This window comes from Genypterus blacodes, unplaced genomic scaffold, assembly GCF_046128005.1.
Source record: "Genypterus blacodes isolate CSIRO-AG114 ecotype Tasmania unplaced genomic scaffold, CSIRO-AGI_Gbla_v1 ptg000272l_1, whole genome shotgun sequence".
Classification (NCBI taxonomy): Eukaryota; Metazoa; Chordata; class Actinopteri; order Ophidiiformes; family Ophidiidae; genus Genypterus; species Genypterus blacodes.
This window is the reverse complement of record NW_027467063.1, coordinates 50,001-112,500: the sequence shown is the minus strand read 5'-3', so window position 1 is coordinate 112,500 and position 62,500 is coordinate 50,001. Positions and strand designations below refer to the sequence as shown.

The 62,500-nt window shown below is 51.3% G+C and overlaps 5 protein-coding genes and 2 non-coding genes across 9 annotated transcripts; 2 read left to right on the top strand and 5 right to left on the bottom strand.

The window, feature by feature from the left end:
* Window positions 1-3,898: 3,898 nt before the first annotated feature.
* LOC143017156 (protein Tob1-like) lies at window positions 3,899-8,146 on the bottom strand. The gene is made up of 2 exons (XM_076171819.1): window positions 7,913-8,146; window positions 3,899-6,498 (listed from the first exon to the last, which is right to left on the bottom strand). Coding segments are annotated over exons 1-2 (1,173 nt in total). The 5' UTR covers window positions 7,915-8,146; the 3' UTR covers window positions 3,899-5,327.
* Window positions 8,147-19,837: 11,691 nt separating this feature from the next.
* On the bottom strand, window positions 19,838-38,239 carry spag9b (sperm associated antigen 9b). 3 transcript variants are annotated; one of them, XM_076171804.1, is made up of 29 exons: window positions 37,667-38,239; window positions 34,429-34,549; window positions 33,561-33,631; window positions 33,321-33,415; window positions 31,273-31,420; window positions 29,667-30,012; window positions 29,403-29,496; window positions 29,158-29,282; window positions 28,770-28,827; window positions 28,480-28,632; window positions 28,332-28,389; window positions 28,094-28,224; window positions 27,947-28,003; window positions 26,364-26,543; window positions 26,138-26,267; window positions 25,965-26,057; window positions 25,730-25,891; window positions 25,425-25,596; window positions 25,134-25,328; window positions 24,897-25,056; window positions 24,672-24,800; window positions 24,284-24,364; window positions 24,129-24,196; window positions 23,900-24,048; window positions 23,618-23,789; window positions 23,398-23,511; window positions 22,333-22,521; window positions 22,104-22,235; window positions 19,838-22,008 (listed from the first exon to the last, which is right to left on the bottom strand). In XM_076171804.1, the coding sequence occupies exons 1-29, from the start codon at window positions 37,964-37,966 to the stop codon at window positions 21,890-21,892; spliced, it is 4,002 nt and encodes a 1,333-aa protein (XP_076027919.1). In that variant the 5' UTR covers window positions 37,967-38,239; the 3' UTR covers window positions 19,838-21,889. The 3 variants fall into 3 exon arrangements, with proteins under 3 accessions (XP_076027919.1, XP_076027920.1, XP_076027921.1); XM_076171805.1 differs by having other exon boundaries at window positions 22,342-22,521; XM_076171806.1 differs by lacking the exons at window positions 34,429-34,549; window positions 37,667-38,239 and adding an exon at window positions 34,115-34,228 and having other exon boundaries at window positions 26,364-26,545; window positions 27,946-28,003.
* Window positions 38,240-38,796: 557 nt separating this feature from the next.
* Window positions 38,797-45,029, bottom strand: daglb (diacylglycerol lipase, beta). The gene is made up of 15 exons (XM_076171818.1): window positions 44,301-45,029; window positions 43,924-44,075; window positions 43,647-43,821; window positions 43,265-43,532; window positions 43,054-43,176; window positions 42,567-42,694; window positions 42,091-42,217; window positions 41,854-41,937; window positions 41,658-41,735; window positions 41,478-41,558; window positions 41,163-41,290; window positions 40,948-41,016; window positions 40,653-40,725; window positions 40,273-40,526; window positions 38,797-40,151 (listed from the first exon to the last, which is right to left on the bottom strand). Exons 1-15 carry the CDS (start codon window positions 44,393-44,395, stop codon window positions 39,956-39,958), a joined length of 2,031 nt encoding a protein of 676 aa, XP_076027933.1. The 5' UTR covers window positions 44,396-45,029; the 3' UTR covers window positions 38,797-39,955.
* A 355-nt stretch (window positions 45,030-45,384) lies between these two features.
* Window positions 45,385-45,456, top strand: trnaq-cug (transfer RNA glutamine (anticodon CUG)). Its single transcript has one exon. It is a non-coding gene; the product is annotated as a tRNA-Gln (tRNA).
* Window positions 45,457-45,614: 158 nt separating this feature from the next.
* On the top strand, window positions 45,615-47,052 carry mrpl58 (mitochondrial ribosomal protein L58). The gene is made up of 6 exons (XM_076171816.1): window positions 45,615-45,782; window positions 46,009-46,033; window positions 46,149-46,208; window positions 46,390-46,472; window positions 46,618-46,787; window positions 46,865-47,052. Exons 1-6 carry the CDS (start codon window positions 45,621-45,623, stop codon window positions 46,947-46,949), a joined length of 585 nt encoding a protein of 194 aa, XP_076027931.1. The 5' UTR covers window positions 45,615-45,620; the 3' UTR covers window positions 46,950-47,052.
* Window positions 47,053-47,660: 608 nt separating this feature from the next.
* Window positions 47,661-47,733, bottom strand: trnar-ucg (transfer RNA arginine (anticodon UCG)). The gene has a single exon. It is a non-coding gene; the product is annotated as a tRNA-Arg (tRNA).
* Window positions 47,734-48,582: 849 nt separating this feature from the next.
* Window positions 48,583-55,755, bottom strand: LOC143017152 (cerebellar degeneration-related protein 2-like). The gene is made up of 6 exons (XM_076171813.1): window positions 55,486-55,755; window positions 52,167-52,279; window positions 51,898-52,046; window positions 51,656-51,820; window positions 51,347-51,554; window positions 48,583-51,268 (listed from the first exon to the last, which is right to left on the bottom strand). Exons 1-6 carry the CDS (start codon window positions 55,562-55,564, stop codon window positions 50,501-50,503), a joined length of 1,482 nt encoding a protein of 493 aa, XP_076027928.1. The 5' UTR covers window positions 55,565-55,755; the 3' UTR covers window positions 48,583-50,500.
* Window positions 55,756-62,500: the final 6,745 nt, after the last annotated feature.

The following is a 62,500-nucleotide window of genomic DNA, read 5'->3' as shown; positions in this document are numbered from 1 at the left end:
ACTGTGGGCTGATAAAGACAAAAAATCTTCAGAAAAGAGACGAAGAGAACGAAAACACTGGATACGCAACATGATGTGTGTGTGTGTGTGTGTGTGTGTGTGTGTGTGTGTGTGTGTGTGGCTGGATCTGGTCTGCAGGTGGCGTCTCTGTACCACATGGTGACTGTACACGTGACTGTGGTGCGTTCAGGTGCCTCCCGGGAAGAAATCCCAAGAAAAAACATAGAGGAGCTGAGCTGGAGGGCCTGTTCATCACACACACACACACACACACACACACACACACACACGTTTATATACAGTCTGTACTTGTCCACTGGAGCTTTGAACCCAAAGATGAAAGAACAGAAACTGTAATAAGAATCTTAATGCAGAGAAACACTTTGGCACACACACAAACACACACACACACACACACACATGCAGGGCGTCGTAGGGAGACATTAGCTTTCGTAAGGTGTTAGCCTCCAGGACTCGCTGCTGTGTGACAAGCGAAACAGGAACCTGAGGACAGATTGAAGAGGAGGGAGCGTCTCAGAGAGCAGCGGACGCCCGGCCTCACCTGAGGACTGAGCCTGAGCCTGAGCCTGAGCCTGAGCCTGAGCCTGAGCCAGCAGGGCACAGAGCTCAGCCTTCATGCTCACTGACCAACTAGCTTCAGGCTCCATTCAAAAGAAGGGAAGCCATCAACATTCCCAGGTCCCAGTGTTTCCGTTCAGAGGAAGGTTCTGCCGGGAGGAACCGGGGCTCCACACTTGATTTGGCTTCAATCACACAGGCAGGAATTCTGCAGCAGTGAGTCACTGACGGGTGTTTCCCTAAACACACACACACACTCACATGGCAACCAGCACACACACAGACACACACACACAGACACACACTCAGACAGGAATGCATATCGGAATGTGGAGGACAGAAACTGAATCTTTAGACCTGAGCACTTCCTGCTCAGGGAGAAGCACATGTGGGCGGGGCCAAGAGGAACAATTAAAGAATTCCAGTGTTTGCATTTTTTCCAAAGGTGTCATGGAATGTTGAGATGAAGAGCGTCAGACCCAGAGGCCTGTCAGTCAGGTGGGATTGTGGGTCATGTGTAGCTCCTCCCCCCTCACATGAACACAGATGACCTCTACTGTAGGGAGCAGAGAGCAGGGGAGGTCAAAGGTCAACCAGGCCACGCTCCTACACATCACCTGGATTTCGCTATGTTCCCTCAGCTGAGAGTGACGATGCGTCCACTTCCTGTCCAGCGCCTCAGGGCTGTGAGGTCTCAGCTCATCAGACAGAGGAAGAAGCTGCTCTGTTGATGCTCTGCCGGGCTTCTCTGGGCTGTAAGGAGGGACTTTCTGTGGTTCAGGACAGTAACTCTCCTCCTTCCACTCAGTTCTGTTGGATCAATAACCTCCTGCTGAGCGTCTGAGCAGCTTCAAAGGTCACCGTCAGGCTGAGCTGAGGTCAGGAGGCTGAGACTGAGCGACCAGAGCGGCGTATCAATAATGTAAAGGCAGTAAAAGCAGCCGCTCTGTTTCCATTAGCTCCAACCTGCGGGACGCAGAGCAGAAACAAACTGCGTGCATTGATTTGCCTTTGGTGGATGAAACAGAACATCTGGTTCTGCTTCAGCGAGCCATTATCAGCATGAAAGGTGAAGGAAATCTGTTGTCATGGCGACACGGCTTTGCTGGCATTAATGGACATGGAAAAACATCTCAGTGCTTCACTGCCTCGCCTCGGCCTGCCTTCCTGTTTGAGCCTGTCTCTCTCTCTGTCTCTCTCTGTCTCTCTCTGTCTCTCCCTCTCTCTCTCTCCCTCTCCCTATCTCTCTCTCTGCCTGCTCTTCCTGCTCGTCTTCATGCCTGCCCCCCCCCCCCCCCGCCCCGCCCGCCCGGTCGCCTCTCCTTCAGTCCTCTTCCTCTTCGTTACGTCAGTCCCGGTTATGATGCAGGTGTGAGAAGAAAGAAAGAGCTCAGCGCCGCATTAGCTAACAGTGATCCCTGCTGTGAGGGGTGGGGGGGCGGAGCCAGAGGCGAGGATTCTCCTGTGATGACGCAGGAACCCTGCAGGTCTATTTATACACACACTGAAGTGTGCTGCACCCTTTAGGAGCTGTAACCTTCAGCTGGGCCTCACACCCACAACAAAGGCTTTGTTTACACCGCAGGGCTCCACAACGAGCACGTCACGGGTCAAAGGTCACCACCAACACGCACACGTACAGTATGTTCAGGCTACTAAACCTGGAACATGTACAAACTGAGTATTAATAGCTTGAGCTCCTCCTCCTACCTCAGTTTGGTTCCAGGCTCCAGGCCCGCTGGTCTTGTAGTCAGATATCAGGTTTCTCTCTGAGATCACAAACATCACAAAGTCACTCTGGGGAGGCTCTCAAGGTCAACCAGGCACATAGGAGAAGGAAAATGTCCACAGAAATGCAGGTTTTGGTTGTTATGGTAACGTGTGTGTTCTTCCCTGTGTCATATTAAAGCTGGACGGTGTGTTTAGGACACACACAGTCACATGTACACAACATGAGTGTGAGCTGGACCGGGCCAGGCTCCTCCCCCTCCACAGAGCTCAGCCTGCACTCATCACACACACACACACACACGGTGCGTCTCCTTTGATCTGCTCAGGTAGAGTGGTTGATCTTCCTTACATCACAGGCTGTAATCCTTCCATCTGAAGTGTCCGAGCCAAACTCCCCCAGCTGCCAGCGCGCTGTGCTGCCAGGATCAAGACCTTTAGAGTCCAGCACACCCAGGCCGGCTCAGGTCCTCCTGCTGCTATAAACAGGCCCATACACTGACATACAGGACGGAAACACAGCTGACAGACTCCTCTTTTACACACACACGCCTGGTTTATACAGGGGACCTTTAAGGACAGCAGCCCAGTTCAACCAAAAAGGTCAAAGACGACATAAAGAGAGCGCTCACGCGTCACAACCTCAGGTTCAGAGAGATACGGGGAGATAAGAGCCACACCAGACGCACACGTGTGCCAAACGTGTCCACAGAGCAGAGAGAGAGAGGGAGGGAGGGAGGGAGAGAGGGCGGGCGGGCGAGCCAGCGAGCCAGCACACACTCTGCAACAGACAAGATGGAGTCCCAGCAGGGCAGCACCCTTCGCTCCAGCGTCTCCCAGCTGGTGTGACACCGGACCATCTGTGGGCCTGTGTGTGTGTGTGTGTGTGTGTGTGTGTGTGTGTGTGTGTGTGTGAGTGAGAGAGAGAAATATTGTTTTCCCAGCTTCAGATGGTTGAATAGCCGTTGAAAAGGAACACTTTGTGCTGCAGCCTGAAATAGTTCCCCTGGTACACGCCGACCCAATTAATTACAGCAGTGCCCACAATGCAACAGTGGACTTTGGATGATAAAGAGCAGGAAACAGCAGAGTTTAACCCTTTGAGGTCCAAAGCGAGCACAGCGTTTACATTACGGCTCATCTCATAGCTTTACACCAGCGGAGCCACTTGGGGGACAGGGTAGTTACTGTCCTCACCCAGAGAGAGTCCCTCCCTACAGGCATGAAAGCCTTTCAGCAGAGCATCTCTTACCCAGAGACAGAGCGTCACAGAGAGGCCTGGGCTGAGCCAACAGGGAGGGAGGGGCTACCTCACACCTGTCAGGCACGTAAACACACACACACACACTCGCATGACTCACACACTCGTGTCTGCAAAGATTACATCTCGCAAAAATCAGGTTTCTATCTGAGGAGGAAACGATCTGAGCCTCTGATCTGAGCGGAGCCTCAGAAGGTGGAGGCGTCTGAAGAAGAAGCTCCACTCACAAGCTCCGCCCCCGCAGCGTCCCGGTGTGCAGGCCTGATACGGACCCTGCAGTCTCCAGGTGGCTCCTTCAGCCTGGAGGTCAATAAAGAGTCCACGTCCCTCTGATGTTCAACTGGAGTTTATTTTATTAAAAAGACCAGGGTGCAAATATGAAATTAAAAAAAATAAAGACAAGCATATACTTTAGAAGCATTTAATACAAACTTAACAATATAAACTATTTCAGTCCCTCTCCACATGTAAGACACTGACTCAAAATACTTTGTTATACCGTATTTTTTATCAAGTATTGCACAATGTAGGTACAAAATTAATATTCATACGATTACATTTTGTCCATAGTTTAGCAAAATCTTTGAACTTCTTAACAGAAAATACAATTCATCTCTCAGAAAAAGCAAATATTCTACACTCTGACACAAGCTTTAGATCTGATGACTTTAAAGATGGATTTCTTTAACAATTATCTTTTAAAAAAGGAAAAGAAGGAGAAGCTGCTGCAGCCATCACAGATCACTGAGTAGTAAAAAGATAGAAATGCAACAACATGTCATAGAAACAATATAGACTCTGATATCTTACAAACTCTGTACTAAATTAAATTATACAATTAGAAAAAGACCAAGTAACCCACTTAGTGCCAATTCATAAAAATCAGCCTCCACTTCCCGCCGGAAAATACTGAGGCCAAAAGTTCAAGCTCCTGGTTTTTTTTTCCTCTTTTTGGAGTTTTTTTTTCTCAACGTAGTAAAAAATCATTTTGTGCTTGGTTGGCAAAAAGGAAAAAGAAAAACAAGGATGCGTGTTGAGTTGAAGGAACCGAGCTTGGATGTGTTTGTACAACAAGCTGTGAGTAGAAACGGACTCAAGGGGGCGCTGCCACTCCCTCGGGCTGATGCGCTTCACCCGCTCCGTCTGGATTCCGGCGCCTCGTTTTCCACCGACACGGTGCCGCTTCCTGTCTGCTTCGCTTCTGAACCGCTCCGAGCGTGTCCAGATAAATGGGTTCTGTGTCCGAAAAGAGGGAACCGATACGTATGATGCTGCATTCAAGTGCCGTCGGAAATTGCCAATACCAATTTGGCATCTTGGAAATTTCAAATTGAACAGCTGTGGGATTTATAAGGCCAGAAACCTTTTGACCTTTAGGGTCGAGAGAGGAACCATGAATCCTCCCGGTGCTTCTGCTGGACGAACACACGATGCCTGAAGCTACAGAAGCAGCATCATGATCTTCTGCACCTCTGTGGTTGAACTTCATGCTTGGGTGGTTTCTTCTGTTTTCACCCTTTGGTACCTTCATTCTTCCGGTGAACACTTGAATGCAGCACGATTCCACCCCTGCAGTGGTAAAGGACAAACTGCAGGCATTTGTCGCTTACCACCAGCAGCAGCTGCTCACTCAGGAGGAAGGAACCGAGCCGCCGCCGAGCACCAGAGCCAGCACCGTGTGGGCGGGAAAGAGGTCCGGGTGTGCGTTTTGTTTTTCCTTCTCTTTGAGCCACCATCATTCAGAAACAGGACGGGGAGTTCAGTTAGCCATGACCGGCTGGAATTGCTGGTTAGAATACTGCATGTTGCTCAGGCTGAAGTTGAGGCCGTCCATGAGGGATTTGTCGTTGAGGCCTCCGTAGGCCGCAAACACGTCAAAGGCGTTGCTGTACTGCAGCTGGCCGAAGCCCTGGGAGCCCTCGGCAGAGAAGGCGACCCCGGGGCTGACCTGGCCCTGGAGGCTGGGGAACACAAACTCCTTGGCGTTGGGGGACAGGGCGGAGGCCTTCTGCTGACCCTGACCCTGACCCAGGCCGTACAGGGAGTGCATGGAGGTGGAGATGGCTTTCTGTTTCAGTAGGGTGTTCACATTCAGACCCAGGTTGTTGGTGGGGGAGGTGCGGGCCACCTTGCTGCTGCTGCCGCCGCCGCCGCCGCCGCCACTGCCATTGTTGTTGTTGTTGTTGCGGCCGCTGCTCTTCATCTTGGTGGAGCCGAACTTGGTGGCGGCGAAAGTGGCAGTGGTGAAGGTTAAGGGCTGGGTGGAGCGCGGCATGAAGGAGGGGCTCACGGCGGCGGACTGCCCGAAAGGAGGGGAGGGAGAACTGGACTCTGAGGAAGCCCCGACCGGGTCGCTGATGGGCATGAAGACCTGGGCCTCGGGGTTAAAGCTGTTCTTGATCTCCTTGTCCAGCTCGGAGCCGTTCTCGTTGTTATCGTCCACGTACAGAACCTTGACCGGTCCCTTCTCCCCAATCTGGTAGGAGACCTCAAAGGGGTCGATCCACACGCTAAGGTCCTGAGGGAGATTATTGCGGACGTCCTCGATGTCCAGCCCGCTCTCTTTGGCCGCCTGCTCCACCACAGGGTCCACCTTCTCCCCTACATGGATGCACCTGAACCCCGACCCTTTGTATGGCTTATCAGGATACCAGTGGCCTTCATATTTCTTCTTCAGTTGTCTCTCGAGCTCTTCGCCGAAGATGTTGACGCGTCGTCGAGGGAGTTTGTTGTATAAATAGGAAATAATAAAATTGAGTGCTACTTGAATTTCAAGCTGCATAGCTGCTTCAGATCCTCCTTCAGGCGCAGCGTCACTTCTTCTGAGCGTTGCAAAAACCTCCAAGGCAGCAGAGATCGGTGCCACGGGGAAACTGGGACTGACTGCTTGATGCTGATCTCCTTCCTGCAACGTGGTCAAGTTCTGGATCCTGGAGGGGAAAGAAGGGGACCGCGTTAGGGCTCGCACACAAATCTACTTCCTGTTACTTAGACGGCCATCATGATTCCATCTGACATTCATTCATCAGGGGAATGGGGCGGGGCTTGTGACAGTGAGAAGGTTCTATGTCAACAAAGCATTTCAAACACAAATATTCACACACACACCCACACACACCCACACACACACACAGGATTCTAGGTAATCGTGTCGCCAAGATCTGCATCTGAATCTCAAAGCATTTGAAAACAGACTTGAAAATAAAATAATCTGAAAATGAAGTGCAGGTCTCAGGTCTCTAGTCTCAGGTCTCTAGTCTCAGGTCTCTAGTCTCAGGTCCCTACAGCAGCAGGGCCGCTCCTCTGCTGTACATTATCAGCAGCTATAAATAAACACAGGCCCCTGACTCAGACAGTGTCAGCACAGTGTGTGTGTGTGTGTGTGTGTGTGTGTGTGTGTGTGTGTGTGTGTGTGTGTGTGTGTGTGAGGCTGCTGTGACAGATGAACACAGCTGACCTGTGTGTGTGTGTGTGTGTGTGTGTGTGTGTGTGTGTGTGTGTGTGTGTGTCATGTTGCCTCATCATGCAGGCAGACATGTCAGGACTGAACTCTTCCTGTTCTGACCTAAACAGGTCGATCACTCCAGGCCATCATGGCATCAACACACACACACACACACACACACACACAATGAGGACCAGAGCCACCAGCTGGGCCAGAGTTTAAAGAAGAACCTGTTCAGACCCTCTAGGACTGAACACACACACACACACACACACACACACACCGCTGTTACATAATCTGTCTGCCCGTTTCTAAACCGACGTAACCGACGCTTCCTCCGTGAGGATGATGAGGATGGTGGTGATGATGTCGCCAGAACGGAAACGTGATTGGGGCAGCGGCCCGTTTGTGGCGTCAGCTGGAGGCGCCGCTCCCCGCCACAAGCTGAAAGTAACGACGCTTTAACTCTACGCCTAAACTCGCCTTCATGCAGACCGGCGACCATTTTAACGAGCCTGCGGTGCCAGAGCGTCACGGGTTCGATCCCGGCTCACGGCTCCGCTGGGAGAAGAACCCGAGTGACAGCTGGCCCGGTGCGCGACATGAGCCCAGACTCAGATGGATATTGGGGCGATGCTGATCAACCAGCCGGACACGGAGCTTCAGCAGAGATCCGACAAAAACAAACGCACTTTAACGTGGAAGATGATAAAGGCGGACCATCGCTTGGAGGAGGACTGAGGAGCATTTTAATGAGCTTATGGAGCTCAACTGGAGCCTGCGGCCGCTTCAATCACGTCCGCAATGCTCAGAGCTGGAATACGAAGACAACAAGCGGAACATCACGTAGAGAGGACATCACGTATGCAGATGAATATGATGGAGATGTCTCTACTTACATGGGGCTCGACTGCAGGTCCTCCTGGCTCCAGGGTCTCACAGCTGCGCGGCACTCGACGACTCCTCTGGAGGTGAAATCACATTAAAGCTCCGTGTTTCCGTGTTAGAGCTCCCGCTTGTCTCCAGTTTGTCTCCAGCTCGTCTCCAGCTTGTGTCCCGCCTGTCTCCAGCTCCGTCTGTCTCTCGCTGCCTCGGACGTTTTACAACTCTGCCCTTTCAAACCGGGGCTGCGCGTCTTTTATAGTATCCCTCCGCCACGGGCACAGAGGAGATGGTGATGCGGCTCGCAGAGGTCAGCACGCAGCGAAGCGTTCCTATTGGCTGAGCCGCGTCTGCGTCACTTACGGCCGCGCCAGCTCCGCCTGTGATTGGACAAATTCTACCGCCCATCAATTTCACGAGTCTATTTACGGTAGTGCTTTGCCTTTCATGTGCTGGGATCTACTTCACCGAGCTGAAACCCCGAGAGCGTGGAAATGTCACTACAGTCACAAAACATCACCATTATGTTCACGATCATGTCTATAAACACAAAACACAGCAAGAATAACTGCGTGTGCACGCCTGTGTCACGTGATCCGAGACGATTAAAGCTCAGAGCCTTTAGTGACGTGTGTGTGTGACGGAGGGACACAGCTGTCACTGCTCATGCCTCTGCTCCTCAACACTGACAGGTCCATGTCCACGTCCATGTCCCCTAAGCATGGAGGAGGACACATGGTGTTCATTAAAACAACATTAACCCTTTCTACTCTGACAGGAGAACCTCCCCTTCCACTCCACTGCATGAAGTCACAATAGTTGCTTCTTACATTCTGCAGTGTCACTTCAGAATTAACTTGTAATCCAAGATGCATTTAGGGATTCTGAAGTCAGTCTTTGTTGTTGCAGCACCGGGTGCAGGCTCAGCCTGATATCTGCTGATATGTAAACAACACTGAGTGGATTCTCTCTTGTAGTGGTTCTGTTTTATACGGTGATACAGAAATCAACGCTGCCCTCTAGTGGCTGTACTGGGTCTGTGAACACAACACAACACAAGTGAGCCTGAGCAACACTATAAACTAAAGACTATGGACCTATGGACCTCCTGTGTACAGGATCCTCCTGTTGAGACAAACCAACACAGGAATGACAAACACAATATAATGATAATAAAATCGTTCATTCTCATGGATTACTGAAGCGTCTGTGGAGACGCTGTGGTGTTCAGGACTCACTTCATATACTCGTAACCTACGGCAACTCAAACACACCATCAAATCACAAGGCTTAGATTGTTGTGTGAAGGATGAAGAGTATGCCTGGCTGTTAGATAATGACCTCGTCATCTCTTTACATAATAACATTCACGGCCACACATTCTTCTCATGAACACACGATGTCACCTGCATATGAGTGCAGACCCACAGCTTCCTCTGCCTCTGCTGTGTACCTGTGATGAAACTGTGTGGACTGTGTTACACAATGGAGCCCAGCTGCTGCTTAGCGTGTGCGTGTGCGTGTGTTCAGCAGCTGTGCCATGCAGGCTGAAGCTCCGAGGTGTGTGACGTCACATCACAGCGTGTTCTTACCTAACATGGATGCCAGCATTCTATCTATCTATCTAAATACAATGCCACATGAATTATAGAGCTGGGAAGAGGTGAAGGGACTGCAGAGGAGGAGGAGGGCAGGAAGAGGAGAGGAGGCAGAGGAGCAGAGAAGAAGGAGGAGGAAGGGGAGGAGGAGGCTGTAGTCTCTGGAGGATGTGGATATACGATCACACACTTAAGTATTTCCTGATTTAAAGTCACTAGCAGCACATTCTTGCCTGTCCTCTGTTAGTGATGACATCATACATGTAGAAGTGAAGAACAAACAGACTCACAGTCAAACTGCTGCTGCTGCTGGGATCAATACAGTCAAAGCTCCACACTCTGGCAAAAGGTCAGAGTTCAACATGTCGCCCACCTGGTCTGAACACAGCTGCTAACAAAACACTGCGTCTCAATATCTATCAGATCAAAATCAATAACTTTGGATGGATCTAAAAACACAGACATAGTAAAGGTGCAGTGTGTGTGTGTGTGTGTGTGTGTGTGTGTGTGTGTGTGTGTGTGTGGGGAGGGGAGCTACTTAGTTCCTTAGAGGCTCTCTGGAGGGAAACACAGTCAATACCACAGCAGATTGGTTTGGATCAATAAGAATTCATTTAGACAGAAGCTCCTCACGACATCATCACACGCACGCACGCACGCATGTACGCACGCACGCACGCACGCACGCACGCACGCACGCACGCACGCATGTACGCACGCATGTACGCACGCACGCACTTTTGGCTGTGGATCGGTGGAATAACTTGCTCAACAATAACTTGTTTGTTATTCCCGAGCAGATTATGGATGTGTGTGTGTGTGTGTGTGTGTGTGTGTGTGTGTGTGTGTGTGTGTGTGTGTGTAGGTCTGACTGGGACCTGGAGGCAAACAGCTAATGAGCTGAGATGGTTTGGAATGAGTCTGACTAAGATCCCAGTGAAGTCAGTCCACATCCACATTCTTCCTCTTTCTTCACAAAGCTGTGAATCTCTCTCTCTCTCTCTCTCTCTCTCTCTCTCTCCGATGGAAAGTAATTGGATTTTGATATGGCAGAGCAAACATCAGCTGGTGGCTCAGAGTGTAAACAGTGTGTAATGGAGGCTGTCCCTGGTCCTGCTTCATGCTGCAGCACCTTCATGCTGGGTCAACTTCATGTTGGGTCACCTTCATGCTGGGTCAACTTCATGTTGGGTCACCTTCATGTTGGGTCACCTTCATGCTGCAGCACCTTCATGTTGGGTCACCTTCATGCTGCAGCACCTTCATGTTGGGTCACCTTCATGCTGCAGCACCTTCATGTTGGGTCACCTTCATGCTGCAGCACCTTCATGTTGGGTCACCTTCATGCTGCAGCACCTTCATGCTGGGTCACCTTCATGTTGGGTCACCTTCATGCTGGAGCACCTTCATGCTGCAGCACCTTCATGCTGGAGCACCTTCATGCTGCAGCACCTTCATGCTGGAGCACCTTCATGTTGGGTCACCTTCATGCTGGAGCACCTTCATGTTGGGTCACCTTCATGCTGGAGCACCTTCATGTTGGGTCACCTTCATGCTGGGTCACCTTCATGCTGGGTCACCTTCATGCTGGGTCAACTTCATGTTGGGTCACCTTCATGTTGGGTCACCTTCATGCTGGAGCACCTTCATGCTGGAGCACCTTCATGCTGGAGCACCTTCATGCTGCAGCATCTTCATGCTGGAGCACCTTCATGCTGCAGCACCTTCATGCTGGAGCACCTTCATGTTGGGTCACCTTCATGCTGGAGCACCTTCATGTTGGGTCACCTTCATGCTGGAGCACCTTCATGTTGGGTCACCTTCATGCTGGGTCACCTTTAATGCTGGGTCACCTTCATGCTGCAGCACCTTCATGCTGGAGCACCTTCATGTTGGGTCACCTTCATGCTGGAGCACCTTCATGTTGGGTCACCTTCATGCTGGAGCACCTTCATGTTGGGTCACCTTCATGTTGGGTCACCTTCATGCTGGGTCACCTTCATGCTGCAGCACCTTCATGCTGGAGCACCTTCATGTTGGGTCACCTTCATGCTGGGTCACCTTCATGTTGGGTCACCTTCATGCTGGGTCACCTTCATGCTGCAGCACCTTCATGCTGGAGCACCTTCATGTTGGGTCACCTTCATGTTGGGTCACCTTCATGCTGGAGCACCTTCATGTTGGGTCACTTGTGCCCAGAGGTTCCCAGGTTCCCATCGTGGCTGGGCTGCGTCTCAGAGCGGTGCAGGCTGAGCAGGAGGAGCTGGAGCTTAGTTAGTATTCAGAGCAGACCTGAGGAGGCAGCAGCCTCAGGATTTACAGCGTGGCGCTCCTACGCTCCAGCTCCTGCTTTACTCGCCCCTTAAATTTAGAAGAATTATAGTCTTTAATGTGCAAATGCTCAAATGTGACAACGTGAGAGCACTCAGGCAGAGGAGCCCTGATTTACCTGCAGCAGCTCAGAGACGCTCTCACAGCAGAGCCAGGGGAAGTTAGAGAAACAGCCTGGGCTCATGTGCTGCTTCCTGTTCACTTGTTTACCACAGAGAGGCAGACGGAGGCCGCCGAGCCCTTTCACACGCCAACGCCAGGAATGTCATCAATACAAGCCCCCCCAATACACACACACACACACACACACACACACACACTGTAGGACTGTAGAAGGAGAGGAAGAAGGTGTTTAACCCTTTAAGGATAAATGTTGTTATACTGAGTTGCAACAGTGAGACACACAGAGACAGACAGACAGACAGACAGACAGACAGATTGACGGACGCAAATCTACTACAATGTGCAAGTGTAGAACTATTTGATTACTGATAATTGATTCTATTTGCCCATCAGCCTGACACACAGGACTTCAGTCTCTCCCTCTCTGAGCTCATAAAGGCTCCTGGCCCCAACATGGCTGTGGGACAGGAAGTTCCCCTGCTGTCTGCATCCTGTCTCCAGTCAGACCTGGACTTCAATCTACTGCAATTTCAGTCCCAATCCTGTAAAACTAACAATCCATACATGCTCAGACTCCACCTCCTCAGAGGTAAACAAGGTGCGCTTGTTTTGTCCCCTGGTGTTGCTGCACAGAGCAGCAGAGCCAGAGCAGAATAATGGAGGCATTCATGGCTTCATATCTGATCCAGGTTCCAGGCTCTGACCCCTGCATGGATTCACATGGAGCCACGTGGAGCAGAGCCCCCCTGACCGCCCGCCCCCCTTACGCCCCGCCCACCCCCTGACGCCCCGCCCACCCCCTGACGCCCCGCCTCAGACAGAATGCTGCGTGGCAAAGCTCTGCCCTCACAGGAACATCCACTTTAGAGAAACTCAATGTGATAGAGGTGGTGTGAAGGGAGAGAGGGAGAGAGAGAGAGAGAGGGAGAGGGAGAAGGGAAAGGGGAGAGGGAGAAGGGAAAGGGGAGAGGGAGAGAGAGAGAGAGAGAGGGACAGAGAGAGGGGAGAGGGAGAGAGGGAGAGAGGGAGAGAGGGGGAGGGGAAAGGGGAGAGGGAGAGAGGGAGAGAGGGGAAAGGGGAGAGGGAGAGAGGGAGAGAGGGAGAGGGGAGAGGGAGAGAGGGAGAGAGGGAGAGAGGGGAGAGGGAGAGAGGGAGAGAGAGAGAGAGGGGAGAGGGAGAGAGGGAGAGAGGGGAAAGGGGAGAGGGAGAGAGGGAGAGAGGGAGAGAGGGGAGAGGGAGAGAGGGAGAGAGAGAAGGGAAAGGGGAGAGGGAGAGGGAGAGAGAGAGAGAGAGAGAGACATCCATCACTGAGAATGTGTCACACCTCCATGCATACTGAATGTTTCCTGTCACTGTGATTTGTATTTTTCTCGGCCTTGCTTCTCTTCCAACTGGACTGGACCCTATCCCCCCCCCCCCCCCACACACACACACACACACACACAGACACACACACACACACACACACACACACACACACACACACACACACACACACCCCTGTATGGTGCTCTGCCCCTTCAGACCTGAACCTGAGACCTGAACCGTAAAGGTTTCAAAGTGTATCTGGCTCACACACATGAACAACATGACAGTTATGAGTTAAGAGTCTCTCACGTGTTCTGCCTCTCTGCTCTCACAGCCCAGCTCTGACTGAATACTTATATACCTGCAGGTGACCCGGGGGTGCTGTGATTGGTCCACCTGCATCACCTGACACCAGTCTGTGTCCGTCTGCTCTATAAAGGGATAAACTCAGACTGTGCATATTATGTTGTGCATCTTGTCTCAGCCAATCACAAGGCAGTATTCCAGGTCACGCCTCATGAATATTCATGACTGCCTCACGCTCGCCTTCACCAAACCGTATCTCTGCTACAGAGAGGAGAGAAACACATCAACCAGAGCTCACACAGTCGCTCTATTCAGCAGCCTTCGATGCCAGAAATGATGTCAACGTAGTCATGGCAACTATTCTTACACGTTACCTTGTGCTCCTCCACAGTTAGAGAAGCACTCAAGTGCTATTTTCCCCCAGACAAATGTCAGATCTCATCTCTTTCATGGCACAGAGGGTTTTTACAGCTGGAGAGAGAAAGAGAGAGGGAGGCAGACATGCAGGGGGGAGGAGAGGGGAGGGGGGGGGGGGGGGGGGTTAATCCTTCTGCCTTCATCAAAGCTGGTGAAGATGAAGAGGACGAGTGTGCAGCTCATCAGCGTTCATGAGTGCAGAGGTTCATGATGAGCTGTGAACTTCATGGGACGTGTTGTAGAGTGAGGGGGGGGGTGAAAGGCTGCCCCCCCACCCCCCCTCCTCTCTGTAGAGGGCTGACACAGGGCTGTTTTGGGGGAACCAGAGAAGCTGGAGCCATATTTCGCTGATGTTGTCCTTTGATGGAGGAGCAGAAAGGTGATAGGCTGAGCAGAAGAGCGTGAGAACACCAGAAAGAGCCGCCACGCAGAAAAACCAGGGTTTCCAGGGCGGCTGTGTGCATCAGCAGCTCGATGCTGTAATCTCCTGGGAGGGAGGGAGGGAGGGAGGGAGGGAGAGAGGGGGAGAGGGAGGAAGAGAGGGAGGGAGAGAGGGAGGCAGAGTGATTGCGACATGGCGCTCTGGCTCAGAACTGCAACTCGCTGCATTTCAGCCCAGTAATCACAAAGTGTTGAGTCCATGAGGTCAAAGCAGTCACATGAGGAACAGAGAGCCGGCACAGGACCAGAACCCACAGCGGGCCTGTGAGGATGTGGGACTCGAGCCCATGTTTCTGTGTGGATTAGATGGTTTGGACCTGTCTCAGATCTGATCCCTGTCCTCACACAGCTCTGTGCCTTCTCACCGTCTCTGAGTCTCAGCTCCTTGTTGACGTCTGCTGTGAGCCCCCGTGTGGGCGGAGCCACAGTGGGGGCGGAGCCAGGAGCAGAAGGGGAAGAATGTCACAGGGAAGTGGAGAGCGATTCCACTCTGGTGTGAAAGTCCATGAATCATGACTTCAGCCTGATCCAGAGGATGACCCTGCAGCCCGCAGCACATTCCTCTTCTTCTTCTGTTGTGTAACCTTGCTGCTGCTCATCTGTCCCCTTCCTGCTGCTGTCAGAGGGAGAGGAAGGTTGAGCTTCACTGGGCCACATGGAGCTGAAATTCACTACACTCACTCACTGAGATCACCGCATGCAAACACTCACACACTCTGTCACCAGACCTGGACCTGGACCTGGACCTGTGTGGACCATGGAGCTGCAGGATCCATAAGGGTTCACTCAGACAGCAGTCCAGACATCTCCTTCTTTAAATCAGCTGAAGATGTGTGAGTGTCAGGCTGGGACAAGAGAAGCTGTATAATATGACGTGTGTGTGTGTGTGTGTGTGTGTGTGTGTGTGTGTGTGTGTGTACCTGATGGTCCCTCTCCAGTTTCCAGCCTGTGCTCAGTTTCACTCTATTTCAGCGTCGGCTAATTAATCATGCATTATTGAGGGACAGAAGCAGGAGAGCAGAGGCCCAGCACAACATCTTAATGACTGTGTGTGTGTGTGTGTGTGTGTGTGTGTGTGTGTGTGTGTGTGTGTGTGAGGGGCGTTCAAGGTCAGACTCACTTTTCTTCCTTTGGTTTTTCTGTCTGTGTTCATTTGCCATCACGACACACACACACGCACACACACACACACACACACACACACACACACACACACACACACACACACACACACACACACACACACACACACACACACACACACACACACACACACACACACACACACACACGCAAACACACACACACACACACACACACACACACGCGTCTAGTGTGACCAAGAAAGGTCTCCATGCCGACACAGGCGCCCTTAAGAGGGTCAGGGTCATTTTTAGTCACACGTGTCCTGACGTCTCACTCTGGGGTCAAAGGGTCACACAGGCCGACCTTTACTGAGCCGTCAATCACAGCAGGAGGGCCATACTTAAAAAACGCTGACTGCTGTGTGTGTGTGTGTGTGTGTGTGTGTGTGTGTGTGTGTGTACACCCGGGTTGAGCTCAGGCTCTGTTTGGCCGTAATGTTTCTGTATAAACAGAGCGGTTGCTGGAGAGGAGGCGGGGCCTGGAGCCAGAGGGGAGTCGGGACGCCGCAGCAGCGAGGCGAGGCCAGCAGGGCGGCGAGGTCTCTCATCTCTTCATTACTGTCACAACTCAGACTGACACGGATAATGAGGCAGACTCAGCAACAAGCGAGGGAGGGAGGGAGGGAGGGAGGGAGGAGGGAGGGAGTGAGGGAGGGAGGGAGGGAGGGAGGGAGGGAGGGAGGGAGACTCCACAGAGCAGCAGATGGGCTGAAGGAGGAGGGGGGGGGGGGGGGGGGGACGAAGTCTCATCATCGTCAAAGTCTCAGTTTGTTTCCTAAAGTCTGAAGGTTCAACACTCCAACATGCAGTCAGCAGGACAGAGCAGAGGTCAGCCTGAGCTCTGACCTCTGACCTCTGTCACTTGACGGTGAGGTCCTGACAGGCTCAGCATGTGTAACACAGAGCGGCGTCCCTCTATGGATCAAACGGGCAGACGAGCGGCGCTAACGAGGCTTATTCGCTCTGACTAAGACGCTCACTCGCACAAACACACACACAAATAGTCGACCTGATTCCTCCCAGGGCGAAGGTCTCACTATGGATCACAGAACAGACATGACACGGGTCTGCACACACACACACACAGGTCTGCACACACACACACACAGGTCTGCACACACACACACACACACAGGTCTGCACACACACACACAGGTCTACACACACACACAGGTCTGCACACACACACACACACAGGTCTGCACACACACACACAGGTCTGCACACACACACAGGTCAGCACAGACACACAGGTCTGCACACACACACAGGTCTGCACACACACACAGGTCAGCACACACACACACGGGTCAGCACACACACACACGGGTCAGCACAGACACACGGGTCAGCACACACACACACAGGTCAGCACACACACACACGGGTCAGCACACACACACACGGGTCAGCACACACACACACGGGTCTGCACACACACACACAGGTCTGCACACACACACAGGTCTGCACACACACACAGGTCTGCACACACACACACACACACACACAGGTCTGCACACACACACACACAGGTCTGCACACACACACACACACACACACAGGTCTGCACACACACACACAGGTCTGCACACACACACAGGTCTGCACACACACACAGGTCAGCACAGACACACAGGTCTGCACACACACACACAGGTCTGCACACACACACAGGTCTGCACACACACACAGGTCAGCACACACACACACAGGTCAGCACAGACAGTCACGGGAGTGAGCAGAGCGGCGTGTGATTGCGTTGCTCTGTGAGTATGTACGTTGCCGTGGAGCTGCTAACTCTACACGGCTCAGACCGTCATTGTTGCCTCAGGAGCGCCTGGTCTGTCTTCCTGATCTCTCAGCGGCGAGGCGTGGGCGACTTCCCTCCCACTCCGCTCTGATGCTCTGATGCTCTGATGCTCTGGCCTCAGCAGCGCTCCGGCTCCAAGGATGGAAGCTCTATGTCTCTGACTCCAGCACAAACTCCTCTGTAGCTGTTTGCTGACAGGAACACACACACACACACACACACACACACACACACACACACACACACACACACACACACACACACACACACACACACACACACACACACACACACACACACACACCCTGAGGATCCTCTCAGAGAGCCATATGTCTGCTCTGCGTCGTCACAGCAACAATCTCAGGCCCATCATGCACTGGGCTCTTATCCAGCAGGTGACAGAGGGATGCAGACAGAGCAACCAATATGGCCGACAGCTGAGTGTCGTGCGCACACACACACACACACACACACACACACACACACACACACACACACACACACACACACACACACACACACACACACACACACACACACACACACACACACACACACACACACACACACACACACACGTCTCTGATGACACTCCTCCAAAAGGTCGCACGCTGTGTCTAAATACACTTCCTCTCTTTTGACCTCGAGTGGACACCATGAGAGGATGGTTGGCCATAAGCTCCGCCCCCAAACTAACGGCACTTATACTCTCCACTTCAACATGAAGCCCACAGGAGCCACTCAACATCGGAGCTCCACCAAGGCCCCACAGGCCTCAGAGCCCCCCACACACACACACACACACACACACACACACACACACACAGAATACCAAACAGCTCCACAGACGGAGCAGATTTGTCTCATGACCTGGACACCGTTGGTCTGGGTGCGGTGCCAAGGACGGCTCACACAACACATCACCATGGTGACAGCCTCCGCCCCCACAGAGGAGGGATGCCAGGGTTCAGATGGAGAGCCTGAGGACCAGCAGAGCTCAGAACATCCAAAACACAAAATCACAACAGACAGCCTGACTAGCCACAAATGACAAACTGGTTAGGATCACCAGCAAAAGGGTTCAAAGGTCAAAGGTCATGGGGTTTTACAGTGGGGGACTAACAGGCTTTGTCTCAGATGTGTATCTTTGTGTCTCTTTGGTTCTGAACTCTTTTACATGTTTAACTCTTTTTCTTCCACTGTAAATATTTGCAGTTTTGTCATTTATCACCAAAATAATAACATGAATCCTAAACCTGCAGTGTGTAGGAGGAGCATGTATTCTATAGCATGTAGCTCTTTGTTCTTTGTATGTTTCTGTGACTTCTATCTTTCAGCATCATGTTAAGTTCCATGTGACGTCACATCAGCTCACCTGCTCACCTGCTCACACACTTCATCCTCAGGATCCCACGCCCCGTGAGTCCACGCAGTGCAGATCAGGAGGGTCTGGGTCGGCCAGGGGGCTCAGGGGGCTCAGGGGGCTCAGGGGGCTCGGGGGTCCCGGCCTCTGGTGTGTGAAGTTCCCAGACACACACCAGGACTCACCAGGACCTGCGACCATCAGCAGCACCTGCAACCAATCCATCACCTGTCCGTCTCTAAGGCCCAGACATCATGGTATCAAATAAATCAAGGAGAACAAATGAATCCACACAGAGGATAAGTGAAGCAAGCATGAGACGTTCAAACTGATAAGAAAGCATAAAGATAAGAAATACGATGAAGGGATGAGTGAGACATCCATTCTGCTCTCTGATTGGCTGCTGCACACCCAGAGAGGCAGAGAGGTAAAGCAGAGTGAAGACAGGAATAAAAGATGAGACGACACAGACGTGTGTGTGTGTGTGTGTGTGTGTGTGTGTGTGAGGTCTCCAGCTGTGTGTTTATCCTGCACTACAGAGGAGCAGTGTAACAGCAGAGATGACAGCAGATGAGGAGTGTGATGACGCTGTTGTGTCGGTTCACCTCGGGAGTGTGTGTGTGTGTGTGTGTGTGTGTAGGCGGATGAATCTCTGCATGCGTGAACTCCACACAGCCGTTTGTACCTCACACTTCCCCTCTCACCGGGAAAACGTGGCGTTCAGCAGAGTCAGCATCCACCTCATTACACACACACACACACACACACACACCTGAAACCCTTCACCTTCTATTCTTGAGTCACTCAGACTGAATTGACACTGTAGCTCAATCACACCACCTAGTGTTGGTCAAGAAGAACTGCATTCAGGTCAAATGACCAAGGGACGCAAAACCATACATATGAGCCTGAATGTGTGTGTGAGAGCCTCAATGTGTGTGTGTGAGAGTGTGTGTGTTCTGCCTGGATGGAGGGAAATGAATTGTGTGTGTTGTGTGGTCCTTGTGTGAGCTTGCAGGACCTCAGGCAGCAGGTAAACACACCTCAGGTCCGTCTTCTGTCCTCCGTCCCGTCTGGACTCTCAGACTGCTCAGAGAAACAAGAGACCACAGTTTGCCCAGAAAAAGTTGGTTTAATGGATTATTAAAAATAAGTAAGGCTGGAGATGAGGAGGAACAAAGAGGTGTAACAGGAAGAGAGGGGAGCCAGCTGAGCGCCTGCAGGCCAGAGGAGGAGGAGGAGGAGGAGGAGGAGGAAGCTGTGGCTGCTGAGCTCACAGGCTCCTCCACAGGACAGGAAGTCAAACCCCCACCCTCTGACCACAGCAGCACACAGCTGAAGGCTCCAAACATCAAACCCTCTGAACATCAAGCAGAGCCGTGGCCACGCTCACACACACATATAGAATCATATATATTCATATTTCATGTACAAAGATACATTCTGAATGGCAAAGGCTCCATCACTGAAATAAATACTGAGACGGCTGAACACACACACACACACACACTCGCTTCCTTTTATACTGATCAATATAAGGAAGAGGACACACACACACACACACAGTGCAGTCTGCTGGCACACACAGCACAGCATCTCAGGTTACAGCTCCGTCTGCCCTCCCCCGCCCCCACACACACACACACTGCACTGCTGCAGGACTCCAGCTCAGCAGCTTAAGGGTTAACTGGGATTGTTTGGTGGTGAAAGAATCTTCTAGAATGTTTTTAGGAGAAATAAATGGAAACTGAAAGGTGGGAGATGCAAACACGGCTGTGATCTGATCCACATACTCACACACACTCAGGCTCAACTCTGTCACATGGGTTCAACCGCCCATGACATCACTTCCTATTAGCTGTGATTACTGGGGATCAATCTGAGGGTTTAGTGCTGGATCCTGGGCCTGTGGGTGGGGGTCCTGGGCCTGTGGGTGGGGGTCCTGGGCCTGTGGGTGGGGGTCATAGGCCTGAGGGTGGGGGTCAGAGCTGCTCCCATCTGAGGTCACGTGTCCACATGTGCCAGAGCAGACAGACGTACAAAAAGTTCATAAAAATACATTTAAAACATGTTTGTCAGGAAGAATCCATGTTTGCCACACACACACACACACACACACGCCCTGCAGAGTCTCCTCCCTCCGCTGCCCCGCCCACAACACGTCAACACCAGGATGTGAGGGCGCTCATCGTTTCCTGCCTGCTTCGCTTTGTCGTCACATCAAAAATATTTACCATCCATTTCCAAATATGAAAGTCTAAAAATATATTTATCTATACAAGGAACCCACGACAACACCGCTCACCTACAGGGGGGCGGAGCCAGACACCTAGGGGCGGGGTCAGCCACAGGGAGGCGGAGTCAGACACGCTGCGGTGTAACGATCCGTGTCCGGTTCTCTATCCTTTGGTACGTGAACCTTAAATAAGTCTCCGGCTCTATCGGGTTGCATTTGATCATAAATTCAGACATCTGGCATTCCATCAACCGGTTTTTGCATACAATCAAAAGCCACGCTGTCAAAATCTAAAATAATGAAAAATAAGATTAAGGGAAATTCATCGTTTGCTCACAATGAAGTCCAAACGCGGCCAGACAGGAAGTGACAGCACAGAAACAAGTGAGCTGCTTTCATGATAAACCAAACACATTTCTTCTTAAAGCCATAAGCCAGCGATCACACAGCTCATGATCTTCTTCACCTTCACGTCTGAACTCTGTGTCAGATGCTGGTGCTTCTCTTCAGGTCTCTGGTGGACCCTGATGGTCTCTGGTGGACCCTGATGGATCCATGAAGGTGTGTTAAAGCCTCTACAGCTCCTCTACAGGTTCAGACGTGAAGGAGCTGAAGTTCAGGACGTTTGTGAAATCAGAGGAAGAACAAGAGGCAAATAAAAGCACAAAGTAAAGTTATGTCTATGAAATAACTCCATAATATTAAAAGAGGAGCGACAGACTCCAGCCGCAGCCCAAACTCAAGCTCAAGTCAAAGACAGAGGAAGACGAGTAAATAAGAAGAAGATGTTTGTGTGATTCTGCAGTTTTTGCATCTGTCAGCCTCACAGCTGAGGGGAACATCAAAGTGCTGATCAGGGTCCAGAGAGAGGCAGACCGGGCCTGGGGGGGGGGGGGGGGTCAGAGGTCAGAGGTCAGTCCTCGCCCACCAGGACCTGCCAGACGATGAGGTGGCTTCGTTCGGCTTTAGCCAGGAAGGGCTGCAGCTTCATGGTTGGCTCCTCCCCCTCATCCACCTCGCCGCCCTCATCACCTGTGCGCACACACACACACACACACACACAGGTCCATTGGTCTGTCAGTCCACAGGTCAGCGAGTGGTCAGCGAGTGGTCAGCCTGTCACTCACCCATCCTGAAGTCGATGTATCCTTCCCCTCCACTCATGATCAACATGGACCTGGTTGCTTCCTGAGTTGCAGCATCTGAGGCCTTGTCGCTCACCACGTCGCCCCCACAGGACACAGGTGGAACTGTGTGACCTAAACACAGCAGAGGAAGCGTCACAAACGTGTTCTCAGCTGTTCCTCTCCATCAGAGACAGCTGTTCTGATCTGAGTGACAGCGTCTGTGTCTCACTTTCATGACCTGGGACGGCTGTGAAGAACTTGACAGCATCCCGGTGACCATGGAAACACAGCTGAGCGTGAGCCATGGAGCAGTAGGGAACGAAGGTGCCGGCGGTCACTTTGTCGCCGCTGTCGTCGCCGTAGACACGGACCACGCCCCCTGGATGGTTACCTGTCGCCTTGGTGACCTTAGTGGCCTCTGAAGGATGAAAGGATGGACGTCAGAGAGAGAGAGAGACAGAGAGAGAGACAGAGAGAGTGAGAGAGTGAGAGAGAGAGTGGAAGAGAGAGAGAGAGAGAGAGAGACAGAGAGAGAGACAGAGAGAGAGACAGAGAGAGAGACAGAGAGAGTGAGAGAGTGGAAGAGAGAGAGAGAGAGAGAGATCGAGAGAGGGAGAGGAAGAGAGAGAGAGAGAGAGAGAGTGAGAGAGAGAGAGAGACAGAGACAGAGAGAGAGACAGAGAGAGTGAGAGAGTGAGAGAGAGGAAGAGAGAGAGAGAGAGAGAGAGAAATAGAGAGAGACAGAGAGAGAGACGGAGAGAGAGACAGAGAGAGTGGAAGAGAGAGAGAGAGAGACAGAGAGAGAGAGAGACAGAGAGAGTGAGAGAGTGAGAGAGAGGAAGAGAGAGAGAGAGAGAGAGAGGAAGAGAGAGAGAGAGAGAGAGAGAGAAATAGAGAGAGACAGAGAGAGAGACAGAGAGAGTGGAAGAGAGAGAGAGAGAGAGATCGAGAGAGGGAGAGGAAGAGAGAGAGAGAGAGAGAGAGAGAGAGAGAGAGAGAGTGAGAGAGAGGAAGAGAGAGAGAGAGAGAGAGAGAGAAATAGAGAGAGACAGAGAGAGAGACAGAGAGAGTGGAAGAGAGAGAGAGAGAGAGATCGAGAGAGGGAGAGGAAGAGAGAGAGAGAGAGAGAGAGAGAGAGAGAGTGGGAGAGAGAAAGAGAGAGAGACAGAGAGAGTGAGAGAGAGAGAGAGAGAGAGAGAGAGTGAGAGAGTGAGAGAGAGAAAGAGAGAGAGACAGAGAGAGAGAGAGGAAGAGCTTGGGCGACGGGCAGAGAGACGGCTGCCTGTCCACTCACTGTCGGTCAGAGGTATGGAGATGATCACGCCGTTGCCGGTTCCGATCCACAGGCGGTTACACGACACGGTGAGAGCGGTGATCCTCACAAAGGAGAAGCCCAACTTCCCTGTGCCTGAAAGAAGAACATGGAGAGAACCGTCACCACCGCGTCTCCTGCTCATCCCCCTCACCCGGCACGCTCAGAGGACAAACCCAGAGGACAAACCCAGAGGACTGACCCAGCATCTTGCTGACGTACGGCTCGATGTCCACATCCTGGAGGTGCTGGTAGGTGTGAGCGTGGAACAGGCGCAGGGTGGAGTCCAGCCTGATCGACACCCAGATGCCATCGCCGTCCCAGGCCAGCTGACGCACCTGGCTCTCCTTACGAGGGTGGGCGTCAAACGACTTCTGCAGAGGGGAGGGAAGCAGGAGAGGGGAGACACGGAGGAGGTAAGAGCAGGGAGAGAAGACAGAGGATGGAGAGGAGTGTGTGTGTGTGTGTGTGAGCGTCTGTGTACCTCGATCCTCATGGCTTTGGGCTGCACCACGTAGATCTTGTTCCTGTAGCCGCACCACACCTTGTCGTGCACGACGGTCATGCAGCGGATGGAGTAGTGAGGTCTCCCCAGGTCTAACAGATGGTAGTTGGTCAGATCCCACTGTCCGTCTGAGGGCGGAGCCAAACACTCAGTGAGACCAAAGACACAAACACATGAAGCTCCTCCTCTCCTGGCGGAGGTTCCTCACCTTCTCCTCTGTGGAAGATGGCCACCGTGCCGTCAGACAGGCCGACCAGCACGCGGCCTTTCACGTGCCTGCAGAGAGGACAAACCGTCACCATGGTTACAGCTTCAGGAGGGTCAGTGTGATGAAGAAAGGAGAAGGTAGCAGAGGAGACTTACACAATGCCCAGGATGGAGTCCTTCAGCTTTATGGAGTGGAGACACTTCTTCCACTGAGCCACAGAGGAGTGAACGTACACACTGCACACACACACACACACACACACACACACACACACACACACACACACACACACACACACACACACACACACACACACACACACACACACACACACACACACACACACACACACACACACACACACACACACACACACACACACACACACACACACACACACACGACAGCATCAACATGTGTTCTTGTTCCCTGCAGTGTGATCTCAGCAGGGGGCGCTGTCCTCCTCATGTACACAGTAGGGGGTCCCTGCTGTAGGACACGCCCCCTGGTGGACAGGATGTGGTGTGTGTGTGACCTGTTTACCATCCGTTCTGAGCTCCCAGCCACATGGTGGGCAGGACGCTGCTCATCTTCTCCGCCTCTTCTCTCATCAGGTCCTTCTCCTCTCCGTCGGGGTTTGAACTCACGCCGTCCTTCACCAGATCAGACTCCCTGTGGATCAGGAGGAGCACAGATCCATCAGGATCAGCTCAGACAGGACTGAGCAGTGATCTGATAGAAGGTGAGGTCAGAGGTCAGCTGTGTCACCTCTGGGTGTAGCTGGCTGGCGTCTCTGCAGGGTGCTGAGCTCCCAGGGGGTCGGTGAAGACGTGCTCGGTGTAGCCCCCCCTCAGGCCCCGCCCCCTCTGCTCAGCTGGTCCAGCGCTGGCCTCCGTCGCCTCCGTCGCCTCCTCCGCCGCTCTGGACTCTGCAGATGAAGTCGGGGAGCGGTTAGGCTTTACCCGGCTGTGAGGTCAAAGGTGAGCGAGCTCGAGCGTCTCTCACCCGTGTCTCCGTCCGCCGTGCGTGGGACAGCTTCCGTCCCCTCGGCGTCGCAGCCCACCACAGTGATGCCGCCCAGCACGTCGTCCGCCTCTGCCCGGCTGCTGCTCGGCGTCGTCGAGCCGCCGTTTCCCACCGGCTCCGCCTCCGAGAGCTGAGACACTTCCTCCCCGGCCGGGTAGTCTGTCTCTCTGGCACCTAGGGAACCACAGACAGGCCAACGCCGCTTCAGACCGGCAGGCCTCAACATCCTTCCTCCTAACAGAGCACAGTAACAGAGCGTGCTTCACTGACCGGGGACGCTGGCGATGCACAGGACGTGAGAGTTACACACGAAGAAGCTCTCCAGGATGTGACCCGGCTGGTTGGCGTCGATGACCACAGCCTGGGTGCTGGACTGAGTGCTGGTGCAGATCCACACCAGGGAGGACATCTCCTCCTGCTGCCTGAGCTCCTGCTGCTGCTCCTGCACACACACACACACACACACACACAGAGACACACACACAGCAGATGAGACGTTACAGCCTGATGCTGAGTGACAGGAGAGCAGGAGGATCAGAGCATTGTGGGTAGAGTTAAAGTCTTTGATTTGTAACCTTCAGTTCCTGATCTAGTTTGTCCAGGCTGCTCTGGGACCCGGTCTTCCTGGGGGGGCTCTCCGGTCCCGGCACGTCGCTGTAAAACACGCTGGCTCCTACGATGGAGCCTCCGTCTCTGGTTTTCCCTCCTGACAGGTTCACGCCGGCGGCACACCACAGCTGAGGCACAGACGACATCATCGTCAAACACAGAACCTGGATCCTCTCCGTCTGAGACAGGAGGAAAGTCTACCTTCATAGAAGCATCTTTCTCATCCAGAGGTCTGAGGTAGACGGGGACAGGAAGGTTCCTCATCTTCCCGTCTGCCTGAGCGCCGTTGGACACCTGGAGAGATCACACACACATCTCAGAGCTCCATCGCTCCTCCTCCGGCTCCTCCACCAAACCTTCGGCTGCTCTCCTACCTTGAACTTCTTGGGGAGGCTCCAGCCGTACGCCTGCACTCTGCCGTCCTCCTTCTGCACGTGGGCTTTGACCTGCTGGTACTGAGCCCGCTTCTGTTCTCGCCTGGACACCACGTTATCAGACGCCACTCTGTGGGACAGAGAGGAGGAAGGTTCAGGTCTACAGTAGAGCAGGTAGGTGTTCAGGTGAGGCTCCTCAGGTGGGTGTGTGTGTGTGGTGACTCACTCCTCGTTGAGGAAGTCGAAGGCCTTGCTCTTGTCGCTGGGCAGCTGCTGCAGGGTGCTGCTCCTCTTCTTCACAGAGGGCTGGATCTGAGCCGTGGGGGCGTTGTACTTCACGTTCACAGGGGAATCCTCCGCCGGCCGCTTGGCCGCACCGCCGGACGAACTGAACAGGCGGCTGAAACTGTAGAGGGAGGCGGGGGGGGGAGGGGTCACAGAGCACAGAGACACACATATAGAGGGGCGGACACAAGCAACAACAACAACATGGATCACAGGTCCATCCCCATGCCAACACACCTGCATGCCACAGCTCAGACACAACAAGGAGCACATCCTGTGACCTCTGACCTCACAGGCCCCATGACGGTCACAGAGCAGCATTAATACAGAGCAGTTAGTCAGCAACACAGAGCCAAACCCCCCGTCCCTCTGTAAGTCACTTTAACCCTTTGAGGCCCCTCCTGTCACCCTGGACCCTCAGTGAAGAGCATTTAGGTGCCAAAGGAACAGGAATGTAAATCCTCTATGGTTCAGGCTGAAGGAGCTAAAGTAGGACTTGTTGGTGGTATGAAGAGCTGGTTGATAACAGGATCATCTAATAGAGCTCATGTTAGTGTAAATCAAACCCCTCCTCATATTTAAGACTGGAGCTAGAACCCTCAGGTTAGAGGCGTTCTGTCGCAGCCTCGGTCCTTTAAAGACGCTGAGCGAGCAATTCAGGCTCCGCCCCCAGAGGAGTGAGAGCACACTCCCCCAACTCACCTACCAAAAGAACATTTAAGGCCGAGACCTGGTGTCAGAGCTGAGCTGAGGCCGTCAAAGGGTTAACAGTCTACCAGCTTCATTCTATCATATCTTATTGACCCTCCCTTGACCCTTGACCCTTGACCCTCCCCACACACCTCCTGCACACAGATGCCAGGACAGCAGGCAGGACAGAGGGACGGATGGACGGACAGACAGGACAGGAGACAGGTCAGATGTTCTACTCCAACACAAACCTGACACATCAGCATCGCTCCTCAAACCAAACACAACACAACAGAGGAGAGCCCAGAGCGGGGACAGAGCAGCTCAGGCTCTGAGTTCTGCTCCCCTCTGTTTGTGATCACGCCGGCCATCTTCAACTAATCACCAAACCCAATGATTTTTAGGAGAATCCCCTCTGAGCTGTGTGTGTGTGTGTGTGTGTGTGTGTGTGTGTGTGTGTGTGTGTGTGTGTGTGTGTGTGTGTGTGTGTGTGTGTGTGTGTGTGTGTGTGTGTGTGTGCAGCTGTTTGTGCGTCTCTTCAGGTCTGCAGGTCTTTGATGGACCCTGTTTATGCTAACATGCTACAAGCTAAGAAACGACCTCAGCCTCACAGCAATTCTCCCAAAAATCATGAAAGTTAGCGAGATGGTCCGAGTGTCCCGTTACTATGACGATATACAAGCCCAACATGTCAAAGGTTTACCTACAGCCTGGAGAAAACAACCACAGAACAGGAAAGACAGAAGAAGAGCACAATGAAAGGTCAATGAACCACAGAGCCGCTGGTCTGTGAGACAAGGAGGAGGAGAGAAGAAGAAGAGAGCAGAAGCTTACAACTGCCATAGGGTGGACTTCTTCTTCTCTGGTAGAGCTGGGTTCTCTCTGGACGCCCTGAGAGAGAAAAGCACACGTCACATGTTCCGCCCACTTCCTCCTACACTGAGCAGCGTTTGTGAAGGTGTGCTGGTTCTTCAGTCTCACCGGATCATCTCGGTCCATCTGACGGCCTCCTGCAGCTCCATCAGCCTCTCCTTGTACTGGTTCCTCTCCATCAGGACTCTGGCCATCTCCACCCGGGTGAAGCGCTTCCTCTGGGCCGTGGGCACGTCGCTCTGTACCCACCAGAGCAGCAGAGTCAGAGTCAGGCCTGCACCCTGGCTGCCCCGCCCTCACACACACACACACACACACACACACACACACACAAACACACACTCACGTCGTCCTCGTTGTCGTTCTTGCCTTTCTGCTTGGCCTCCTCCAGCTCGGCTCGCAACCTGCGGGAGATCACACAGATCTTCATCAACACCTCTGTGCACACTGAAACACGACGCAGCTCAGCAGACGTCGTCCCCCGTGTGTCTCACTTCTTGACTTCGTCCTCCAGCTCCTTGGTCTTCTCCTCCAGCTTGGTCCTGGCCTGGATGGTGGCGTCCAGCTCGGCCTGCAGCGCCTCCTTCTCACAGGACATCTCATCCACGCGGGCGATCAGGTCGTTCTTCACCACGTTCAGAGCGTTCCTGAGCACAAACACAGCAGCAGTTTGGATCAACCACAGTTAGCTCCTCCTTCTAGCTGCTGTGAGGGGAGGAGTCACACTCTGAGATGTACAGGGGTCAGCACTGTGATGTGTGAAGGTAAACACTGAAGCACTCACTTGGTCTCCAGCAGCTGTGTGTTCTCCTGGATGAGATGTTCCACCTCCCGACCCATACCTACAACAGACAAGACAACACGGAGGCTTTGTTGTTATGGTGTGCTGCCTGCTCCACACATTCAGGTGAACTTCTCTCCTTCTTACCCAGGAAGCTGAGGTCTGAGCGTCATGCAAAGGACGACCAGATGAGAAAGAAGTTTAGGCTGAGTGATCGACAGATGGATCAACGTTCCTCTAAAGGTTTCACTCTCATCTACATGTGCATTAGAAACGTGTGAAGGGTTTTGGTGACAAAGCAATGCGATGAAGAGGAGGGAGGAGATGAAGAGGGTTGCAGGGACGTTATGGGGTGAGAAGTGTGAAGAGCAGGGAACCTAAAGCTTCTCACCCAGCAGGTCGGCTCCTTCATCCACGTCTCCTATCAGGTCGTTTCCTGCAGACGACAGCTCCTCAAACAGAGACTCTGTGTTCCGGTCCAGCACCAGGTTCTCTGCACCGGCCTTATTGGGCGTGCTGCAGGGACGGAGACAACACGGAACACGGGAGAGAGAAACACACACGCAGTGATGAGGAGGAGGAGGAGGAGGAGGAGGATGATGTAACCATGTGGGAAGCTGAGGAGCCGTCCTGTACCTGGTCCCTCTGAGGCCACACAGGTCCATGTCCAGCTCGGGGGTGGAGTCTATGATGGCCTGGACCTCAGACTTCTCCAGGTCCTCTGCTCCATCTAGAGCAGCAGCACAGAGGAACACAAACACAACAACAACACAACTCAACACTCACCACAGAAATACTGCAACTTTATCTTGGCAGCATTTCCACATGTCCTCAGCTGATCTAAACTGTATTGTTGTACTGTTGTGTCGCCCCCTGGCCCACTCTGCATGCAGTACTGACCCTGGCCTGTGGGGGGCGTGGCTGAGTCCTGTGCTTCCTGCTCAAGCTGACTCTGCTGCACCGCTGAGATGTTCTTGCTGCTATCCGGCTTCCCGCTCCTCCGGTCCAGGTTCCTGTTGAGACCGTCCGAGTGTTCTGGTTCCCGTGGAGACGTTTCCTCAGCAGTCGTCCCGTGGCGTGAGGACGGCGGCGTCTGCGAGGTGCCGCTGATGGCAGACGTGGGGGCGTTTGATTTGGACTCAGCGCCCTGGGATGTGGCTCTCTGTGGAGACGCAGCAGCTCCGCCCTTAGAGACGCTGGGCGGGATGGACTTGGAGCCTTTACGGGCCGAGCTGGAGAGTTCATCCTAATAACAGAGGAAGAGGAGGAAGAGGAAGAGGGGAGGGAACAAATAGGTAGGTTAACTGGACAAAATGAACGTCAGAATAGAGGCTCAATAAGTGAGACTGGGGCGATCTGCAAATGAGAACCACACGACTCCAGAGATCATCAACAGGCTGCATGGAGGCGTCACCGTGACCTCTGACCCCACAGCACCACACTGCAGAGGAGCATCAGCCTGTGGTCCCATGACGCAGTGTGAGCATGCAGACACCAGGGCGAGCGTGTTAGTGTCACGTCACACACACACACAGGTTAGAGGCTCACGCCGCTCTACCTGAGCTGCCTCCCGATTGGCCAAAATCTCCTGCGACCTTTCACCCTGGGCTGTGATTGGGTGGACAGGCTGAGGGAAGTTTACAAAGAGGACTCTGCTTTAAATGCAGAAAAATAGAAACAAACACAGAGGAGGAGGAGACGGATCAAAGCTCTCTGTCGTACAGTGAGTGACAGGGGAACAGATCAATCAACACAAAGCACCGCCCTTCCTCCCTCCCTCCCTCTCCCTCTCCCTCTTCCTCCTTCCACTGATGGGAGCGTTTCCTCTCCCGTCTCTTGTCTGCATGCTGGCCTCTCTGCTGTTGCTATAGTAGCCTTGAACAGCCAATAGGAACGTTGGAACAGCTCTGACAATGATCCCCCCCCCCCCCCCCCCCCACACACACACACACAATCTTTGGAAAATGTCAAGTCAGAGGCCCAAACACAAAGGCTCTCCTGTGTGTCTGCACTTAGGGAGCGTGGTGAAACAGGAGAGGTTGGGAGACGATGACCTCATCATGGTGGATCCTCTTCCTCTGTGTGTGGAGACAGAGACCACAGCTCTGTCTGGGTCTCACAGTCTCACCCTGACCCTGTGGACTTCATGAGCAGCATTGGTCTCCAACGGCAACAATGTGAAGACACTCTGTCTCTCTAACCCCCCCGATGTTAAAGGCAGGCGCCACAATGGAACCACTTCCTCTGCTTCCTGGGCTCTAAGCCACACCGTCACACTATCTCACACACACTCACACACCCAGAAGCTGATCTAAATTCCAAACACACACACTGACCGATTGGTCGTGTCTGAATAGAAGTTCACTCTTTCTGTGGTTAAATGAGTCGGCGATGATGTCACCGCTGATCCGTGGGAATCACTACGACTCCATCCTTCAATCGCCTCAAAGAAAGTGTTAACTGAACAGCTCCTCTGTGTGTGTGTGTGTGTGTGTGTGTGTCATACCTTGAGGCTGGTGTTAGACCGTGGCTGGCTGAGGTTATTGAATCTCCACGGTTCGGACGGCGTCTCCACAGGCTCCCTCTGGAGGTCAGGGGTCACACCCTCAGTCCCAGGGAGTGAGAACACGCCCATGGACAGGGGACGCTCCTTCCTGCATCAGAACAAAACCAAACCACAGCTGAGGATCCTGAACAGAGATGATCAGCTGTTACAAAGCCACAACATGACCACCAGAATCCCCCAGCAGCCCCTGGGAGAGGAAGAGTCTGGAGTCTGGAGGGGAAACACAGGACTCCTTCATGTTTACTCCAAACTCTCTGAAAGAGAGTAGAAGAAGAAGAGCATAACTCCTCTGTTACCACGGTTACCTCCTCTCCACATACTGCCGGTCTCCACTGAGGGGCGGCGAGTTTGGGCCTGTGACCCCTCAAACCTTAGCTGTCAGTCAGAAGCCCCTCCCACAGAGCAGCAGGTCTATCAACACAGCTTCTGTAACACACTGTGCTGCCAGGACAATGGCTGCCATGGTGAGGAGAGCAGGCAGGCGGCCGGCGGCACTGAAAACAATGAACACACCACCGCACTGAGAGGTCAAACACAGGACACTGATGGGACCGCCGCTGCCCTTTGTCTGAGGGAACATCAGCAGCTCCTCTCTTTACTCTGCAGAGGAGCAGAGGGGAACATCCTGCCTTTGAGACTGATCTTCTGACTCTGGAGAACATCTTCAGGACACCATGGCGGTAGCGAAGCTGTGTCCATGCATGTTGGTCACATGATTGCCTCCAGACTTCCTGGGCTGCAGGGTTGAGTGGACGCATCAGGACCCCCGCGTTTCCAGAGGAACTCATTGATGACATCAAGCAGCATGTCAAAACCTGGACCTGGACCAGGACCTGCAGCATCCAGGACCTCAGAGTTCTTGCTCTCTTCACACACTTTAACAGGATGTCCTCTCTGCTCTTCTTTACTTTTGGCCCCGATTCAACTTCAACAAATTCATGGAGGCAGAATCCCTGAGATGTGGCCTCCTCAGTGTGTGTGTCTGTCTGCTCTGACCCACTGTCACCGTCTAACACAGACCCACATGACAACAAAGAGGACACAATAACCATCACACACACACACACACACACACACACAGAGAGGAGAGCAGTACCTGCTGGCCCTGGGTAAGGAGGGTAAGGAGGGTAAGGAGGGCAGGGCAGGCAGGCCGCCTGTAGACACAGAGTAGTGAACCAGCAGCAGCACTGACAGTGACACCAGCACAGCCGAGTTGATGACCACAGCTCCCCCGACGAAGCCAAACACAAACAGCAGCATACACCCGGGGCTCATGGCCCCCCCAGATCAGGGCCCAGTGCCCCCCCGGGGAGCAGAGGAGGCCGGACCTCGTCACACTGAGCTGAGAGACGCTGCGGTGGGTCGGCACTCGCAACTACAGTAATCCCTGCCACTTCAGTGTACGTAGCGACTGCAGCGACCGATTACAGCAGAGCAGCAGATCCTCCAGAGGGAGGTGAAGAAGAGTGCGGCTCCGTTCTCTTCCTCCGGCAGGTAACTCCTTTCCTTCTTCCTTCTTCCTCTCCTGTGCCGACATGCGACACAACTGCTGCTGTGCAGTCCGGAATACAGGGACGCTCTCCCTCCCTCCCTCCCTCTGTGTGTGTGTGTGAGAGAGAGAGAGAGAGAGAGAGAGAGAGAGAGAGAGAGAGTATGTGTGTCTCTCTCTCTGGTGCTGAGGCAGCTGGTTCTGTGTGCCTCCTCTCTGCAGCTTACTGGCTGTGAAAGGGGCAGAGTGAGTAATAGAGGCTTTGGGGGCTTTGGGGGGTTTGAGTGGAGCTGCTTGTGTTTCTACGTTGCCTGGAGAAGAACAGGCACAAAGACACCAGGAGCAGGGTCCTCCTACTGAATGAGTGTTCGCCTCTGACAGGTTGATCAGCAGCGTGTTAGGGAACACTTGGGTCCATTGGAGTGCAGTGCTGTGTTAGGAGCAGTGTTGTGTTGTGGTTGTGTTGTGGTTGTGTTGTGGTTGTATTGTGAGCTCTCACCGTGCTCTGGCTGGTGTGCTGGTGTCTGAGGGCTCTGCTGTCTGGGCGTGTTGGTGTTTGCTTCGTTCCAGATGCTCCATGTAGCTGTGGATCATCTGCAGGAGGACGACAGAGAGCAGAGGGAGACTCAGGGTCCCAGCTTCATCCAACACAAACACTTCATTTACTAATCAACCACTTCAGTTCTGAGGGATAACGGATCCCTCAGAAGAAGAGAAGAGTGTTGAGCTGCTTCCATACCTCAGTGTGTCTCTGATGAAGAGCATTGTACTCCTTCTTGAGCTCTGCTTCTCTCTCATCCAATCTGCCAACTAGGTGAGACAGGAAGTACACATTATACAAAGAAAGATGCTGTAAGACGGACTGAGGTGTCAGGATGATGTTTGGATCCTGTCATAGAGCATCAGCTGATCACTTCCATGATTATCTACTGGAATCAACCAGCTGGGTTTCCTGCAGCAGCGGAGGCTGCACTGACATCTCAGAGCCACCAGAGGGCGACAGAGGATCGCAAAGCCACAGTGCCTGCTAGGTTATTGGTTCTTCATCCGGTCTCAAATCCAGGAACACAGATGAAGCAAAGATTCATGCAGGATTCAGCAAATATGAGGCCAGAAGAAGAGAGGGTGTGATCAAAGCAACACTCTCTGTCTTTAACCCTACATGGTAAAGCTTCATGAGTTTACACCCGGATGGAAGCTCGTCTGAGGACATGAAACCTCACTTTAGCTCCGTCAGTCATAAATAAATCATAAAGCCTAAATATCAACAGAGATTATAGATAAGCCACAGACCTGCAGTATCTGTGCAGCATGCAGATCACACTGAGTGAGTCCAGTGTGTGCAGCCCTCTGAAGGTTCTGAGACTAAAGCCCTCACACACGTCCTCACACACGCTCCAGCAGCACAGCAGAAGAAGAGCAAACCAACGCCCAGAGAGCAGAGAGAGGAAGTGAGCCAGAAGACTAGAGCAGATATAGCCTCCATCACAGGTGTGTGTGCGTGTGTGTGTGTGTGTGTGTGGGGGGGGGGGGGGGGAGCCACCTGGACCTCTGAGAGCTTCACCGGAGGATCTGTGCTCCTACATTCTTGTTGAGGTGTCACTCACTCTGATCTGCATAGTTCCTAGTCTTGAGCTCCAGCTGACGTGTGTGTGACTCCAGCAGCACCAGGCGGTTCTGGAGGTCCTTCTTCTCTCCGTCCTGGGAATCCTCCAGAGCAATGTACCTCTGCAGAAAACCACAGAAGAAGACAGCTGAGCAGACTGACAGGCTGAGACGTGATACTGTGTTGAATAAATAAACCTCAGCCGGCAGACATCTGCTCAGACCTGAGTGTGTGTGTGTGTGTGTGTGTGTGTGTGTGTGTGGCTCACAGTGCTGATAATGGACAGAGCAGATCTGTCACTGAACCGCTCTGCACAACAGGTGCAGCTCGCCATCTGAGGGTGTGTGTGTGTGTGTGTGTGTGCATGCGTGCGCTCATGCATGCAAGTGCTAAACAAGAGAGATAGACAGAGAGAGAGAGAGAGAGACAGACAGACAGACACAGACAGAGAGAGAGAGAGAGAGAGAGAGAGAGAGAGAGAGAGAGAGACACAGACAGACAGACAGACAGACAGACAGACAGACAGACAGACAGACAGTCTTGTGATGTTGTGAGGTCTCATGGATTTTCTCCCAAGAAGTCATGATGATCACCTGAGTGTGCTGCTCTGCCTCTGGCCTACAGAGCGACACAGAGCCATTGTTCTCATGTTCGGTGTGAAGCCGAACAAACACACACACACACACACTTAGCAGAAACCTCTCAAACTTCTCCCCGGCCTCCTGCTCATCATATGACTCACATGACGGAGCTCTGCTCTGTCGTCTTAATGCTCTCTCTCTCCCTCAGACGCTCTTCCTCGTGTGCTCTGTGTATAAAGCTGCCTTTGTCCGTGAGCCACACACACACACACACACACACACACACACACACACACACACACACACACACACACACACACACACACACACACACACACACACACACACACACACACACACACACACACACACACACACACACACACACACACACACACACACACACACACACACACACACACACACAGGGCTCCACTGTATCAGCACTCCATCCACTCAGTGTATAAACTCTGTGGTCCTCACTGAGCTCAGAGCCAATGCGGCCCTGATGGAGGCGTTAATGAGGTTCGGACACACACACAGTAAACAGAGCGTCATGAGACAGAGCGCTCCATCCTCCAGAGCAGGTGAGGACCTAAAGGATCACAGCTTATTGATGAGGGACTCTGTGGTCTGCAGAGACCCCCTGTGGCCTGCAGGGCCGAGGGAAGTCAGAGCGTTTCCTGCCTCCCTGCCCTCTTCCTCTGCCGTGCTGAGACAAACACAGAGGATGTGCTGCTCTGCTGCTCTGCTGCTCTGGACAGAGAGCTGTAGAGCGTCACATGTTGGGAGGCGTTCATATGAGACAGAAACAGAAGTTGATAAATACAACAGGTCCATCACTGAGGATGCACACACTCCTTTCTCTATTAGAGACTAAACAGCCGAGTTTACTCCTCATCTTCATCACATCAGATGATTACAGACGACTTCAGACTACAAGAGAGGAAATACGATTCAAGTTTCCAGGCTGGGAAAACTCCTGTCCCATCTCCAGGAGTCTCATGGCAGTAGAAGCTCTTTAACCTCATCCTGGCAGGGTAACCACTTCCTGTGGCCACTCGGACCACTTCCTGTATTGTGAAGCTACTCTGTGGACGAACAGAGGCTCAAATTAAAAACATGACATCAGCTCGGGATCAGAAATACTTCATGACTACAGCGTCAACACTGACAGAGCCGTGAGTTTCCAGGGACCAGGCTGAGAAACAACATGACTCATGTGAACGCAGAGCAAACTCGTGCTCACACACACACACACACACACACACACACACACACACACCAATCTTACAGCGTTGACATCGTGTTAGAGAAGCTGCCGTGAATTATTAACTGGCTGCTTTGTGACCTGTTGTGCTCGTCATTCAACATCTTAACTGAGGAGAAGAAGAATGTTACTGGAAAGACACTGAGGAGCTGCCAACACACACACACACACACACACACACACACACACACACACACACACACCTTAGTGCTTCCACTCCCAACACATTATGAAAGATGGTGATGGCGTCAGGGTAACTGTGGCTCTTGAAGCTGTAGAGCCGAGCCGAGCCGAGCCGAGCCGACACCAGGAGCTCAGTCTCAGTGTTTACAGATGAACCCAGACCTTCTGACCGATCTGCACTGTGAATGTTTCAGAGTTATTAGAAACCAGGTATTATAGGAGATACTGGCTGGCAGGATGAGCTCAGTAGAAGAAGAAGGTGACCAAGTGGTGTGTTTGTGTTGTTATGGTGAGTTATAGATGTAATCCCTCTATAATCTGCAGTCTGAGGCTCCGTGCTTCCTGGGCCCTCATTCTTCTGAGGCCAGATTAGGAGTGCAGGCGCCCGCATGCAGCAGCTCGTGTGTGTGAGCGGGCGCCGGTGCAGAGGGGCCACTTGAGCGTGGGGGGATTAGAGAGGGGGGGGGCGGGGGGACCCACATTTAACCCACAGGCTCAGGAACATTCATATCACAGCATCACATGACTCCACATCCACTTTCTATTAGATTCAAAGGTTCAAGACTCAATGGTTCATTCAAAATGAATTTAGGTTTATTTAACACCATTTAACTTTAATTTCCATTCTATCTGATCTGTGTTCCTCTTCATATGACCTTTGACCTTATTGTAATGTATTTCTCTGTTTGATGATGGCCTCTAACACACGGAGCTGAACGCGATCAGCAGGACACGTATCCATACATTCTGATTGAATTCAACAAAGTGGACGGAAATGATGTTTTGATGATGACTTTAGATTTTATGTCTGATTGAAACGCGCCACATGATCGGATTTGATGCAGTTCACCGTAAATACAACTTGTTACGAGCAGATTTGTGTGTTTTTTTCTGCTGCGGGCGAACAATCACAACAGCCACCTGCTGCTGCTTTGCATACATGCATACACACACGCGCGCGCGCACACACACACACACACCTATGAGCTCATGTAGTAAAGTACTTCAGTACAGTGTGTACTTCTTTAGTACAATCTGAGTGTGTCAACAAAACCAAACTTCTCTCTACTTTGCGTGTTTCCATACGTTTCTATACTTCAGACACTGTATGTCGGTTACAGGTGTTAGAGTGTGAAGCGTCCCGTCAGAACTGAACCGGGTCTAGCGGCACCTGTCCGGGGTTCTGACCCGGCGGACCCACCCACCTCCTCCGCGTGCTTCCTCCGCGCCTTCTCCCGCTCGTACTGGGTGACGAGCTGCTCGTTGTCCTCCCGCAGCAGCTCCAGGTCCACTTCGTGCTCCTGGTTCACCGCGAACACCGAGTCCAGGTTCTCCAGCACGGCCACGACCAGCGGCATCAGCTCCTTCACCACGTCCTCGTCGTACTTCCCGATGAGCCGCTCGAACTCGCGGTAAATGGAGCTGGCTAGAGCCGACACCCGCTCGGACATGACGGTGGTGTTGCCCGAGTCGTCCTGGTACAGAACCGAGTCGTCCAGCTCCATTTTCTCGCCTCCACTTCACTTCTTTCAGGCTAATAAGCTAAGAGGACAGACGCGTCCGCCCGAAGTGCTGCACAGCGGGACACCCGGGCTTCTAAAACATAGTTCGGGAGTTGACTTGTGTACAGAAGCGGTTCTCTGTGTGTTCTGAACTTCTCCGCTGCTTGTTCTGCTGTAAAGTGGACTTTTAGCTCGCTAGCCGCGCAGCTAGCAGCACAAAGTCTCACTTGGCTCCTCTGAGTTTCCCTGTCCAACAGATGAGATCCTGCTGCGTTCAGGGACACTCGGAAATGTAGTGGTCGGCGAACCTAAACGACTCTGACGATGGAAAGAAGCGAGTTACACGAGCGAGTCACACATCAGCTTGTGTGTGTGTGTGTGCGTGTGTGCGTGCGCGCGCCTGTGTCAGGACAGAAGGACGTTTAGGCAGAATGTGTACATAAAGATTGAATTATATACCTTTTAAATTATTTATAATGCGAGTTTTCATATTGTGGTCAAAAGGTTGTTTAAATTGAAGCAACAAGCAGAACAGATAGTAGGAAAATGCTCACTCGTGTTTTGTTGCGTTAGGATTAATACTACCAGAGCTTAGAAGCCCGAGTTTACGAGGAGCACCTGAACACAGCATGTGTGTTGACGGGCTGTCTCGCTGACGTCACAGCGCTGAGAGTAATCCTGATCGATCCGTAATTGGAAACATTTAGCAATTATTCACCAACTCCAAAAGTTGCAAATGTTCGGAGTCAGATTTATAGAACTATATCTCACAGTTTACTAACGAGTCTACTCCTGCAACCCTGCATGATGAAGGAGTCCCAGAGGAAGAGGAGTGTGCTTCATCAAAGGCTTTATTTACACCAGAGTCCCTTTAAGGTGAAACGCCTGATGAGAGCATCAGCTGATATTAAAGTTGTGTACATTTCCTGGTAAAATGCTGCAAAAACAATGAAAGGAAAGTAAACTCATTCATTTAGGTACAATCTTCCTCTTACATCTATTGATGCTATGGCAACCAACATGCACAAGTTTAACTGCGGGGTAGGACCAGACTGGGTGTCACCTGCGTGTCCTGTGATGCACAGATGCAGAGGCACTCCTCACCCTGATGTCTCCAGACAGGAAACACACACACAGACCACCCACTGTTACTACGTGACAACGGCCGGGTCCGAGTCCACGTGCTGAGGGGGAAGTTACCCTCCTTACCTCCTGACCTGGACCGGACCGTGCTTCAGTCCTCCGTGTGGAAGCGGAAGACATCGGAACCAAAGGGAAGCACCTGCCGCCCGTACGCCACTCGCACAAACTCAACACACTGACAAGTCACATATGGTAAAAACGACATGGTACACAAGAACATTCATCCACTGTGGCAATATGGAACAAAACATCTAAGCTTCTCTATTAAATCATCAAAAGTGCAATTCAACATTCAAAGTCCTGTAAAGTAGTGTGCAGGACCACCAGAGACCACCGGGGGTCACTGGGGTCACTGGGGTCACCGGGGTCAACAAGCCAAACTGCTGCCAATATACTTACACACACGTCATCATGTAGGTGTCACTTACATCCAGACGAGGTCACTGTCATGGTTCCTCTGTCTGTGTGTAGATGTTTGTGCGTCTCCTCAGCTCTGTAGGTCTCTAATGGACCCCTATGGATCCACGTTGGTGTTTCTTCTACAGCACCAGGAGAGAGGTTCTGTCCCATAAGGATCCATTCACAGACCTACAGACCTGAGGAGTGGACGCCAAATATCAACTTGCATTAAAACAACAACAGTGACCGAGTCTGGACCTAACTTCCCCCAAAATCATCAATCAACATTTAGTCAGATCTCTGGAGCGTGGCTTTAAGGGTCCAGTCTAGGGTTCGAGAGAAGGTTCTGGGTTCACATGGATCAGGTGAAGATCAAACATGTTACATAGAGGGATGAGCTGGAGAGAGAGAGAGAAGCTGTGAGCGCGGGCAGGAGTTCATGGAAGCATCTCACATCACGTTGTGCTGGCTGCCGCTGATGGAGGCGGGGCAGAGGGAGAAAGGCCGCTCTCTGGTCAGGCTGCGGAGCGCACGGAGCACAGCGTCGGGCATGTGGTCCACAAGCATCCTGGGACAGATCAGAATGCTCTGGAACGCCATCTCACTGGACCACTCTGCACGATACCTGACCTGGGAAAAACAGGACCTGAGGAGGAAACCAGGAGGAGACAGGAAACGGTCAGAGAGGCCCGGGACTGAGCAGGGCATCAGCACCGGCGTGCACACTGAGCTTCACATTATTAGGGAATGCAAACTGCGGGCCGAACCTCCGCGAGGGCCCGTCCTCCATGATGTGCAGGATGCGCCCGGGCGGGAAGAGAGGAAGGTGGGTGGCGGCCTGAGCGGGCGAGTCGTCCGAGGCCAGGCTCTGATAGGAGGAGGTGCGGCGAATTATCAGCGACTCCTCCCCCAGCAGCGGCTGGCTGAGCTGCTCCTCCCTCCTGTTCTCCATCTCGGTCGGGCAGTCGTCCGGGTCGCCTCCAAACAGCTCGTACCAGCAGCCCTGCAGCAGGATGCGGTACTGGAACACACAGAGCGACGACAACACGGGATTCACACGTTTGCCGGCTCAGGAACACTTCCTGCTTTAGCAAAGGATCCATGAATGTTTCCTTAATAACACAGATGAAGCAGCTGGAGCTCCTACCTTCGGCTTGTTACAGTTTGAAACTATCTTAAGGATCCTTCTCTTTAGATCCTCCATGTTAGGAATACTCAACCTGTGAGGAAAGACAGAGTGAAGCGAGGAGAACGAAGAGGCAGAGGAGGAGAACAAGAAGAGGAGGAGGAGGAGAACAAAGAAGCAGAGGAGGAGAACAAAGAGGAGGGGGTGAAGCCAAGCAAAGAGAAAAGTTAGACTTATTTACAGCCAAATGCCTCATATATGACAGAATAAGCACAGACTGTGTGAGGAGTCCTGCTCCTCAGCTCGGTCGTCTCACCTGGGGACCAGATCTTTCCCCAGCACCACAGAAACCACAAAGTCCTTGGAGAAATCGGCCAAAGCTTTACTGCAGGCAGAGGAAACACACCGCAGAGACCATGGAGCCACAGAGCATCAACCACAGGACACGGTGTACAGAGAAATAAAGATGAAACCTTGTGTGTGAACTGTGTGTGTGAGAGCAGTCTGAGTGTGATGAAGATGACTTCTTACCTCATGAGGCCCCCTGGTGGAGAGAAGGCGTAGCACTGCAGGGTGGGGAAGGAGCTCCTCAGCAGGGTGGCCAGCAGTGAGGCCGTGCCTGCGCCCAGACTGTGACCTGTGATGACCAGCTTATACTCCTACACACACACACACACACACACACACACACACACACACACACACACACACACACACACACACACACACACACACACACACACACACACACACACACACACACACACACACACACCCCCGCCTCATTAACAACAACCAACACAGCAGTGATTCATCTCACAGTGAAGATGAGGAGACCCAGCTGACCGGTGCGATGGCGAAGGCCTGGTTCAGGATGCCGTCGTTCATCAGCTTCTTGTAGATGTAGCATGCAGCCTGAGAGATCCCCTGCTCAAACACACACACACTGTTTCAATCACACACACCCCAAACACTCCGCCCTGCTCCCAGCCAACCTGAGTGTGAGCTGCTGACATGTACACTGACCTTGTGAGCGTAGCACGGCCCAGACACGCCCTCTATGGGCAGGTTCTCACACTCAGCCGACAGGTCAGTCAGGACGTCCTGCAGCGCGCACACACAAACACACACAGACAAGGAAATGTTAAAACATGACATTCTTCCTAAAGTGGCGGTGAGAAGCTTCCTGACTGTGGACAGAGTGGTGATGTAGAGCAGCCACCTTGAGTGACAGCGTTCCTCTGACAGCCACCAGCACAGCTTCCCTCTTATGGTCCAGAGCCACAAAGAACGGGATCTCATAGATCTGCAACACACACACCGCTGGGATTAGCAGGGGCTCTGCAGCCTGTGAGGGGTTAATGCTCACAGCCCATCATGAATCTGTGATGTAGAGGGGCTGTGTGGATACGAGGAGATGACAGATGGATCCCCTGCCTCCATCAGAGGGTGGAGGTACCTGGTTGTGCAGGCTGACGTAGATGAAGTCTCTGTACTGCAGACCCGTGCTGTGCAGCATGGAGGCAAAATGGCAGCCCAGGTGGTCGCCTCCCACGATGTCGTACTCCGCCGACTGACTCCGGCAGCTGTCACACACACACACACACACACACACACGCACACGCACACGCACACGCACTGTTATGATTTGGCTTTGACTGGGTGTGAGACAGCAGTGAATGTTTATCCAAAGCTTTACATGGACCTCACATTCACTGATGGACTAACATGCCTAGCAGAGCCGGTGTGTTCAGGTGCCGGCTCTCTGTTCTCTTCTGTCTGTCATGTGTTGGTCACAGAGGGGTCGTGACCTGTGTGTTGTGTGGGCCTGAAAAGAGACTGTGTGTGTGTGTGTGTGTGTGTGTGTGTGTGTGTGTGTGTGTGTGTGTGTGTGTGTGTGTGTGTGTGGAGCCGTCAAGTTGAGTCAAAGCTTACCAGTCTCTGCTGAGTCTGCAGGGTGCGGTCAGGAGGTTGGAGTAAACGTAGAGGGGCCACCCGTAGGCCGCAGCTGCAAACTGCATACAGTGGGCCGCCTTCTCCAGCTCCGCCTCCAGGTCCTCTCCCTACACCAGCACACGCAGCAGAGAAGAAGAGGATTCACTCAGACATGCCAACACATACACACACACGTGTGTATTCATGTGTGTGTGTATGAGTCAGTCTGAGCTGTGTCTGCCGGGCAAGCAAATTCATGCAAACCATCAGCGCTCAGACATTACGTCACATCGTCTGGCCTCTCAGCGCCTGAGAGGGGGAGAGGTTCAGACAGCATGTGGGCCAACATGTGTCCTTGTATATACATATGATCATTACGTATTCATAAAACTGTAACAATCTGTAACACATCTTTAACTGAAACTTGCAGCTCCTTCTTCCTCCACTAACGACCTTAAACCCATGACCCGTGCCTGCTGGTCCTCACCAGGGGCGAGGAGGGGCTGTGAACGGCCACGGCGTCTGGATCTCTGCTCTGCTCCATCTTGTCCTGCTCCTGGTGCAGCAGAGCCAAACCTGCTGCGATGTCACTGGCCACCAGGTCTGTGTCCTGCAACACACACAATAAACACACAGCTGGTGACAAATGTGCTCATCAACACTGCTGTGTCTCTGTTGCATGTTCACCACGTCCTTACTGAGAAGAAGCTGCTGACGAGCTGAGCGATGCTGGAGAAGGCGGCTCTGTGGCTCTCGTCCTGCGGCAGGCAGCAGCACAGCAGCTTCAATCGGCTCTCCCACACTTTGACCGCCAGCGAGCGAGCCGTGGACAGGAATTGGGCGCCCCCGCTGCTCTCCATGTTTCGGACCCCAAGAGGCTCCATGGTGGCCGGCTGAGGACGGGGATCTCCCAGCGGGTCGAACACAAACACCACGCCCACACCGGTGGCCAGCAGGATGATCCAACTGATGGGACAGAGAAGGAAAGATGAACTGAAGCAACTTGCCTCTGGAAGGTTCTCCTGATGGAACCCAGAGCCTCAGACGATGCAGAATCAACGCCTTACATGAAGAACTCACCTGGCAACCACGGCTGCAATGACCGCGCCCACTGTGGCAGGATCGCAGCCTCGGCTGTCATCAGACACCCACATAGAGCCCAGGCAGGCCCACACCAACTCAGGGAGGTAGAGGAGGGCTCGCACGTACACCAGCGCCGGGATGGAGCGCCGGGGGCCGGGGTTTGTGATGGTTCCTGGGAAGGAAGGGTTCATCCTGAAGTTAATAAACCCTTGCATGTGTCTGAAAGGGGAGGTTCGTATATCATAAGCAGGTAAGCAGCAAAAGGTGGCACTACCTTTGGCACTGACGAAGATGATCGCACACAGGGACAGGATGATGAGTCCCAGCGAAACCAGCAACCCCACCAGGTAGCTGTGGAGAACTGCTCCACCATTACAGTTAAAATGGCCTCTGTGGTAAGTGTAGAGGATCAGGGTTCCAATCCACCTGAGGGGAGAGCAGCAGAGGAACAATCAATTCAATTCAATCTGAAATGTTGTGTCCAGGTGCTAATCAGAGGCATAAAGCTTCACGGCCTCATGAACAGAGAGGAAGAGCGATGGGTCTTAGCTGGAGCTGCTGATGGAAACGAGCACAACTACAAAGCACGATGTCATTGAGTATCTGTGGCTCTCTGTGGTAAATAGAAAGGTGTGCGTGTTGGGGACATACCAGAGTATACGGAAGAAGAGTTCAAAGGCTCCAGGGAACACGAGGTCATCACTGGCGATCCCCCACCGCCGCCCAAACACCACCATTCCAGGCATCTTCACAGATAAACAAGCTCTAACCCTTCAACTACTAGCCAAGACACTTGGAACGAGGTTCTCACGAGAAGCAAACACGATGATCGTGTTAATAATCATGACTTTACTGGAAAAACAACTAACTACAGCGATCAGCACAGATGCTACATCTTTATTCCTCCGCGTCGCCTCATCAGCTGGGATGGTTTCAGCCCGACGGTCAGATTAGCTCCGAGCTAATTCTTACCACGGAGAAGTGCGCCTCGGTGAACTAACTGTACATTCTCTGGGGTCTAGTTAATATTACGCCCAGAGTGTTTCGAGATTGCGACCGTTACAGGCGTTGGGCAACACTGGGCAACACGTCCAACGCCCAAACGCCTGGGGCAACACGTCCAACGACCAAACGCGTTAGGCAACAACGACTTTTACCTTCTGCCGTTAGCTGTCGACTTAGCCACACATATCGGACCTACTATTCCGATAAACGGACAGATTTCCCCGCACAACACCAAAACATCAGAAACACTCTCTTTATACTTCTAACTGTAAGTAACGTCATACACGAAACGCAGCGGGTTATAAATGTAAACACAAATGTAGAAATATGAGCTGCTTTGTTTTGCTAGGGAAGCAGAAGCGTCCGTCTGTTTAATGCTCCGACAGAAACACCGACCGCAGGGCGGAAGTTCCGGTTCAGCTACTAATGTTTCAATGGCGCTGTCTCTGCTCAGATAGATAAATGTAAAACAGACCGTCTGTCTATAAACATACAGTCAGGATTACTGGGGTTGAAAAATGGAATATTGTTTGACATTTTAATGTAGTATAAAATGTGAGTCAGGAAATATCACCAAGTTTCGGATTAACCGTTTTTTTATTTTTATGTATTTATTTTTTTAAGAATGTTGATGTTTAATTGTTGATTAAAAATAATGATAAGTTAACTAACAACTGTTTGCACTGTGTGATTATGTTTAGAAACCATGCTGTCTCCCGGCTCGACTATCGGTTCCATGGTGTAATGGTTAGCACTCTGGACTCTGAATCCAGCGATCCGAGTTCAAATCTCGGTGGAACCTAGGGTTTTTGTTTCTTCTTTGTATAAGTATCTGCTGATACTACTTTAGTGAGGTGTGTTGCGCCACTTAACATTAACACAATGTTCGTGCTTTCATTGTTTTGCTTTCACCTTTAAATGTGGTTGTGGCGCTGTATCGTTTGGTGGCCGTTACGTCACGGAAACATGGCGGCTTGCTTAGCACAACGCTGTCATTTACTGAGTCGTATTTGTGGAATATACCGAACTCCTCCGCGTGTTAAACTCAACGATCTTTATCTAACTGACAGGAATGGAACGATCCATCCGACTGCTGAGTACGGAACTCGGGGGACAGACGGCAAACAGGTACAAGAGCTCAATAACACCCACACACACATACAGAGATGAGCCTGTGTGTGTGCTGCATGGACCTCACAGACAGTCACACACACCTAAAAACAGTCCCACCTCCGCTGTCAGAGATGCAGAAAGACATAAAAGGAAGGAAAGAAGGATTAGAGGAGACACTGACACCAACAGCTGCTTGGCCTGGACGCACAGTAACAACACATCTTTCATTTTGACTTTTCAGGAAGCCCAAACACACATCCCAGTAGGTAAATATGTACATGTTGATCTGGATGACCACCTTGATTAAAGTATGAATAAGTAAATGTCTTAGTCATTGCTGTTGTTTCTTATTTTCTACTTCCTGTCTTCTTGTGTGTGCAGATCGTCTCAAGGTGTCTTACAGCCGCAGCAGTGGTCCCGGTGGTCAAAATGTCAATAAAGGTGCTCAGTCTACCCGTATAGAACCTAGTTACAGAGTGACAGCTTCCTCATCGGCACCAGAATCATTCATATAGACCTTGAAGTTAAAGTTGATGGTATTTAATACATTTAGCCTTTATCAAACCTTACTGTACTGCTACTGTGTGTGTGTGTGTGTGTGTGTGTGTGTGTGTGTCAACAGTCAGCACAAAGGCAGAGGTCAGATTCCACCTGGCAACAGCAGACTGGATACCAGAAGATGTGCGACACAAAATACTTGAAAAGGTTAAGATTAATTATTATTGTAAGAAAGTGTTCCTTTAATCAACACTGTATATGCAGTGTCATCATCACGAGGCTTCATTCTAGTATCATGAGTTAGTTTCCCAGCTGGGATCGTTGGATTGAAGGAATTCCCTGCTTCACACAGAATAAAAGCCGAATCAACAAGGCGGGGGAGCTGCTGGTGACCTCCGAGCTGAGCAGGAGCCAGCAGAGGAACCTCTCTGACTGCATCACCAAGATCTCTGCCATCATAGCTGAGGCCAGCCTGAAGCCACATGAACCCACAGCAGAAGACAAAGCCCTGAGAGCAGCCAGGTAGGATCTGCTCTGTGAGGCCTCGCTCACCTGGCTGTGCTCCATGTGAAGCTCATGTCTGTGAAACCTGTGTGCAGGTTGGAGAGGAGGGACAAAGAGAGACTCAAACAGAAGAAGATCCTGTCAGCAATCAAGAAGAACAGACAAGTTGGTTTTGATTGATGGACTGCCAGTTGTGTGTTTACCTGATGTAATATATTGTGTTTATATGGACTCACTTATTATGTTTTAGATTTCTGTATATACCAGCCTGACTGTTAAACACTTCTACTGCAGCTGAACATTTATCTGTCTATTTATTTACATATTCAACACGCAAATATTACATTACATCACATTGTATGGTTTTTCTGAAGTGTTTAAACACGAAAATAGCCTAGTAGAAGAAGAAAAATTCCGGTAAACAACAAATGATTAGTAACGTAAGTATAAAGGGTTAAATTACTTGTATATAGGTGTCTTTATAGTGAAGTAAAAGCAGCCTCTAGCAGAGGATGGTTTCGATCCATCGACCTCTGGGTTATGGGCCCAGCACGCTTCCGCTGCGCCACTCTGCTCCTCATAGAAAAGCCGTGGTCATGTGGTATTTAGCGCTGATTGAACACTGAACACCATGCACTACATACTTGATAAGTTCCGCCTGTTTGTGTGTGAAATGTGTCTGTAGGTTACAGTAGAACAGCAAAGCGAGTCTCACACAGAAGAGGATCAGCGATCAGGCACAACAGGAGACTTTGTTCTAATTAATGGACTGACGCGTCCGTTTTTACGTATGCTGAATGTTTTGTTAGGGAGAAAAGGTGAATTAGCTGCGGAGCTTCGTTTGGTTGTTTCCTGCTTCAGACCGGATGTTTCACACCGGACCAAAAAGAGCGACCACGAAGGGACTCGAACCCTCAATCTTCTGATCCGAAGTCAGACGCCTTATCCATTAGGCCACGCGGTCAAAGTTACTGCTTATGGTGCACTTACTAGTTTTATAGCAGCATATCGGCGCAGATGAACAGTATGTCGTCATTTCACCCCGCTGCTCGCTGCTTCATCGTAAACACGGTTTGCTTTACGGTGACAATGATTCCTTCATGTCTGAATTTACTCAATCCGTCAGTTTCAATTAAGAATAAAGACCAACACCAGTAGAGGCTTTGTATCAATGCTTTATTAACAGGGTTAGTAGTTCAGTAATGATGTCATCCGTCATATATCAGTGAGTAATAATGCACAATAAGCTGCGGAATAAAGTCAAACATAAAAATAGCTTTACTCTGACATGTTAGTGACGTTCACATAGAGGCACTGACACAAAAAGGAAAACATCAGGAAACATCCACACAAATAAATAGACTGGTATGATGTCTTTCTATCCTAAATATGCTGAAGATGAGGCGGCAAACTGTTTCAAGTGCAAGAGGACGGCAGAAACCTCACGAGCCATGAAGACAACAGAGTCCAGACGCTGGTTTGGCATCCATTCTTCTACACTAACACATTTCCTTTTTCGATTATTCAAACATACATGAGCCTTCACGGGCCTCTGGGTGCAGGCTCCTAGGGCCCCACCCAGTGAAGCCCCCCTGGGTGCAGAGCTCCTAGGGCCCCACCCAGTGAAGCCCCCCTGGGTGCAGAGCTCATTGGGCCCCACCCAGTGAAGCCCCCCTGGGTGCAGGCTCCTAGGGCCCCACCCAGTGAAGCCCCCCTGGGTGCAGAGCTCATTGGGCCCCACCCAGTGAAGCCCCCCTGGGTGCAGAGCTCCTAGGGCCCCACCCAGTGAAGCCCCCCTGGGTGCAGGCTCCTAGGGCCCCACCCAGTGAAGCCCCCCTGGGTGCAGAGCTCCTGGGGCCCCACCCAGTGAAGCCCCCCTGGGTGCAGAGCTCCTGGGGCCCCACCCAGTGAAGCCCCCCTGGGTGCAGAGCTCCTAGGGCCCCAGCCAATGAAGCCTCCTGCACACTGACCAAACTGAGCTGCATCTCACCGTCAGAATGAAGGCGGTTTGATCCTAAACAACATCAGGCCAGGTTCCCTCTGAGCCAACATCTCCCAATAACACAAAATGTCCCAACAAACACCTGCCTCAGGCCCACATTACACCACAGGGGGGCGCCGTTTACACTGATCAGCTGACGACAGCCACGTTTTGGGCTCTTTGTGAACTCTGACCTTCCTCTCCCGTCCTGCTGATGACCTCCTCACACATCAGCCTCCGACTGAGGGCACAGTTATTCTCCACATGTTAGTGACTTACATTTAGATACAAAGGTCAAAGCAGCTTAAGCCTTAAATGTGTTCGCTATCCATATCACCACTATGGATGTGAAGCTCAAGTCTAAAAGGTTCTGTGTGGTTATAAGAGCGTCAAAATGATCAAATGGATGGCAGAATGGAGGAGAAGGCCTGAGAGAATAGTCAGCTTTACACACAGGAGGTCACCAGAGGAACAGAGCCCTTCTGTGAACAAGGGGCCACATGTCTGCAGGTTTGTTAGTATCATAGTTTACAGATAACAAAGCCCTGGATCAGAGAATTAAACTGAACCTTTGCTAGAAGCTTCTCTGTGTGTGCTGTATTGATGTTCATGCTTGAGTAAATAATGTTACTGACTCAACAAATCTCTTTCCCCAACAAACTGCATTCCAAATCCCATTCTTCTCCTTCACAGCCTCACAGATGTTCCATCCTGTGTATGTCGGTGCGTCCCTGATGCCCAGGAGGCAGTGAAGACCCCCACCTGCACTCGGGGGGTCTTTACTGTCCTCGCTGTCACAGCAGACGACTCCTCTGCATCCAAACCTCCACACACAGACACGAGGGCCAGAGTAAATAAACATTAACGTGATCCTCCAACTAGTTTTTTCTAAATGTTAAGACATATTTGGTGACTGGTCTTCTAAAGTGGCTGGAGTTTCACTTGAAGGCTTCCTGTGTCACATTAAAGCACTTCCTGCTTTCTGGACTGATAATAAAGCGTTGGCATAATACTCTGATGTCACAGTGGAAGGAGGCGGCTCTGCATTCAGACAGGTAAATAAAGGTTCAGGTTCAGGTTCAGGTTCGGGTTCGGGTCCCTGTGTGTCTGAGGACCTGACCTGGCAGAGAGGCTGAATGTAGAGCGGTATAATGTAGAGCGGTATAATGTAGAGCGGTATAATGCAACAACAATCAGCACCTCAAGGTCAAAGACTCTCCTAATCGTTCATCAATGATCAATAAGCAGAACCTCCTGTTACATGATATTCCACTCAACAGGTTCTGTGTGTGTGCATTGATGAACATGTTACACACATCACATCGTCACAAACTTCGTACAAACACTGGATCAAAGAACAGAAGTAAAGTTAAAATGTAAATACGGCTCACATGTGATCAAGTGTGTGAGTGTGTGTGACGGCGTGTTTCCACTGCAGGTGAACCCTGGAGCCGTGAGTCGTGCTCAATGGAAGCTTGGCTCTGATTGGCTGGCTGAGATTCAGGCCTGAAGTGGAAACGAGCCAACAGGAAATGACATCATGCACTTTAGATTCTTCCATTCTGGAGGTTTGGGTCATGAAAAGTCTGCGATGAGTTCAGGGTCCAGGTAACTATGAGGCTGAAGCCCATTCACAAGCTCACCACCACCATCATCATCATCATCATCACCATCATCATCATCATCATCATCATCATCATCATCATCATCACCATCATCATCATCATCATCATCATCATTCCCCGTACTGTTACTGTTTACTAGATTTCCCAGACTTCCCAGATTTTCCGGCTTTCGCAGCTTTGGTAGCTTTGATGTCCAGCTTGGTCTTCTGGATACGGGAGAAGATCTCCTTGAACAGAGCCTTGTACTCGGGCGTGTTCTGTCCCAGGCGCTTGTCCACGGCCTCCACCTGTTTGCTGATGCTCTCCATGGCCTCGGGGGTGGAGGGGGACAGCGTGGGCGTAGGGGGCGGGGCTGGCGTGGGGCCCATGGCGCAGTCTTTCATGGAGGGATCTCTGGAGACGGGTCGGGAGGTCTGGACGCCGGCGTGGCACAGGCTCTCCTCGTGGCGCCTGCACTTCCCTAACAACTCCTCGTACTTCTCCAGTAAGGCATGGTACTGCTCGTCCACTTCCCTGAGGATGGACATCCCTCTCTTCCTCACACTGTTAGCATGAAGAGCGTAGCTCCCCCTCCTGCGGCCGGACGCGTCCCGGGCCACGATGGCGTTGAGCGCCGTGTCGCTGCAGCTTTTCCTGACGGGGCTGGACGTGGGAAGAGCTTCCCCTCCCACGCCTCCTCCCCCCTCCGTCTCCTCCCTCACTCCTCCTCCTTCATCCCCGGCCTCCTCTTCCAGGAAGGTGTCCGTCTCTGGGGTGCTGTTGAGGACAGTCTGAGTCAGAGTCACGCCGTAGTCCTCGCCGCTCAGCAGGAATGTTCGAGCGCGGCGGATCTGCTGCAGCTCCTGCAGCTCCACCTCCAGCTCCCTGACCCTCGCCTGGCAGCTCTCAGCGTCCTGAGGAGGAAACGTAGCCATGGTTACAGTCTGATGTAAAGGTCACCAGAGTGAGATCTTCAGTCTGAGGCCTCCTACCTGCACTCGGCTCTGCAGACGGGAGAAGTCCCCCAGCAGGAGGTGGCACTCCTTCTCCGCCCCCTCCCTGCGGCTCCTCTCAGTCCTGACGGCCGCTCGCAGCGCCGACACCGCCTCCCTCAGGTGCTGGTTCTCCTCTTCCAGGGGCTGACGCTTGGCAACCATGGAGAAGCTCTCAGCTCTGCCCACCACAAACTCATCCTCGTACCTGACCACACACACACACACACACACACACACACACCTCAGGCGCTGGTGATGGTTGGTAGACAGTTGCTGCCCCTCCCCCTCCTCAGGTGTGTGTCCTACCTGGGCGCGGTGCAGAGTTCCCTCAGGCAGGGGAAGGAGTGGATGGTTTTGCGTCGCTCTCTCTTCTCCCTCCTGACCCGCAGCTGCTCCATAGAGCGGAGCTGCTCTACCTGCCCTGAGAGCGACTCCACCTGGGTCTGCAGCGTCTCGATGGTCCCCGTTAACCTGAGGGGGGGGGGGGGAGGTTAAGGGAGGAGCAGATAAGAGGAGGACAGCCTTGTGAAGGTGAAGGTCCCTCTCACCTCTCGATCTTCTGCTGTGAGGTCTTGCTCTCCAGCACCAGAGTGTTGTTGGTTCTCTCCAGCTCTCTGGCTGTGCCGTCCAGCTGCTCGTACACTTTGGCGTGCTGCTCGTTCATGTCCCGCAGGACATCCAGCTGCTTGGAGAGGTACTGCAGGACCACACACACACACACACACACACACACACACACGCACACACACTGGATAAACAGACTGAACCTCATCTTCACTCTGAAGGTTACAGATTGATTCTTTAGTGATCCTCACACCTCAATCTCCTGCACTTGTTCTTCATTGGTGATGTACATCTGCTGCAGCGAGTCCTCCAGCTCCTTGTTCCTCTCCAGCAGGGTCTTCCCCAGCTCGGCCGCCAAGTGGAGGTCTAGAGTCCAGGGAGAGAGAGAGAGAGAGAGAGAGGCAGGATGTCAGGGCGTGGATGGAGGCAGGGAGCAGGAAGAGGGACGAAGGCAGCTGGACTTTGACTCTATGCAGTCTGAGGACACAGGAAGAAGAAGAAGAAGGCGAAGAAGAAGAAGAAGAAGAAGAAGAAGAAGAAGAAGAAGAAGAAGAAGAGGAAGAAGAAGAAGACGCACAGCATCCAGTGATCACTACCAAACCAAAGCATCCGGACCTGAGGGTTTGTCAATAATCCAGAGCAGTGTTGTTGACTTCCCTGTGCACACTGAGTGTGAACACCTCAGCCGTGACTTCACTGTTACGGCTCCGTTCTTTGTCATATTTTATTTGTGGCGTCGACGCTGTTTAAGCTCTTCCAAGGTGAGATGAGTCACTGTGCTGAGTCAGCTGTTCTCTGGCCCACACTGACTCAGCACAGAGTCACAGAGCGGCCCCTCTGTGTCAGAGTCACAGAGCGGCCGCACAGCAATCAGAGAAAGCAAGTGAAGGTGAGAAGAAGAAGAGAAACTGAGTGAGGAGAGCGGATCAATACAAATTATAACAACTATTGAGCGACTATGGATCAATCCTGCCACAGACCGCCGTGTGTTGGAGTCCTGGCTCACTGGGGAGGAAACGGCTGAGGCAGGAAGTCAGGAAGTCAGGAGTAAACATAAAGAATGCATATCCTGCATGTTCCAACTGAGCAGCTGCAGCAGCGTGAGGAGCCAAAGTCCTCTGCTGCACACTGCCTCTCACTGAGACACGACACAGGCAGGCAGCGCAGACGTACAGACGCCCGGACGCCCGGACGCCCGGACGTTTCTGGAGGTTGTTTTTTTAGGTGCACATCGCCCACGAGAGGCTGTGGAATGTGGAAAACAAGACTGCTCCTCTTCATCGTCTCTGAGCTGCAGACTCCCGCCGAACCCTCCGGCCAGGAAGCAGAAAGGTCCACAGACATCAGAGCAAAGAACAGAAAGGAGCAGATGAAGTCTGCATGAATTATTTAGTGTGATAGCAGAATGATGAAGGAGAACGTCTGCATGTCCTCACAGGTCCTCCCAGGTCACTGCAGCACACGTGTTCCTCTCATCATACATGTCTGAACACACTGAGCTACACTCATGATGGGGCTCTGTTACTCTCATCTGATTAAAGAATTATAGAATCAAAATAAAGTGTTTTCCTCCCTGAGGTCAGCTGAGGTCAGACAACAACCAAACAGCCTGACCACAGGGAAATACAAAGCTCTCTCTCTCTCTCTCTCTCTCTCTCTCTCTCTCTCTCTCTCTCTCTGTCTCTGTCTCTGTCTCTTTCTCTTTCTCTCTCTCTCTCTCTCTCTGTCTCTGTCTCTCTCTCGCTCTGTCTCTCTCTCTCTCTCTGTCTCTTTCTCTCTCTCTCTCTCTTTCTCTGTCTCTCTCTCTTTCTCTCTCTCTCTCTTTCTCTCTCTCTCTCTGTCTCTCTCTCTGTCTCTCTCTCTCTTCCTTTTCCCTCTATGTCTCTCTACCTCTCTCTGTCTTTGTCTCTCTCCCTCTCTCTGTCTTTGTATCTCTCTCTCTCTCTCTCTCTCTCTCTCTCTCTCTCTCTCTCTCTCTCTCTCTCTCTCTCTCTCTCTCTCTCTCATGACCCGTCCTTCACATGTGATCTACACAGCAGAACAGAGTCTCTGTTTCTGTTTCTGAGGCATCATTTGTTGTGCAGTAACGACTCTATTTGCCCGTGCAGCTCTCAGTGCAGCTCTCAGTGCAGCTCTCAGTGCAGCTCTCAGTGCAGCTCTCAGTGCAGCCCTCAGTGCAGCTCTCGACCTGAAGCCCGGCTGACTGAATGGTGAAGGGCCTTCAGGCTGCAGAGGATGAAGGCACATCCCTGCCTCAGCACTGTTTTAATGACTTGGCAAAAGGACGAGCAGCTGAGAGAAGAAGACAGGAAGCAGGGGAGCCAATCTCTGCAAACAGAGACCTGGAAGTGACCGCAGCTCCTCACACACACGTGTCGCTGTAGGACAGACAGTGTGACTGACATTCATTATGGCAACGTCATCGCTATGGAAACATTCGGGCTAATAGAAGAAACGACGAAGCAGCTTTTCTATCCATGCAGGATCAGTTTACTCATAAGGCTGTGATTGATCCAGTTATGATGTCACCGCAGAGAGCAGATGGCCTTCATGCAGTATGTGAACGGTCTGACTGTGAATCCGGTTCATGAGGCAAACAGCTGCAGAATCGTTTCTTTGCACAGCAGCAGAGAGCATGGAAGCTAAAGTCAAGTCTAGGGATCAACACAACATCAGATACCATCAAGCTAGTGTCCTTCACTGCATTGTGACTGTGGTGGGCAGGGATGAAGGTGGAACGCGACCTCAGGTTCACTCATGAGCATCAATTAGGAATCATTGAAGGAGATTTTCAGTAAAGCATGAAAGCTTTCCTGAGCTGCTTGTTATCCTGGAAGCTTGAGTCCGTCTGAGTGCTGAGAAAGTCACGTTTATTATTCATCTATTATTCAATGTTTCACACACACACACACACACACTTCATTCTTTTAAGGATTCTTGTCTTTTTTGTTCAGTTTTTGTTCGGTTTCACATTTTATTCAACTTTATTTCTCTTGTTTTTGTACATATTTCATTTCTTTATTTTACTTGTTATCGTATTTATCTTATTCTATTTATCCTCTCTGGTCTTACATGATTATATTGATGTATTATTATTGTATAAACTGATTCTTCTTCTCCATCGTGAGCTCATGTTTTCCTTGTTTTATTTTATTTCTCCTGTCTTTGAATGCATCACTCTCGGTTTTGACTTCAGATTTGTTTGATTCGCTATTTGATTGATCGGTTGATGTTAAATGGGTTGATGTTAAATCGGTTGATGTTGGTTCTTGCAGCCTGATGCAGCAGCGGCAGCAGCCCAGGCCCTCAATCTAACTCCAACCCTGCTGCTTGGCAGGATTTCAACGCTTTGTTGTCAGAGGAAAAACACAGCAAATGTCAGAAATGAACTGAGGATTTTAACAGATAGCAGGGAGGAAGAGGTAGAAGAGGATGAAGATGAAGATGTGTCTGGTTGAATGACAGAGCGGCTTTGTCAGCGGCTCGGGATGCTGCTGCTGCTGCTGCTGCTGCTGCTGCGGGCAGGCGGTGCTGTGCGGGCGGGCGGGCAGGCGGTGCCGTGCGGGTCTTACCCTGCTCCAGGTCCTGCTGGTCGTACCACGGCTCCTCCTCCTCGGTGATGAACTCGTCCATCGTCCCTGAGCTGAGCATGGAGCCCGCAAACGACCTCAAGAAGCCGGAGCGGAACAAAGACCTCCAACGACAGCGGCGGCTCTTCCACGACGCAGCCGGAGCGTCGGTGCGCTGTGTTGTGGCTACGTGTTTCCTCCTCTTCCCTTCCTCCTTCCTCGGTCACTCCCTCCTCTTCCTCTCATCCCCCTCCAGCCAGCAGCGGCGGCGCGTCCCGTTCCTCAGTGCCCTGAAGCAGCAGCAGCAGCAGCGGTGGAGACGTGGCAGTTTCCTCCGCCTGTCCACAACAGCAACACGATGCCTTCATGGGCAGCTCGTAAACTTCACTTTTCAATGACCGTTCTTTTCGGATGCGGTTTTGGTTTTTACGTAACAACAGCAACAACCAGGCTATTATCAACTAACGCTGAAGCCGAGGTGATAACAAAAGCATTTTATGATTGAGAGATGAGAATGATACACAAAAACTCAACTTAATATCAAATCACATGATCCAAAACGGACTGAAATAGAATAAGGATAGAATAGAATAGAATATAATAGAATAGAATACAGTACAATACAATACAATACAATACAATACAATACAATACAATACAATAACAAATACAACCAGTTGTATTCAAACACATAAATAAAATAATCCCCTGTTTGATAGAGAGAGTATGAGAATATGAGCACACTTCATCCTGACACATACACTGTAGATCGATTGTTTAATAGCGTGGCAGCTTAATGAGCAGTGGAGGTTTTAAGTTTGATGCCAAGTTGCGGCTCACTTTTGTCAAAGCAGTGTAATGTGTTATTGTGGCCACAAGAGGGCAGGCTGGGCTTTCATTCATCAAGTCAGGTCCATTTAGGCTCTTACGTGATATTAGATTGAATAGAGCGATATCTAAAGAGTGATATATCACTGAGAGCCCTCACAGTTTCATTCTAAACATGACTGAATACATAATCACTTTATTACATAATCACTTATGTGTTTATTACTGCTGCTGTTGTGTTTTCAGAAAGGAAGCGTCTTTGTTTACGTCTGAAGTGAACACATTGTTACACAAACCTCAATGAAGTGAGGTTTGTGTAATCCAGTGATGCGTTTAGGGTCTTGTAAGCTCATTCGGGCTGAGCACTCAGCAGAATAACTTCAGTATGATTCAAACCATCTTTTCATGATTCAGAGCAGCTTGGTCTTTATTCAAAGCAGAAGAGAAACAACTTGTTTAGCAACAACGGCTCTGCTGTCTCTGTGTCTTTGTGTCTCTGTGCCTCTGTGTCTCTGTGTCTTTGTGTCTCTGTGTCTCTGTCTCTGTGTCTCTGTGCCTCTGTGTCTCTGTGTCTCTGTGTCTTTGTGTCTCTGTGTCTCTGTCTCTGTGTCTCTGTGCCTCTGTGTCTCTGTGTCTTTGTGTCTCTGTGTCTCTGTGTCTCTGTGTCTTTTTGTCTCTGTGTCTCTGTCTCTGTGTCTCTGTGTCTCTGTCTCTATGTGTCTCTGTCTCTCTGCCTCTGTGTCTCTGTGTCTCTGTCTCTCTGCCTCTGTGTCTCTGTGTCTCTCTGCCTCTGTGTCTCTGTGTCTCTCTGCCTCTGTGTCTCTCTGCCTCTGTGTCTCTGTGTCTCTGTGTCTCTCTGCCTCTGTGTCTCTGTGTCTCTGTGTCTCCGTCTGTCACATGTCCTGTCTCTTTTATTTTTGACAGGTTTATTAAAAGGCTCATAAATGTTCCACACTCACAAGACAAACAGTGCTGAGGCCTATTTGGCCAAAAGAGTGAGTGTTCAAACCTGTGATCCTCTATAATCTATCCTCTGTAATCTATCATCTATCATCTATCATCTATCATCTATAATCTATCATCTATCATCTATCATCTATCATCTATCATCTATCATCTATCATCTATCATCTATCATCTATCATCTATCATCTATAATCTATCATCTATAATCTATCATCTATCATCTATCATCTATCATCTATCATCTATAATCTATCATCTATCATCTATCATCTATCATCTATCATCTATCATCTATCATCTATCATCTATCATCTATCATCTATCATCTATCATCTATCCTCTGTAATCTATAATCTTTACACGTGTCATTTCTCAGATCGGTAGACTGATTCAGTCAAACGTCTGTATTCTGATGAAAACAACAACCCACACACAGCCCGGCCCTGACCCCTGATGATGTCACAGGGGTCAGAGGTCAGAGTTACTGTCACACTGAAACAAAGCCTGAATGGAGCCTGACTGAGGAGGCTCAGATCAGCCTGTTGTTCACTGTGTCACTGTGAGCAACTTTACAATTTAAATCAAGGATGAGCCTGCCAGAGTGGGAGGGTCGACTGATAAATTCTGAGCTTAGCATAGAAATACTGAACTCAGCAGTGTTGCAATTATTACAAAGGTTATGTGTTTGCCATTTAGATGAGCTTCATTATGCCCAGATCATAATGTGTAATTAGCCAGAGGGCAGGCAGACACAGAGCAGAGAGAAGAGAGAGAGGCCACACCTGGTCTGTAGGTCCACCAGGAACTCACAGGGGTCTGAATGAGCAACACAGAGTTTGTAGGTTTTTAGTGTAAAGGCTGTGGGCGGGGTCACGTAGTCTGAATGCACAACAGGACGGCTCAGTGGGAATGCAGGGCAGAAATGTCCTTGGAGACACCAGGGTCCAAGCTCTTGACAAATATGGGTGTCGGCTGGCAGGACACCAGATGGAAACATACACACACACACACACACACACTCACACACTCACACACCACCCCCTGATCCTTTTCTGTAGAGCCTCGTCTCCACGGCGACTGAAGACAAAAAGGAGGCCCTGGCACAGCTGGTCTCAAGCAGAGAGAGAGAGAGAGAGAGAGAGAGAGAGAGAGAGAGAGAGAGAGGGGAGTGAGAGACGGAGCCTAAGAGCTGATGAGGGGAGTGTTGAAGGGGGCTGGAAGCAGAGGGAGGGTGAAACAGGAGGAGAGGGAGGAGAACAGGAGTTTCTCAAAGCAGGAGAAAGTGAACACACACTCACACACACAATCAGAGCGTGTAGAGCAGGAGAGTGGAGCTACAGAACAGAACACGGCTGTTGATCTACTGAGAGTCAGATTACCAACCTCCAAAACATCCAGAGCTGCGGTGAGAGTGATTAGATGAAGAGCCAGAGACGAGCGGACCCAAACACGAGAGAAGAAGAAAAGGGGGAGGGGGAGAGGAGAAGGAACAGAGGTCTGTGAAACATCGTGTGGAAGGTTTACGTGCAGCTGAACGTGAGGCACTGAAGACAAACACTCTGCAGAGGTAAGAGCTCCTCCACTCACATGTTCACCTCTGACACTGGGGACACTTAAAGATGTCCACACACAACTCAGACCCCTCAGAAAGACCTCAGACTTGATTTAAGACTCACTGACATGGTTGATGTCCTCTGACCTTCTCCCATCAGTCGGCAGCTCAGAATGTTGTGGAGGTAAACATGCAGGGCTTCATATCATGCAGAACAGCAGAACTACAGTCTTTGTGCTGTAGAAGAAAGAAGATCATGGATCCATTAGTGTCCATCTAAAGAGCTGCAGACCTGAAGAGAAGCACAAACCTCTACACACTGACAGAGGTACACACACAGTGAGCCAGTCTGGATGTGATTCTCCTGAACATCATCATCATGAATCACTTTAAATGAGTTCCCATCAGCTTGTTTTGGTGTCTCACTGCTTGTGAAATGTGATCTCAGGGTGTTTAAAGGCAGAGAGGAGATCGCAGCAGCAGAGGTCAGGGCAGTCCTCACAGTCTGACCCCGGCAGGTGGCTGAGAGAGCTGGAGACGCTGCAGAAGCTCCTCCATGCTGCTAAATGCACACATATGAGGGAGGAGAGGAATCAAACAACAAACCTGTTTGAATGAGTTTCTGCTCTGTGGCTCTTCCTGGAAGAGCTGCAGGCTGTTAGATGTTTCGTTTTCCAGCCAAACGCTTGAAGGACGCCAACCACAGAAACAGCCCAGGTGGTGATGTGTCACAGATTCACTTCCTGTCCCTCTGGTAGACACTTCCATATTTACAGCTCCACTTTACCACTTACCGCCTACAAACGACTGAACACTGCGTCCATCCACACTCACAGGCCAGGCTGGACTGCACAGGTGAGCTCATCCTTATTCATCACTTACTGACATCAGATCTTAGACGTAATGTTTCCTCACACACATCCAATCAGCCTAAATGTCTGATGAGTGTGTTGAGCGTCTCCCGGGTCGTCCCACAGCGTCTCTCCCACTCCCAGCTGCCGCCTCATGATGACAGGCCTCTTCAGATGCCAGGGCTGAAATAGTTTGTCCTGTGTATAATTAAACTGAATGAGCAGGACGCTGTGTGTTCCAAATGTTACCAGGCTGGTAGAGAGACGCACAGGCTGTCACACACACACACACACACACATACATTCTCCGGGTCCTCCCACCGTGGAGGGAGGGGTAATTAGAGGCGCTGATGTGTTATGAGTGAGCGTCCAGAGCGTCCGAGAACAGGGTGGGTGCGCTCCAGAGCGGGGGGGTAATTGGAGGGTTTGGACCCAAATGACAGAGTAGACCCAGAGGATGAGGGCGGAGCTGCAGATGAAAATAAAACCTGAGCTTCTGTCAGAACAGCAAAACTCAGGTCTTCAGTCGTGACTTGGACCTGACAAGCTGCCAGACTTGAATTGACTTGAACTGAAGCGAAGTTCAACCTGTTCTAAAGCCCAGAGCAATACAAGTGGATCAGCTGGTGCCAGACAGGCTGTTTACTACTGGGACACACCTTAGGAAGGAGCACACGGGGTTAATGTTAATGATGTGCAGTATCATCTGTAGTGACTCACCAGAGACCTGACTGAGACCTGACCTGATGAAGTCCTCACCTCAGGCTTGACTCGTCCTGGGCTGCAGCTCCACATTGAAAGTGTTCATGCATTATCTCACTTTGTGTTTCCTCTTTCCAGGTGTGCTTCCTGAGCTTTGGCCTTGTGAGCTGCAGTCCAGCTGACGGTCAGCATGGAGGTGAAGGAGGAGATGCTGGAGATCCTGGAGAAGGTGTGGACCAAACTGCAGGGTCTCCCACAGGCCGGTCCCCTGGAGGTGGGGGCCTTCTTTGTGCTCATCCTGTTTGTTGGTGAGTGTTTGTGGATCAGCTGCATGTTTATGTTAGCCCCCCCCCCCACACACACACACTCTTCCCTCACACTCTCCTCCCTCTCACTGCAGTCACCTTCCTCTTCATGTTCGTGCTGTGCTGCATCCACTGCTGCTGCTGTAGAAAGCCTAAATACCAGGGGTCAAGAGTCCAACCTCTGCAGCCCATCTGAGGCGGGTTGGAGAACAGACTCTGCGCATCAGGATGACATCCACCCCCCCTCCCATGATCCATCCATCCATCCATCCATCCATCTGTCCATCTCAGCCATGCCACACAAAGTGTCCCAAATGTCCCTTCCTAGCAGTCATCTTCTCCACCTCTTCAGGGACATTCTCAGTTCAGAACATCGTCCAGGAGCAAACCTCTTCAGATGCCACCTCAGCTGCTTCCTTTCAGCACAGAGGAGGCACAGTTGGGTCCCATCATGCAGTATTTGATGACATTTGCGGATGAGCCATGCTGGATGGGTCATTCTGTTCTTCTGAGGAAAGTATCAGAAGGGATGAGTCAAGGGTAGAGCCTGAACTAAGCCCATGATAATTGCAGTATTGTGAGAGAGAATGGATCCGTGTCCAGAGAGCCCTCAGGCTGTGTGAAGCAACAGAGTGACATCAGCCGTCAAGATTCATGTCTGAGCGGGACAATGAGACAGTGTGCAGGACAACAACCTCTGAGCCGCCATGAAGAGATCATCTGTGCTCCAACTGCACAGCAACTGGGACCACCAGGTTTACATCCTGGAGATCTGTCAGACTCAGCAGGAATGTGATCTATATAGAACATATATATAAATATATATATATATATTTAACCTGACACAGCCGGGAAAGTATATATCCATATGTTCAACACATTACAACAACAACATTCCAGCTTCACTGTGTTTTCAGAGACTAGAGCGATAGCGCGCCCTCTGGTGGCGTAGTGTAGAACGTTCAGATCGTGTCTGTTGTTTATTGTTTGCTTCTATGGAGGTGCAAAGATTTTCATACTAAGTCAAAATAGTAGAATTGATCCATTTTTATTTGTATCTACCATCTTTGGCAGACATTTACTTTGTTTTATATCTAAGATGAAGCCGTGATGTTTAGTGTTGCTGTGTGTTTGTTGTGTTTTGTGTTGGACTCTGCTTCACTGAGTCAAAGTTGATACATTGTAAATAAAAAAGTCCTGCTCTTCACATCTGTGATGTGATCAATGTTTAATCTCACTCATCTACATGCTGCACTCAATCAATCAACCAATCAATCGATCAAATTTGATCTGTAGAGTACAATTAGTGAATTAATACACAAATACAAATAATAGTGACAAATATATGTAATCATAATTAAATAACAAATAAAATGACAATTGTACTCTGAATACAAACCCAATCATAGGCACTTTGGTGTTAGATGACATCAGCGCTCCATTGTATGCAGACCTTATCTCCAGGCTGCCCTTTCCCCAGTCAATATTATGAGTAAACATGAACCAGGAGCAGTTCCTGTACGCGTTCCTCTGCAGCACACAAGCCCACCTAAAGCAAACCACAGCAGGAGACACTCTGACGGAAGCATCAGTACAAAACAGGAGTTTAGCCATTTGTGAAACTTGTTTTGCCAACAGTACACAGGAGCTCAGACTGGCTTGTTTGGGTTGCCATGTTTGGTCTGGATTCACGCGGCTTTAGAGCTGAACGTGGATCAGAACAGTAGCTGAGGTGCGTTTCTGCCTGGGGCGTCTGCTCTCACTGTCTGTTTCCACTCAGTGTGAAGAGCCAGTGAGCTGTGAGGGGACCAGGC

Coding starts and splice junctions, on each gene's coding strand:
- spag9b (XM_076171804.1), bottom strand. CDS start 37,966: ATGGAGCTGGACGACTCGGTTCTGTACCAGGACGACTCGGGCAACACC. Junction 26,058..26,137: donor GCCTCCCCAAGAAGTTCAAG/GTAGGAGAGCAG, acceptor TGATCTCTCCAG/GTGTCCAACGGCGCTCAGGC. Junction 25,892..25,964: donor AGAAAGATGCTTCTATGAAG/GTAGACTTTCCT, acceptor TCTGTGCCTCAG/CTGTGGTGTGCCGCCGGCGT.
- mrpl58 (XM_076171816.1), top strand. CDS start 45,621: ATGGCGGCTTGCTTAGCACAACGCTGTCATTTACTGAGTCGTATTTGT. Junction 46,034..46,148: donor CCAAACACACATCCCAGTAG/GTAAATATGTAC, acceptor TTGTGTGTGCAG/ATCGTCTCAAGGTGTCTTAC. Junction 46,209..46,389: donor TGGTCAAAATGTCAATAAAG/GTGCTCAGTCTA, acceptor GTGTGTCAACAG/TCAGCACAAAGGCAGAGGTC.
- LOC143017152 (XM_076171813.1), bottom strand. CDS start 55,564: ATGCTCAGCTCAGGGACGATGGACGAGTTCATCACCGAGGAGGAGGAG. Junction 52,047..52,166: donor AACAAGTGCAGGAGATTGAG/GTGTGAGGATCA, acceptor GTGGTCCTGCAG/TACCTCTCCAAGCAGCTGGA. Junction 51,555..51,655: donor GAACTCTGCACCGCGCCCAG/GTAGGACACACA, acceptor GTGTGTGGTCAG/GTACGAGGATGAGTTTGTGG.
- daglb (XM_076171818.1), bottom strand. CDS start 44,395: ATGCCTGGAATGGTGGTGTTTGGGCGGCGGTGGGGGATCGCCAGTGAT. Junction 44,076..44,300: donor CTCTTCTTCCGTATACTCTG/GTATGTCCCCAA, acceptor CTCTCCCCTCAG/GTGGATTGGAACCCTGATCC. Junction 43,533..43,646: donor ATTGCAGCCGTGGTTGCCAG/GTGAGTTCTTCA, acceptor CTGTCCCATCAG/TTGGATCATCCTGCTGGCCA.